Source organism: Lycium ferocissimum, chromosome 10, assembly GCF_029784015.1.
Source record: "Lycium ferocissimum isolate CSIRO_LF1 chromosome 10, AGI_CSIRO_Lferr_CH_V1, whole genome shotgun sequence".
In the NCBI taxonomy this organism is placed as follows: Eukaryota; Viridiplantae; Streptophyta; class Magnoliopsida; order Solanales; family Solanaceae; genus Lycium; species Lycium ferocissimum.
Window position 1 is genome coordinate 35,466,060 of NC_081351.1, and position 71,474 is coordinate 35,537,533.

General features: G+C 35.0%; 5 protein-coding genes across 5 annotated transcripts in view; 2 read left to right on the plus strand and 3 right to left on the minus strand.

The window, feature by feature from the left end:
• Window positions 1–4,165: 4,165 nt before the first annotated feature.
• On the plus strand, window positions 4,166–9,335 carry LOC132033618 (argininosuccinate lyase, chloroplastic). The gene is made up of 7 exons (XM_059423637.1): window positions 4,166–4,568; window positions 5,600–5,863; window positions 6,092–6,208; window positions 7,091–7,239; window positions 7,659–7,950; window positions 8,159–8,323; window positions 8,818–9,335. The coding sequence occupies exons 1-7, from the start codon at window positions 4,239–4,241 to the stop codon at window positions 9,067–9,069; spliced, it is 1,569 nt and encodes a 522-aa protein (XP_059279620.1). The 5' UTR covers window positions 4,166–4,238; the 3' UTR covers window positions 9,070–9,335.
• Window positions 9,336–12,347: 3,012 nt separating this feature from the next.
• Window positions 12,348–23,614, minus strand: LOC132033619 (kinesin-like protein KIN-4C). The gene is made up of 27 exons (XM_059423638.1): window positions 23,441–23,614; window positions 21,700–21,899; window positions 21,291–21,437; window positions 20,963–21,115; window positions 20,617–20,867; window positions 20,321–20,496; window positions 20,027–20,151; window positions 19,598–19,634; window positions 19,385–19,476; window positions 19,195–19,311; window positions 18,875–18,988; window positions 18,705–18,785; window positions 18,452–18,614; window positions 18,171–18,271; window positions 17,897–17,995; window positions 17,700–17,813; window positions 17,449–17,565; window positions 17,287–17,367; window positions 16,868–16,939; window positions 16,677–16,799; window positions 16,401–16,486; window positions 15,111–15,161; window positions 14,774–15,001; window positions 14,518–14,683; window positions 13,652–13,747; window positions 13,102–13,548; window positions 12,348–12,958 (listed from the first exon to the last, which is right to left on the minus strand). The coding sequence occupies exons 2-27, from the start codon at window positions 21,826–21,828 to the stop codon at window positions 12,617–12,619; spliced, it is 3,708 nt and encodes a 1,235-aa protein (XP_059279621.1). The 5' UTR covers window positions 21,829–21,899; window positions 23,441–23,614; the 3' UTR covers window positions 12,348–12,616.
• Window positions 23,615–31,271: 7,657 nt separating this feature from the next.
• LOC132033620 (mechanosensitive ion channel protein 3, chloroplastic-like) lies at window positions 31,272–38,637 on the plus strand. Its single transcript, XM_059423640.1, has 14 exons — window positions 31,272–31,471; window positions 32,104–32,260; window positions 32,384–32,443; window positions 33,255–33,418; window positions 33,765–33,888; window positions 33,990–34,087; window positions 34,179–34,292; window positions 34,506–34,566; window positions 35,081–35,230; window positions 35,460–35,570; window positions 35,773–35,940; window positions 36,043–36,156; window positions 36,937–36,993; window positions 37,623–38,637. The coding sequence occupies exons 2-14, from the start codon at window positions 32,183–32,185 to the stop codon at window positions 38,451–38,453; spliced, it is 2,130 nt and encodes a 709-aa protein (XP_059279623.1). The 5' UTR covers window positions 31,272–31,471; window positions 32,104–32,182; the 3' UTR covers window positions 38,454–38,637.
• Window positions 38,638–39,120: 483 nt separating this feature from the next.
• On the minus strand, window positions 39,121–43,703 carry LOC132033621 (O-fucosyltransferase 31). The gene is made up of 10 exons (XM_059423641.1): window positions 43,503–43,703; window positions 42,540–42,602; window positions 42,360–42,441; window positions 42,176–42,246; window positions 41,973–42,061; window positions 41,688–41,891; window positions 40,732–40,996; window positions 39,911–40,138; window positions 39,599–39,796; window positions 39,121–39,495 (listed from the first exon to the last, which is right to left on the minus strand). The coding sequence occupies exons 1-10, from the start codon at window positions 43,641–43,643 to the stop codon at window positions 39,286–39,288; spliced, it is 1,551 nt and encodes a 516-aa protein (XP_059279624.1). The 5' UTR covers window positions 43,644–43,703; the 3' UTR covers window positions 39,121–39,285.
• A 21,914-nt stretch (window positions 43,704–65,617) lies between these two features.
• Window positions 65,618–71,474, minus strand: part of LOC132033622 (MADS-box protein AGL24) — a 5,969-nt gene continuing 112 nt past the window's right edge. Inside the window, exons 1-10 of the mRNA XM_059423642.1 lie at window positions 71,431–71,474; window positions 71,165–71,347; window positions 68,161–68,239; window positions 67,777–67,838; window positions 67,329–67,428; window positions 67,195–67,236; window positions 66,727–66,768; window positions 66,452–66,618; window positions 65,972–66,028; window positions 65,618–65,827 (exon numbers count right to left, since the gene is read on the minus strand). The exon at window positions 71,431–71,474 is cut by the window's right edge and continues 112 nt beyond it. Of these exons, the coding sequence (XP_059279625.1) occupies window positions 65,812–65,827; window positions 65,972–66,028; window positions 66,452–66,618; window positions 66,727–66,768; window positions 67,195–67,236; window positions 67,329–67,428; window positions 67,777–67,838; window positions 68,161–68,239; window positions 71,165–71,346 (747 nt within the window). The 5' untranslated portion in view covers window position 71,347; window positions 71,431–71,474 and the 3' untranslated portion in view covers window positions 65,618–65,811. The remainder of the gene's footprint in view (window positions 65,828–65,971; window positions 66,029–66,451; window positions 66,619–66,726; window positions 66,769–67,194; window positions 67,237–67,328; window positions 67,429–67,776; window positions 67,839–68,160; window positions 68,240–71,164; window positions 71,348–71,430) is intronic.

The following is a 71,474-nucleotide window of genomic DNA, read 5'->3' on the forward strand; positions in this document are numbered from 1 at the left end:
CCAATCATAATCAGCGCATAGTAGCTTCACGCCATTGACTTTCAACCAAGCGCGATAGATGTCAACCAACAGTTCCTCTAATATTAGGTTGAAATTATTATTGCGATTGTGATTAATAGGTAAAATTAACCTGTTTCACGACATAAACTCATCTCACATTTTCTATTGGTAGGTGAACAATCCAATACTTGGTGATTTCTGCTTCACAGACATATAATTTTTTGCCCAAATAGTATCAACCTGGAGCTAAAGTTGTGGTGAAGTAGTTGAAATTAACTTTGATTATATATCTCGAACTCCAGTTTGAGAATTGTAAACTATTTTATGAAATATTTTTATTTTTTATGCGGATTCGAATTATTTAAGCCAGTGAACTTTGATTATCAAAAAGGTGAACTGCAATAAAAAGGAAGAATAATTACATAAAAATTGGCACAAACCTATACCTAGATAAAAATTAAAAGCGAGAGCACCTACATTAACTTGGTAATCACCGGGCTAAAAATTCAATAGTGCTATATTAATATAGTTCAATAGTTTTCTTGATCTCTCTCTATCCTAGTCTTTCAAGAAAATTTACCAATGATTGACATCGACATTCACAATGGAAATAAGTGTTGTAATATTTTGTGTTTGTATCGACATTATTAAACAGTGATTACTCTAATTATGATGATGACTATGTTAATTGAATGTCAATCACTTTCTTCTTTAATGTATTCAAACTTGCATTTCAAGAAATAATTAAATGAATACGCGACACGAAGCTACCGAACGTCATACAAAAGAATTTGTCGCAAGAAACTAAAAATTAGAAATCATAACTTTTTAAGTATAAATTTAAATTTCCTGCTTAGTGGGTTTCAATGTTTCATTTCGATTTCCATCCTCTAGGATTAGGACTAGCCCATGATAAGGACAAATGAAGAAGCAAAATAATTTCAAGATTAGTTGCAAATTAATCACCTTAATGGTGTAAAAAATATTTGTAGAATTAATTTATTTAAGATAATTATTGATAAATTTTTATAATAAGCGATAATCTAATAAAAATAATCTATTATTACAAATTAAATTATACTGACAAGACAAAAAAAAATGAAATATTTGTAACTCAAATCCTTTTCTCAATCATTAATGACAAATGAAATGATATTGGTCTTTCTCACTGTTGGCAACCAATGGGTGCACATGGTAATTTTTGGTTTGATGTGGACAAAAGCACCACAAACTGGCTATATATGACTTCTCTTTTTGGCCATTTTAATTTGTGGCCTAATTTTATAATGGAATAACATGCCACATAAGCTTTAAGATCATCTTATCAATTATTTAAAATAAATAATTGATAACTCAAGAGAGTTCTAGAAATGATTGAGAGTCATCTCAACATGTATGTTACCAATTGACAAAAAAGGGTTTCTATTAAAGAGAATAGAATCCCACGTGACCGTGTTATATCTGCATTGAAGAGAGAACGAACTAAGGGGTATACAAATTTGTTCTTTATCTCCCAGAGAAAATGATCTACTGTCACAATTTATAATAAAGAAAATAATCTTTTATATATACAATTATAAAGAATATTTATATTTATAATGAATAAAAAATCTACATACCTCTGTATTTCCAATCTACGGGGTCAACCAACCAACAAGGAGAAGGAAAGCATTACCATCAAGAGCTGTACGAGATGAATAAGCTTCCGTCCTTAATTAGAGATCTCAAGTGCGAGTCTTAGAAATGAAAAAAGATTCTTATAAGAAGCATTTTTCCTTTTAATTAATCTTACGCAACATGAATTTGAATTAATCGAGGTCACAAATTGTTACCTAACACCCTTTCGGATGGTAAACAAAGAAAAAAGAAAAAGAAAAAGGAAAGCACTAACTCTTATCAAAACCAATAAAATTACAAATATCTAAGGAAAAGATCAGCATCTTTTCAGTCATTCATGGTGGACATGTTTCCTACTTGAAGTTGCAAATGTGTGCACATGGCAGTTTCTGGTTCGATGATGAGGACAAAAAAAAAAACCACAAATTGGTTTAATATTCTTATGAATAAGGATTGCGACGTCTCTTTCTTTAGCCTAGCTTTTGCATGTTCTGGCCTAAATTCGTGATGCCATTTCATGCCACATTTTAAAAATATTCGTATCAATCATTTAATTTACGCAATCTGAGAGAGTTCTAGAAGGGATGAATGTATATATATATGTTACTTATTGTATCATAGACAGGTGTCGATTTTGTTTCGAAGTACTATTACGTGACCATAAGTAACGATGTAATCTGAATTTTTTGTAAATTGTATATAAAAATAAAGATATTTACATTAAGTGAAAAAAATAAGCAAATCATTGTAATCACGTCATATCAATTATATCACTTTGGTAAATATTGAGAGTTGATTTCTCGATCACTCAACTATTGATAGTTCTCTTAGAAAATCACTTATCTTTGTCTTATAACTGAAAAATCACTCAACTATTGACATTTCACTTAGAAAATCACCCTTTGTTCACATGAAATTTTTATTTTAACCTAAACTTTTTAAAAGATAAAAATCTACCCATTAACCATTTTATTGACCCACTCTACTTGACCCAACCCGCTAAAACTATATGGGTGAAATATATATAGTGCATGGCACAAAATTCAGATCAATTTATTTTTAAAGTAGATTCTCAACTCTACATTTATATGCAATCTAACGAGTCGCCTGATTACTATTTCTACTTCTTCATCGTTATTTTGTCCGAGAGAGAGGATCATATAGGAAGATGAGTGTAAAATAAGAGAGTCTTGCACTATATATATTTGACTTATATAGTTTTAGCGAGTCGGGTCAAGTGATGCGACAAAATAAAATAGTTAAAATGAGTAGCTTTTTATTTTTTTAAAAGTAATAAAAAGTTTAGGTTAAAATGATTTGAAGTAGAAATTTTTGTGCAAATTTCATAAATAAAAGAGATAAAGGTTAAAAACACACCTCAAGTATTACATTTTTTTGAGTTTCTTATCTGAACTATTAGGTGTAAGAGTTTCCTACCTAAATTATCACAACTAGTTTGCAAAACACACCTCAACCATCAATTGTTCACTTGTCCTACCTAAACAATCACTAACTAATTTGCAAAACACATCTCAACTATCAATTGTTCACTTTTAACATGTGTGTTTTGCAAACTACTTAGTGATAATTTAGGTTGGAAATTCAAAAAAATGTGATACCGATATGTCTTTTTTGACCCTTAACTCTAAAAGGAGCCGTTTGGACATGAGTTGAAATCATGTTTGCACATGCAATTTGGATTTCTTAAGTTATATTTTTTTTTATGGACATAAAAACCTACAATTTGTGAAAACCATCAAAAAAATTTCAATTCTTATACAATCTTATCAAATGAGCAAGTCATAGTTCATAACAAAATTAATACGCTACTAGAAGGCCTTTTTAAAAAATACAACATCAATTGATCAAATTTTAGTTCAATAAAATGAAAAATTGAACAAGAGTTGTAATGTAACCACTCTTTAATATAATCCTCCAACATGGTTGGCAAGAGTAATTTTGTTATAAATATACTACCAACTTGTAGATCTTTTAATTTTTCATATAAATGGTAACGGTAAACATGATTGGTAAATATATCTACCAACTTATGGATGTTTTTTATAAAATATAAACTTATGGGTCAACTTTTACATTTAGAAAATTTGAAATTATGATTTGAGATTCCAAATCATGTCTTTTTGGATGATTTGGGATTTAATTGCATGTCTAAACGCTGATTTCATCTCATGAGATGAAATCGCGTGTCCAAACGCCTACTCAATGAAAACCAAATATTTTTCTCTTTATTTGGTATTTTGGAGTTGGAGTTGTGTTTGGTTATAGTTTTTGCAAAGAATATTTGGTTGTTTGAATGTATTGAGAGTAAAAATAAGTTTTTTGATATTTTTCAAATTCCAAATATAACTTTTCAAATTTGAAATTTTTATGACCAAACATTGATTTTCAAATAAAGTGAAAAAAATTCATGGCCAAACGGGCCCTTAATAAAACTTTGAAATCAAAATATGAAATGAAAGCTCCCAAATTTAATTGGCAAACTCCTACTTAGGGTAAGTCAGGTATAGACTTTAGGGAATTTTATTTTTACCAGGAAATATTTTATTTGGTTGGTGTTTTAGTGTGTGTTTGCCATCAATTCCGCCGCCGAGATAATCTCAATGGAGTCACTGTCAACCTCCTCCTCCTCTTCTTTGACAACATCCCCCATTTTCTCTCCATCCAAACATGCCCTTATCCCTACACCCCAAAGTCTCTCCTTCTCTCTCCCTAACTCCAATGCTCGCCTAGCATTGCTCACCTGTGCCGCGCAACAGATGAACAACTCACCACCAGTACCCTCAAAGGAGGTGAAGTTATGGGGTGGGCGTTTTGAGGAGAGTGTTACTGATGCTGTTGAGAAGTTTACTGAGTCTATTTCTTTTGATAAAGGTCTTTATAAACAGGATATTATGGGCAGTAAAGCTCATGCCACAATGCTTGCAAAACAGGTTAATTCTTACCTTTCCATTTATAGTTACTGCCAAGATTGAATCTTTTTTAAGTTTCCCTTTCTGGGTATTATCAAGATTGAATTTTTTTTAGTCCAAGTTGATTAATTTTGAGGATAATCGATGGGTTTAGTTTGTAGTTATTGTGGGGTTTTTGTTTCTTGATGTTATGTTATGTTCTGTTCTATTTGCCAACGATCAACATTAGCAAAGGTCATGCCTCAATGCTCGCTAAACAGGTTAATCTTTATGTTTCCGTATTTGGGTAGTGCCAAGATTGAATCTTTTTTAAGTTTCGCTTTCTGGGTGCTGCCAAGATTGATTTTTTTTTAAGTCCAAGTTGATTAATTTTGAGGATAATCAAGAGGGTTACTTTGTAGTTCATTGGGTTTTTGGTTTCTTGATGTTATGTTCTGTTCTATTTACCAATGACCAACATTAGCAAAGCTCATGCCTCAATGCTCGCTAAACAGGTTAATTTTTACGTTTCTGTTTCTGGGCACTACCAAGATTGAATCTTTTTTGGTCCGAGTTGATTAATTTCTCAGATAATCAAGGGGTTTACTTTGTAGTTAGTCTGGGTTTTTGTTCTATTTACCATTTACCAACGATCACATGTGCAGTTTAAAGTACATTGTCAAATATGTTATCTTTTGCATCCTTCAACATCTTATAGGGGCTCAGGGGCTAATTGTATTAGGGGTCGTTTGGTTGCTAGTTAGAGTTATGGAGAGTTTAGTTATTCATGTGTCAGTTATTACATCTTCTACCCTGCATAAAATAATACATAAGTTGTCTCATAACTTATACATATTTTATTTATGTGGGATTGTAAAATGATAACCAAACACCGTACTTGGTGTGCTGAGTTTTATACAATACAACTGAAAACGACCAAACATAGTATTATCTATGCTAGTTTTAATAATAACTGCCTTGTTAACCAGAAACCAAACGACCCCTATTGTTTACTCCAATGGGTATATTAAAAGGGAATTTAATATGTATGCGAATGTACTCTTATGTTGCAGGGATTGATGACCGATAATGATAGAGATACTATCATAAAAGGTCTTGAAGAGATAGAGGGGCAAATTGAGGCAGGTCAATTTGTCTGGAGGACTGATAGAGAGGATGTGCATATGAACATTGAAGCAGCGCTTACTGATTTAGTTGGGGAGCCTGCCAAAAAGCTTCACACTGCCCGGAGTAGAAACGATCAAGTTGCAACTGACTTTCGCTTGTGGTCCCGTGATGCTATTGACACAATCATTTCACGCATTAAGAATCTTCAGGTCATTTGCTCTTTGTTTCGTGTTCATATCATTTGGAGGTGTTCAACCGGAACATTATTAAGTTCAACACAATAGACACTTTTTTCCTGTATATGATCAACACACATGAGTTTATAGTGTCTAATGAGTTTTCATACTATGGGAAGAAATTGTGAAGTGGGAGCAAAGTTGATCAATTTGTTTGATGCTTAAAGGTTATTATGCACTCATGTGTTTCATAACCTGCAGATCGCAATGGTTAAACTAGCTCTCCAGAATGAGGGTCTTATTGTTCCTGGATATACTCATCTGCAAAGGGCCCAACCTGTTCTGTTGCAACACCTTCTTTTAACATATGTTGAACAGGTTAGTAGAATTTGGCTGACTTCATTGATAGTGTCTTATACTTAACACATCATTTTATTTATACATTTTATAATGGTGGTGTCCCGGCCAACTCGCGCACACCTCTACTATTCTACTGGGTACCTGGTACCTCCCACCAACCCTTAATACATCATTTATTATCATAGTAAACCTGAGGATGTGAAGATCACTTGAAAATCTTGTTTATATATCAATACCACAAACATTTACATCCCTTTTCCTTGAAAATCGATGTCTTTTTACCTCACATACTTCTATGTCTTTTTAATTAGTTAAAACCTGTCCCTTTGAATCAGCTTACTAACGGGTTATTAGATCTTTCCAGAGAAAATAGTTTGTAATGACTTTTATGGAGCATTTTCTCACATTTGTCTGTCGAGTGACTCTTTGCTCTATTAGCAAGTGTACCTGTAACTTGCTTGTTGCAATGAGATCCTCAACGTAATTGCATGCTATAATTTCTGTTAAAGGAGTATCTGGCTTTCTCTTGATGATGTTATGCATATTGTTTCAACCATTGTTTTTTGTTGTTTTTGTTGTTTCCTTTTTCGTTCTTCCTTCTACCTTTTTCCTTCTATTTATTTATTTGAATATTCAGAAAGAACTTTGGTTTCTCATCCTAAGGAGAATATCCTTTTCACTGCCAAGTGGGAGAAATATCACTTCACTATAGTATATGTCACTCGTTTCTGCACTCTCTTTATCTTTTTATCATCTTATCATCTAGCAACCGTGTTTGATCTTCGCTTTGGATCCCAATGTGTCCCTTTCTGCTAGTTTAATAGCTTCATTGAGCTGTGCTGGAGCTTACGAATATTAAACCTACATATTGCTGACAACAGAAGAATGATTTCTTTGTAGCTTGAGCGTGATGCTGGTCGCTTATTAGATTGTAGAGCAAGGCTGAATTTCTGCCCTCTAGGTGCATGTGCATTAGCTGGCACTGGTCTTCCCATTGATAGGTTTATGACTTCTGATGCATTGGGATTCACTGCCCCCATGAGGAACAGGTACTAATATATGCTTAATACCAACAGAACTTGCAACCTTTATTGAACTTCTACTTCTTGCAGATGTACTGTGTTTTGGCCCTGATAAGCTTAACTCTCAAGCTAATTAACATCAATAAACTAATAAGTGATGGAGAAACCTAGTGCGTTCCTTAAGATTATTTGGAAGAATAATAATATATTGCTACTAGTTTCATTTAAAAAAAAAATTATTTGGAAGAAGAAACCCTTAATGTTAAAGTCTTGTCTCATGCTTCTGTTGTAACATTTGCATTTACCCTCTGATATCCTGTATTTCCTTGGAACTTTGTTTAGTAGACTTAACATTTTACTAGTACTTTCTGTGTGTAGTTAATCTGCATTTGCATTAGTTTCTTTCTGGCCTTTTCAATTATGGTGACAATGTTTATGTGCAATAGCATTGATGCAGTTTCAGATCGAGATTTTGTGCTGGAGTTGCTTTCTGCTAATTCCATCACTGCTGTTCATCTCTCTCGCCTGGGTGAAGAATGGGTATTGTGGGCATCTGAAGAATTCGGCTTCTTGACTCCTAGTGATTCTGTTTCCACTGGAAGCAGTATAATGCCCCAAAAGAAGAATCCAGATCCAATGGAGCTTGTTCGTGGAAAATCTGGTAGAGTCATAGGGGACTTGGTTTCACTTCTTGTGTTGTGCAAGGGACTTCCTCAAGCTTACAACCGGGATTTGCAGGTAAAGAACTCTCCTGGAAAAGGATTCTTTGTCAGTTCATTCACTTCCTTCTTAGGAAGTTCCTGTTATCCTTCTCATTAACTGCTTAACAGCTATTGTGGCCATCCAATTAGTTTGGTTATGTTTTCCTGCTTCACCATCTTAATCAACATTTTTTGTCTCTGCATAATTTTCACTTATATATTTTACCTCTTTTTATATGAAATAGGAAGATAAGGAGCCTGTATTTGACAGTGTCAAGGCAGTAGTTGGGATGCTCGAGGTCTCAGCAGAGTTTGCGCAGAATGTTTCCTTTAACCGAGAGAGAATACAGAAGTCTCTACCAGCTGGTCATCTTGATGCCACTACACTTGCTGATTACCTTGTGAAAAAGGCAAGTGATTTCTCCAAGGATCCTTAACTTGTACCTTCTTAGTTCGTCCCGTGTTATTTTGACCTATTAGAGTCAAATATATGATAAAACTCTTTGAAAACTGAGAACTATGTCTACAAATGAGAAATGTAAAGGAAATAGTTCTTGTGCTGAAGCGGCATTCAGCCTATGACATAAGAGGAAACTTTTGCCAAATTTTCGTAATGAATTGACTAAGTGCCTTTTAGGAATCCCATAGATCCAGAACCTTTACAAGTTGTACATCAACCTATAACCCTGACTTTTCCAACTAAGAGTACCCTTGACATTTTATTCCCCTCGTGGATTTACAAATTAGCATACACCCTTGGTTGACATATAAACTTGTAATTCAGTAGAACCTCTTGGTTTGTTCCAAGGTTGTTGCACAAGTGATCACTTATTTTAAGAACAAAATCCTTCTGATTAGCTCTTATACGTGTAAAAAATGATGAAATTGTGATATTTCCTTACAGGGAATACCTTTCAGAACTTCTCATGACATAGTTGGGAGGTCTGTCGCTTTGTGTGTTGCAAGAAAGTGCGAGCTTCAAGATCTTAGCCTTGATGAGTTGAACAGTCTACATCCGATATTTGACAAGGATGTCTACGAATTTCTGGGGGTTGAAAATTCAATAAAGAAATTCAGCTCGTATGGCTCCACAGGTTCAGAATGTGTTGCCGGTCAGCTTGATTATTGGATTGATAAGCTTAGCATCAGCACATAAGGTAATTGTATGGTAGAAAATTATATGGCTCGTCATGCAGTTCGGAAGAATTTGGAGGCCTCAGTGGAAGAGGGATCATGTTGCTAGCTTCTTTCTAACAGAATTTGTAATCTTGTTAGAGATGTATTTATGTGATTACTTTCACTCGAAATACTTGTAACTGAGAGCAATCAAGAAGTTGATATTTTGTGGTAAATTGAATAGAATATTTCAAATGCCACGTGTTTGACAACCAAAGTAGAATTTATTTGGATAAATTATTGGAATTCAAAGGGCCTTTTTATCTTGCTTGGAAGGAAACATGAGATTGCCATTAAAATGCTACTAGACGTAATTTGCAGGATTTCCATATGGGCAAAATACATATATATACATCTTTAGAGTAAATATTTACAAAACGCGACGACAGTTTTCAGTTTACAAGATATAACAGTAGAATACTTACAAACCTATACAAAACCCAATTAGACGGCCAAAACCCATGGAATCACTCTTCCCATAATATTTCCCTGCGATTTTTCTCCCCCAATTTCGCTCAATGTTTTCGCCCTATCTCTTCAGTTTTCATTGAGGATTCGAATGTGGTTGAAGAAACAATTGCAACGTTGATAAACAATCAATTCCTCAATCAAAAACCATTGAAGTATCAGAAGCAATACATATTCGAGTTCCAAAAAAAAAAAAAAAGGAGCAGGTATTTTCCTTTTTTTGTTGTTGATATTTTGTGGAAGAATACAATCTGATTTAATAGAAGGCGATTGATGCATCAATTACCTAAACAAATTATCAATTATACGCGATTGAAATTTCGAAGTCATAATCAAAATCATACGGATCAAAGCTTTATTAGTGTAACAATGGCGGATAGCACAATGCGATCAATAATGATACAACACAAAGTGGAAGATGGGACGCATCGAGTGAATATATTTGAACTCCAAATACTTTAATTGTTTTGAAGTCAATTAAAAGCATGTAATCTCGTGCATGAAAGAATTTGTATGAAAAGTTGTATGAACTTCATATAATAAGTAGATTACGTAGTAGTGGAATTGATTTTGTTCAGGAAAAATTTGTCTATTGAAGTATGTATGAATTTTGGTTGACAGTTGTATGAACTTCATATAATAGGTAGATTCTGTAGTGTGGAACTGATTTTGTAAAAGTTTGCCGGAGGGGGCAGACTTTTAGTTGTGTTTAAGTAAAAGTCTGCCGGAGGGGGCAGACTTTTAGTTATTCATACAGTAACCATACATATTGCAGACAAACTATAAGATTTTATTATAGCTGAATCTATAAACAATGCTACAGTAAATGCTAGGGAATTGCCGGTGGCAAAATTATTGGATTTCATGAGGGAACTGGTTGAAAGATGGAATGCGACGCACAATGAAGAAGCAAAGAATACATTCACAGATCTTACTAAAAAGTATCAAGAAATTATCAACAAGAATGGGGTATTATCACACCGTATGACTGTAAGATAATCCTTTTGTTAACTTGTATCCTTCTTTTTTTACTGTCATATGTATGAACTCTATAATATGTGTATATATGTTGTATGTTTAGTGTATAATTTACGAATTACTTGTACAAATGTAATTTTGATTGCGGTACGAGCTTCCACAATTTCTACATACGGTGATTGATGGTGTTAAGAGGTTCACGTGTGTCTTCGAGCTAGGACGTGTACTTGTGGAAGATTTCAAGCTGGATGAGATACCTTGTGGGCATGCTATGGTCGCTATAGTGTATAGGCACCAACATGGAGCGGAATATACCTCTGCCTACTACAAAGAATAAGAATTTCCTCGATACATATGCAATACCGTTGTGCCTCTTCCATGTGAAAGTACATGGGATATACCGAGGCATGTAAAAGAAGAGATTGTGTTGCCACCGGATGGTAAAAGACCACCGGGGAAGGCCGCTACCAAACGAATGAAACCATTCCACGAGGGGAAATTTAAGAAATCAACGGTGACATGCGAGGATGTGGTACGGGCGAGGCCACAATAAGAAGACTTGTAGCAATATTCCAAAGGGAAATTAAATAGTCGACAATGTTATGGCGGTGATATTTTTTTAATGACAGTATAAACTCTGTTTTTTTTTTTTTTTTTAGTAAGAGTAGAAACTGAGTACAATTTTAATAATAATAATGTTGAAAAGTTGATATGAATTTGGTTATCAACATTACGTGTTTGGTTTGGTTGGCTATAATAAAATCTTATAGTTTGTCTGCAATATGTATGGTTACTGTATGAATAACTAAAAGTACGCATCTCTCCCAGTACGCAAACTAAAAAAATGCACTTTTAGTTGAACACAACTAAAAGTGGGAGGGGGGGACTTTCCCCCCTGAAAAAAAACTGATATATATATATATTTTTTTAACTTTTCAAGGGAAACTTTTAGTAATGCCTTAGCTAAAAGTGTGTCCCATAAAACATAACTAAAAGTATGCCCCACATAGCGCGTAAGTTTTCCTTAAGGTATAACAAAGTTTGCCTTATAAGGCAAAATTTAATGGGCAAACTTTTATGCTTGGGACCGGCATAACTTTGTGAAGGAATTATCAAAGTTATGCGGACCCGATACTTATGCCAACTACGCCATAAGGCATAAGTATGCGGTCGATAACTTTGGTAATTTCTTCACAAGTGTATGCCGTTGGGGGCATAGCGAAATTTAACTCTGCCTTGCGAATTTTTTTCAAATTTTTGACTGCGTGTGGGTTCGAACCTGGAACCTATGGGTTTTTTCAAAATCGTGGTGCGGTACTAAAGCCCAAAACGTGGTACAGTACTAAAGCCCAAATCCGTCATATTTCGTAAATTGTCGTTACGTTCTGTAAATAAGGAAAAGTATCATTATATTTTGTGATAAAGAGTCTTAAGTTGGTAGTCTATGTTATTTTCCCTTTCCATATTATGTGCGAACCTTCACCATTAAGAAGTCAAAATTACAAAATTTATCAGATTATGAGAAGTCAAGACGGAATTCGCCTTGACTCTTTTTTTTTTTTTTTTTTTTTGGGAATTCGCCTTATCATTGAAGAAACACCCCCTCACAAAGGTGAATCTAGTATTTTGATTTGATGGGTTCAATCATTATGTTCATACATTTGAAATTATGGATTAATAGATATTTATTAGTATTTTGATTTTTCACATCCGCCACTGTCCCTATGGTTATATTTTAAGATATGTAACAAACGTTGATTTTCCAGAGATTTGTTTTTAACTTGCACAAAATTTGAGCATTATGACCTCATATTAAATAAATATTGAGCTTTTCTTTGCACTGAGAAACAATCAGTGTCACTTAAATATTGGAACAAGTTCGGAGAATTACAATAGAGATGCTCTTTAGATTAGAGCCTCCAGTGACCACATACAAAGATCAGGACCTACATCAAGGCATCTCTTTTTTCAGGTTAGGAAAAGATTAGCCATAAAAAAATCAAGTGGCAGAACAGCCGTGAGCAAACCTAAGTAATCAACCTCTATACATGAACTTTGAATCAAACAATAGTAAATGCCTCTCAATTTTCTTTCTCGTCCGACACCTTTGCTTGCCGCAGAGGACTTCTAGGAGCTGGAGGTGTTGTCAGGTCAACTGAATCATTAGTCTCAGAGTTCCTTTCTCTTAAGGTGTTGCCATTTGTTAATGCAGAACGCATGGCTCTGGGTAATTTTAATGGAGGAGTATCAATCTCACTGATGTTGTTTTCTGTTTTTACTGATGCATCAGTATTGCTAGGTTGAGATGTTTTTGTTGGGGCATCTGCATTACTTGCTTGAGTCGTAGGAGCAGCAGGAACAAGTTGAATAACAGATTTTTTCCATTTCCTCCGCTGATTGGGTTTTGGTGCATTTGATTTTGCCTGTAAAATTACAAAAGAAAGAAAAGGTTGATTTGCAAGAATCCTACTTGTGCAGAAGGAAATTGAATGGATTTAAGGAATTGTGACATAGTATAAGCAGCCTAGGTCTGGCCAGAAAAAAAGACAGCTAAGGGGTTGCTTACCATGGTATTTCCAATGTCACATAGAGGCTTTCTTTTTGTTTCAACCTCATCCTTTGACTGAACAGGCCTTTCAGAAAGCGCATTCTGCAGTAACATTGCGCCTTGAGAAGCCAGTGTTTGGCTACTCTCAGCTTTATCAGTTCCTAATGTGTTTCCCTCATCACCTACAACATCTAGAGAGGGCAAGTGGTCTTTCTTGGCAGAAGTCTCTTTGTTGCTGCACCTTATAGGGTCACAACCACATGATGCCCCACAAGAACCACCTACAGCCCGGCATTCACATCTGTTTGTCTTGCAAGAAGATTTTTTACTGCACGAACAGCATACTAAACCATAGTCAGTATCAGATTTGTCTTGGTAAGAACAATCTGAATCAGATGTATCCATATCTTCTTCTAGCTCAGTCTTGTTCCATCCACCACTGTAGATTAAGGAACTTCGGTTCCCCTGCAGAAAGGGCCAGCACATGTTAGCAACCCCAAATACAAGTACACCCAAAATTGATAAGTTAATCAAGAGTCCAAGGTAATCAAGAGTCCAAGGTATATGCCTTTTGCCTCAGGTCATAATCATGCCCATCAATGCTGCTTAGCACATTAGAGACAGAGCTGTCAGTCCTTCCCATGGGGTGTTCTAAAGCCAGTTTCTGTAAGCAGTTCAAACAAGAAAACAATTTAAAGAAGGAAAATGGAAGTTATTGTTTCCAAGTTTTGCCACAAGCCCAATTGAGAAGGTAGAGGTCATATCAATAGCAGAAAACAGTCATTAGTAATGCAGCAAACTCGCCAAAAAAGAATCTGTAACTCTATACTTTTTGTAGATTATCCAACATGCATATCGAAGTAGAATTACAAATTATATTCACTTTCCCCAACTCCCCAACATGAAAGGAAGATAAAATTATGATGTTTCATATTATGCACTAGGCAATTGTAAACAGCAATAACCGCTGTTTTCTTGGTAATCCATAGGCCCAATACAAATTATATTCATTTCCCCCAACTCCCCAACATGAAAGGAAGATAAAATTATGATGTTTCATATTATGCACTAGGCAATTGTAAACCGCTGTTTTCTTGGTAACCATAGGCCCAATCATCACACAATATGCTGCTACTTAGATCTGAAAAGATGCCTCTGCAAAAGGAGACCAGCAAATTTAAGCAAACTGATGTGATGACAATACAACTGCTCAAACACATACTCCATTTTAACTATTTCATATCCATCAGTTCCTATTAAAGAAACCTTGACAACATTAAACTTGCCTTAGTAAAAGATAAACTCAACACTTAAAGTGAGGAAAGTGTGTCAACTTGAAGGATAACTTAGTTTCTTCTTTTCATTAACGAATGGAAATTAAGAAGAAGCTACTCGATCAATATTCTGCTAATTCATTCAAAAAGATGTACTGACCATCAACTTCTCCTGCTGAATCAGTTGGCTATTCTCCGACTCTAGCTGCCTCAATTCGCTCTTTTGCAACTCTAGCTGTCTGACCAAATTTACGACTTTTTCCTTCAACTCCCTGATTTCAGCGTCCTTTTCTCTGCATTCAACTTCCCTATCCCTTAGCTGGCATCTACAGGAAACCAGAAGCAAAACAACAGTTACAATTTATTTCAGGAAAGTTAGCGTGAAGCAAAGACTTGCAAGTTTAAAAGGCATTTACCTAGAAGATGATGCGAGGTTAAATAAAAAGTTCATAATATTTTTTGCATCAGCAAGAGACCGGACTTGGTTCCATCTGCCCCTACCACTAAAGGTCCGTTCACGCTCTTCTGCTTCCGATAACTGTGATGCCATGGAGACAAGTGTGCTAGATGAAGTGGCAAGCATGTTTTCAAGTGCATATATCCTGGAATTTCTTGCACCTGGAGACATTTTCTGGGGGCAATCACTGCAAAAACAATTATATAGAAGTATTTAAGTTAATAAGAGTATAAGCAATATAAAATGCACTCGCAGAAAGAACACTTCACAAACATTATTGCCAATAAAAGTTTTACCTTAAGGTTTTCAGCTTCAACTCAGCGACCTCATTGGCCATTTTTGCTCTCCTGTAGTTCAAAATGTCAGATAAAATTATGAAAAGAATAAAAAATTGCACTGCAATCTCTTTGTTTTATTTTAATTATTTAATTTAATATGATAAACGACTATCTATGATATCCAAGCTACATAACAAATATTGAAAAATTAAATATGATATAGTGTGTGGGAGACAGCATCCATAAATCCTTGGTGTCAATGCCATAAAAACATACTACACCATGAAACTGGCCGTTATATGCTAATCCAATATATGATCTCTACTTGAAACATATACAAAACCATGAAATATTCAAAGATCATAGGCTATAGATGAGCCTTTATCACCTGCACCCATCTTGGCACATTAAGACTTGATACAGTTTTCCATATGGAGAGAGTAAGTGACTGAACAATCTTGCACTACCAAGAAGGAGCTAAGGTTGGTATCTGTAGATTGGTAAAGTGGTTGGATTTGGTAAGAAGAGAATCTTGTCCATCTAGTTGCCAGTGACAGAAGGAATATGGGCTAATACAATTCCAAATTTTCTCATTTCTCCCCACCAAAGTCAGATTTGTCTTGGTATCATTTACGTATCATGGGTCTTAAGCCATAAAGATATAATACAAATCCCAGTCCCAGCCATACCCGATGAACTTTTACAAGATATAAAAACCCGGACCCTAAAACTACTTACATTATGTTAGCTCTTAGAAACCTAAACATGTCAACTCTACTGCCAAGTTGATTGATGAATAGTGGCGTTTCAAATGCCACAACTCTTAATGCTACTACAATAACGAAAATGTGCTCCATTGCTTCTAATGCCTTATCCCACCACCTTAGCAATCTGCTATGCACATATATTAGACATAAGTCATTCTGTCACCTAATTGCCCATTCCACTACGGGATGGACTTCAAAAGATGCATCAAATTATGAGGCTAGCATGTATAGTTCGGATGTTTCCCTGTGCAGTAAGCAAGAATCGGAAATCTTGAGGCCAGGAAACCAAATGGATTAGGCTTGGCCAAACATTCAATCAAATCTTTTATGACAACCCAAACTAATTGACTCTCTGGAAAGGAAGGAATGCAGGGAAGAAGTATAGTTCATTGATATTGCCAAAAAAGAATGTATTCCTTCAAATGCAAAAGACTGAAAATAGCAGATGCATCTGGATAGAAAGACAACAACCTAAAAACTTTCAAGTGATAAATAGAAACATTGACAAGTTCATCCAATCATAATGAATTGACAAACTTACTCTTGCATCTGGCGCTCATATTCTGACCGCACTTCATGCACCCGTACAGTAACTTCAAGTTCATGTTCAATTGCTTGCATCAATGCCTGCATGGAAAAACAGACAATTAACTGGGTGCGAAAATTTATGTTCCCAAAGGTCTTGATGATAGATTATTTGAACAAGAAGAATGGTCTTACAATCTCTCTATAGAAGGATATTTTAGTAAACTTTAAATGACAAACGTTTTTTAGATGAAAAATAAATGCCAAAATAACCCCTTCTTGGCACAGATACCTGGAATCCTGCAGCACTAGTACTTCCGGAACCTGCCATATCACGCGATGTTTTTCGAGACTCTAGCAACTCCTTAAGTCGTTTAGTGGCCATAGCAGCCTCTTCGGTTTTCCGCTGCAACACCTGTATACCATTTAAGGTAAGCCACATGATACTTTCAAAGCAGAACGGTTAACAAACTCTTTCTTTACCATCTTTTGCCTCTGGTTCAGTGCCAAGAGCTTATGCATCTCATATTCATTTCTTCTTCCCTCCTTCTTAAGCTGTTGAGACAACGCATGACACAGACAGTTAGTCACAAAAAGAATGAACTTCGCAGCAATAAAAGGAAGTAACCCTATGGATACTAGATATTGTGCTATATATATATATATATATATATATATATATATATATATATATATATATATTCTTTGAAAATCAAGAAAATGAACAAACAGACAAAAAACAGGCAAAGTCAAATGAAAAATGTCATTGCATAATATGTCTCTTAGACGATTTGAATAAAATAGGGATAATAGACACCTATAAAACATAAGCGAGGCTATGCAGGTGCAAGTTTAATTACATAAGACGGTGAACTATAGACTCAAAATTAAATTAACAATACCTGAAGAACCTCCTTTTCCCTTGAAGCTTTCCACAACCTGAACTGCTCAGATTCTTGTTTTATCTTTTGTTGTAATTGAACCTAGATTCAGAAAAATGAATCAGTTGCATGAAAGAAATTCTCTTTTACATTCGAAAGTGCCTGATATATAATAATTAGTACCTTTTGTGTCTTAATTCTGTGGATTTCATCCTGAAGACGTTTTGCTGCATCATCGCTCTTCTGTTTTTGTCTTAAAAGCTGAGATTGAGCATCTTGTTTCTTCTTCAACACAGCAACCTGCAAGATGCAATGAATTATGAGGCAGTGCTTTTCATTGTATAGTTTATGCTTTTTCCCTTCAGGTGGCTGGAGGAGGATTGAGTTGAAGAGGTATATCTTGACTGATTGGTGCATCTATTTTAAAAGCCTACCTGTGATTCTAGAAGATTTAATTTCTGAAGATAGTCTTGCTTCAACTTTTGAGCACTTTCATCAGAATTAGATGAAATGTTAGAAAGGTTGCGCTGAAGAGATTCAATTTCTTTCTGCATCAGAATGTAAAATCAATAGTAAGAAAAGGACAATCATAATAAACCTTCAGTGTCAGCACATAGAGCATATCACTTACCTGCAGAGATTTCTTTTCTAGTTCCAGTTCATGTACTTTTTTTTCATAATGTTGCTTTAAAACTGAGGTATCAACTGTCGCGAACCTCTTCATTTCAGCCTTTAGTAGATGAGACAAGAAGTTAGGAGAGAAAAGTAAAAAGAATATTAAGCAGCAAGGACTAGTTGTGAATACATTTCTTTGAAATTCTTGTTCACACTGTAACCCAACTAAATCCAAGAGTTACATCAAAAAGAAAGTTTCAAGGAACAAAAAACTTGCAAATAAAAGTTACCTCCTTCTGTTCGAGTTTCTTGTCCAACTCTTTAAGCTCCATATCCAATTTTTCTTGAAGAGAAGAATGTTCAAGCTCTTTCTCCTCCACTTCAGCCTCACCTTTACAGAGCAAGTTTGGCATCAGATTAGTTCCCTGATAGGGCTTGGACAAAGAGATTACTATAGAAATCAAACAAGATAAAGGTACGAATAAAAGGGACAAATACTCAGAACACCCACTAAACAGCAGCTATATCAAATGGTTATTTGCCTATCATGCATTATTTAAAAACTGCTTACCACTTGTATCTACACTTTTGATGTCAGAATCCTGCTCACCATAGTCTAGCCCAAGATAATCAACAGGTTCACCAGGCTTTGAATTACTGGAGCTTTGTAAATGAAGCAACTCTGCTTCTAGTTCTTGAATTCTGCTTACATACTTTTTCACCAAATCCAAATCCTAGGAGAAAGGGATATCCAGAACCCAGATCAGAAATTCTGCTAATATACTAATAATGTGAAGTAAGTTTCAGTAGTAATTGAGTCAAACCTGATCAGAGTTGTCTATCTCATTCCAAGGTCTACCATTTTTAGAAGATTCAATCTTTAAGATTAGTCTATCTCTTTCAACCTGTCATATAAGATCCTCATAAGAGACTTCCAGCGTCGAGTCATTTTCCAATTAATTTTAAAAAAATTGCTAATAATAACTAAACAAACCTGGGCATCAATAGCACGTTGTGTTAAATGTTCGCAGCTAATCCGGCGTTCTTTTACCTCCTTCTGTAGCTCTACATTGCTTGCTTCAAGCAAAGAAATCTTGTTCTTAAGAATCTGCCCAACAAACATAGAAACTCAAACAATCAAAGGACAGTACTCATATGTCAAGCCCCTTATCCTGTTTCTTTGAAAGGGTTGGTGCAGATAGATAGTAATGGTAGAACCTCAAGAATAGTACTACTTGTCTCCAACATGCACTGATAGTCCTAGAAAATGCTGAAAATTCCAGTCCTTTGATCACTAAAAGAATATTATTTTACCTGGAGTTCTTCAAAAGGTGCTCCGGAGTCTCCACGAACATAAAGAAGCTCGGCTTGCAATTGTTCAATTTGACTCCTCATTCTTTGCATTTGGGCTGCCATTGGGTCACGGTTGACCTGCGAAAAAGGAATAGGTTCAGAAACAAAAATGAAAAATTATGATGATCTTGTTAAGCAGATTTGAACTTACAATAGCTTTGTTCTGAATGTTGCGAGCACGATTTGCATACTTCAAAGTGTTAAGGGTCTCCTCTGCATTGGTGTCAGCAGGACTGACACAAGCTGCATTCATTCAAGCAGAGCAAGAACAACATTACTTGCAAACATATAATAACGCAAATACAATGCCAATCTCGTAAAGTGAATTAATCAAGCAGTGACTTTAATAATAGTAAATAGGTACCAATCATAACTGTCTTGCTGTTTCCTCCAAGTGAGTCCTGAAAACAAATGTATGCACAAATTACTTTGAAGAAAATTTACTTCCAATTACTCACAATCATTTAATATCGGTTGCTCCTGTTTTAAGGAGAATTTCCTTATACAAGTGTCAGAGTTAGAGTTCTGCTATTTTTCTTTCATTTGGTTTCTCTTCAGAATAAAACTTTCATAGCTCTGTATGCAAATCTCCAATTGATTTTGGTCTTCAAATGAACAATCAGATTGAGTAGTTGGTTACTGAATTATGGCGTCCTATGTGATACAGTCTATATTACTTTATATAATTAATTACATTAAAAAGGGCATTGCAGAAAGCAACCACAGCTGATTGTATAATTTAAGATTTAAGAAATCAAAAGCAGACACCAGTGAGGGCTGCAGAAGTCCATGCCTGTAAGAGACGTGTTAGCTTGCTATCTCTGTACGGGATGTGAGCTCCTTCTTTCCTCTTCTTCTCATCACCAAGGGCACTGATTACATTGCCAAGAGCAAGCAATCCCTTGTTGATATGAATGCCTACACCAGAATGCTCAAACGATGAATACTGGTTATGCACATTTTATGTTTAGTAGCTGGGAGTATATGAGAGATTTTCCATCTAGTCATTAATGTCTCAACTCAAATGGTAGTGTTACAAAATAAATACGTAGTACAGTCATATTTCTAAAAATATAATTGTCATTACCCTCTCGTAAACGCATTTCATCAGCTCCAGTTCGCTTTGCTCGCTCTGAACCAGCAAGGTCAACCAAATGAAGCTTGGCACATAGTATGTCATCACCATCATCATTTGCTGATCCACTTGAGCAATTAGCGATTCTCTTTTGTTCCAATGATATGGTAAAAATGGCATGTGAACGGCTGTTGACATAAACAGAAGATAGGTAATCCACAACTAGATAAAGAGATCCAGAATTTGTTATAATAGAAATCTAAGTGAGGTGCATTCAAAAAAACAGTCATATATAAGGTGATGTATACCTTGACTGACTATTCATCTTTGTGCTTCCAGTGGCTCGTGCCACTGATCCTCTCAACAGGAAGGACGCCATCTCTTCCTTTGTCCTAACTTCGGCCTCCGTGACACCTGCCAGAGTTATTCCTCCATGAACAGTCTCCCTAATTTGAATGGGAATCCTAGCAGGCCCCCCTGTAGGCTTCGCTGTCCCATCAGCTTTGCAAAAGGCTAGTGCATTTTGATCCAATAGATCGAACACATCCTCTTTAAAAACCTGCAAGAATCAAAAATCGAAAGATAAACACAGCATGTCATTTTTACCTTGCAATGACATGTATTTAATGAAATACCAGATTTCTCTTTCCATACCTCAATGAAGGATACTCTGATCAGAAATTCTGTTGACTCCTTCATTGACTCTGCTCTTGAGAATATAGTATTCATAACCATTGGGATCACTCCACCAGTCTGCTCTTCACCATTATAATTAGTGCCCATTGTATACGTTTTCCCAGAGCCCGTCTTCAACACACACATCATCGCAGAATACATACTAGTTAGTCTCTTATGTCAAAAGAGTACATTCAATCCAAGGACATAAACAAGATCAAATAGAGTTGCGTAAAAACAGGAAAAAATCAAGTAAATTAGACCTAGGAAAACGACCAAGAAGTGAGCAAAAATAAAGGCGCCTTACCTGACCGTAAGCAAGCACAGTCCCATTGTAGCCTTGGAACAATGCATCCACAAGAGGCGCAACGCATTCCTCAAATATACGTGAAGACGGATAGCCCCCACTCCCAAATACATAATCAAATGTGAAGACATGTGATCCAATTTGCACCTGTTTGTGGTCAAGAACATCAATAAAAGCCAAATCAGTGTTGCGATCAAATATGATAGTTGAACTTCATGAATCCACAACATTGCACAAGAAAAGATGATAATGTAATAATTCAACACTGAACTACTAAAACTTTTGCAAATCCAACAATTTCATTTATTTAAAATTAAAATGACTCACCAGACCAAATGGACAACTAAAAACATAATATTGTACGATACAAAAGGAATTCACCAGCTAAAAATTAATAAAGTAAGAGCACCTGTGGTTGACCAGGGACTACTGTGACACAATCAGTGCACCCAATGAGAAGCTCAGAAGTAACTAGCGGTCTAATGTTCACAGCAACTCTCACACACTGTGATGTGTCCTTGCCCTCGGAAGTCTCCATTGCCACTCAATGCCAATCCTAGAAACCCAACCTTGAATCAGACCACCCAATGAATAGCAGCAAAACAAAAGCTCCTAAAAAATTACCAATTGAAACAGTCAAAGTTTCCTGTTGGAGTTATCAAACCGCATCTGCCGTCTATGCACAGACAAGTCAGCAAAGATTACAAGAAATAACCAAGATTCTAACTCCATGCATCTAAGACAATCACAAATTTGAACTCATGAATATACAATCAAGACTGAGCATAAATGTTCAATCCAATCTCTAACAGAATGAAGCAGTTGGCAACATAGAATATACAGAATGAAACAGAAAATAGAGTTTGGAGACCACCTAATAAATATCAGCAAAAACCAAGCTCCTAAACAGAACTGATTGTAACAGTCGAAATTTCCAATTAAGGTTTCAAAATCACATTTTCTTATCAAAATCATGAAATTGTAGTAAATAACCAAAATTCTACCTCCATGCATCAAAAACAGTGACAATAAAAAAAAATATGGATAACATTCAATTGGATATTCTATCGCGGACAAAACAAAGACATTGTGAAGATTGAGATAAGTAATTAAGTAAAAACTCAAGTTCGGAGGCCACACATCCTCAAACAGATTACAATTGAAAAACTCATAATCTTACAGCTAGGGCTCCAAAACCCCCATCCCCCATTTTCCTACTGGATTTCCGATGATTCTTACTTTATACAAAATATAGAGCTAATTGCTGTATTTTTCTACTTTTACAAAATTTAATTTTATGACTTAGTTACATAGACCATTAGTTTAACGATAACCGTGAAATTTACTATCCACAGTTGCCGAAACACCAAACATACAAACACAAACGAAATTCTACCTGCATCCGCACATCTATATAAACATAATTTCAACTCATAAATACAATCAGCAATTACCACAAAAAATGCTAAATCAGAGATTCAATCTTCTCCAGCAAAATGAAGCCGCTCAAAACACTCAGTATTCCAGTTAAAAGCTCTACACTTATCACATTCTCCTTATACACTCTTCAAATCACGAAAATTACTACTAAATTAACCAAATTTTACCTCCACGCAGAACAGCAACCAAAAAAAAAAAAAATTACCTAGTGAATACAACCAGTAAATTGGCACATAAACAAACCAATTTCTACCTCAATCCGTGCATCTATATTAACATAATTTCAACTCATAAATAAAATCAGCAATAAGCACAAAAAATGCTAAATCGGAGATTCAATCACTCGAAAAATTCAGTATTCCAGTTAAAGCTCTAAACTAACCACATTTTCCTTATATACACTCTTCAAATCACGCAAAGTACGACAAAATTAACCAAATTGTACCTCCACACATCTATACAAACAGCCAAAAAAAAAAAAAAAAAAAAAAAAAAAAAAAAAAATCTTACCTAGTGAATACAACCAGTAAATTGATTGGCATCTATATAAACACAATTTCAACTCATAGATACAATCAACAATTAGCACAAAAAAAAAAATTCTAAATCGGAGATTCAGTCTTCTACACTAACCACATTTACTTAGCTACGCTCTTCAAATCACAACAAATTTGACCTCCATGCATCTATAACAAACAGTAAAACAAAACTTACCTAGTGAATACAAGCAGTAAATTGGACAAAACTTTCCGATCAGAGATTCAAACTCCGGTGAAATGAATTTTGACCTGAGAAGAGAGATTTGAGATGCTCGTTAAGGGGTAGGGGGTGGGTAGAGAAGGGGGGCGGTAATGCTGTGTTTCAAAAAATGTGTAACGGGAAGTGTCGTTTTAAATTGAATTCAGAGGAGAGATACTTTTAGGTCCGAATTCAAATTTGTCACACGTGCCGTGCGTGTGACTCGCGCGATTGTTTTCCACCCGTTTGAGAATTTCCAGTTTTTTTTTTTTTTTTTAAATAAATTGAATCGAAACCCTATCTTATGAGCTTGATTATAAATTTATACTAACAATTAGTAATTGTAATCTAAACAGAAAGGTAGTCTTTTTAATTTTATAGCAGAAATGTACTCGCATTAATGTTAATGTAAGCAATAATGCTTTGGGAAATATCAATTGTGAATTTTTTATGCTATCAATATAAAATAACAGACTAATTGATTCAAATGTCAATTTGATTTTGACATATATGCATACTTTAAATCGTCAGTTTGTGTTGTATAAAAATACACGTGTATTTACTAAAATCGAATGACCAAAATTTATATACCAAAAAGGGGTATATCGTGGATCATCCATATATAAAATTTTTTTTTCATTAGCACCAAGTCAACTTCAAAAAAAAAAAACAAAAAATTTAATTGATATATATGCATATACAATTATAACCATGTATAACGTGGATCTATCCACGTTATACAATTTATATTGTGTAGATAAAGAGCACATATATATTGAGACTAGATTATTGAAACCAAATCATTGTTGAAGAAAACTTGCTAGCTATGATCTATTAAAAAATAATAATGCATAGACGATTTTTACTTGCACTATCTAGGCGTTTGACAAGGTTGATGATGGTTTGTCGCTATATGAACTTTATTCGCTAAATTGTTCGTATAGTTACATATTTTTTTGATAATACAATGTTAAATAGAATTAGCGACGAATTTTGTTATTTAGCACACTACAAGAAGTAGAGAAATGGCAACAACTCTTTGGCAACAAAAATAATATAGTAGGCAAATGAACTTTTTTTTGTTGCCAAACAATTTAATTTTATTGTCATAGTATTGACTATTATTGCAAAAAAGATTTTTAACAACAAAAAAGGTTGTTGCACATCGTTCAATAAATAGTTGGAAAAGTTTATGTAACAATAAAAAAAAAAAAAAAATTAAAAATGCTTTTTGCAAAAATAATCAATATATAGCAACACAATTTTTTTATTGCCAAATATCTTTTTTCTTGTAATGGCATCAGAATTTATCCATCACTAATTTCGATTTTGCTAGCAGTGGATATGTAATCAATAATCATCCATGCAAAAAATCGGAGACGAGCAATACTAATAAGTATTCACTAAGACTAAGAATGTGCGGGCTGCTTTTTGCCGGCAGCATATTACATGTATAAAAAAAGAAACAAGAAGCATACTATATATCCACCATTATAAAATAAGTAGGCTAGATCAAAAATCATGGAATACTTAGTTCTCATTGGTGGAGAAATCAATGGATGGCTAAATCTATTTAAACAACAACTACATGGGAAACTCAAATTTGTAACACAAATCAAGAGGAAGATTATTAAAAGACAAAAAAGAATTAGAGAGGGCACCATGGATTTTAATTTTAAGATGAGAGTATTAACCACATTTCTAGTTGTAAGATCGAAAGAGAGGAGAAGAGCTGATTTGGGAGCTTCATTTGAAAGAAAAAGCAGGAGAATGAAAGAGAAGAATAGGGGTATTTTTTATTTATAATTTGATAATATTTTTTATTTTATTATTTTTATTTTTTAGATCCTTGGACGAAAGTTTATTTTTTAAAACTTGGGGACTTATTTTTGACGCTCCTATAGCTTATATCCACTTAATTAGCACTAATCATAAAAGGGGTCCTAATACCTAATATGGAAAAAAAATTACCCCGAACTTTGAAAAATAGTTCATCGATACCCTCGTTATACTATAGGACCAATTATACCCTTACCGTTATACTATGGGATCAATTATACCCTTATATGTAACGGTTGCCACGTGACGCATCATCCCAAACTTTCAAAAAAAAAATTTCCCCTCAAAATTTTTTTTACCCAATAAAATAAATTACCCTTTGGGAGACTTGGAAGCCGTACTATAGCCTTGGTTCTTGCTTGTGCTCATAATTTTTCTCTCGAATCGTTAGAAGCATGGTCACAAACTTTTCTATTTTGCTTGTTGCATCAAATGTCATTTGTAGCTCTTGTGCAAAGTTATATGAATTGCGTGAGGCATAGATTATACACTACTTATCAATTATTGGGGTCTGCTATACATAAAGCATGAAACTTGTTAAGTATTTTCACTGCCGTATGCTCAACTAAAATCATGAGTAGAACTTTTGAACCACTTACCCAACTTGATGCTTCATGTTTTCTTCGGTCGGATACTTCCATAAGTTACAAGAAAAGAACAAAGAAAACATCTCCGCAAATAAGTAGGTTATACATAAGGAGGGGAAAATTTATTTGAAGACATCTCCTAACGCAGATAAGGAAATTTTTTTGAAGACATCTCCTCGATAAAGTGGAATTTTTTTTTGAAGGGCATGGGATGATGCCGCAACTGCTTACACATAAGGGTATAATTGATCCCATAAGATAACGGTAAGGGTATAATTTGCCCAAGATATGACGAAGGGTATGAATGAACTATTTTTCAAAGTTCAGGGGTAATTTTGACCCTTTTCAGTACCTAATAATTAAAATTGGGGGTCTAGAACCCAAATAAATAACTTGTTTGGCCCTGTGACCACACTCTTCTGACATTGTGCTAAATTGAAAATCTTTTTCGACGAATAACACACACACGTACCTCCCAAAGGTCTCTTGCCTACAAGATTGTTAGCAGAAGCCAATGTCTTCCCAGAGAGATTCATATATAGCGTTAGGGTTTTTTGTGTTTTCGAATAATGTTAGAGCTTGATGGCCAGTATTTAGTCTTTTTTTATGTACTTACACTCAAATTTAAGTTAATAATAGTTTTCAAAAAAAAAGGAAGGAGTGTCCTAAAATTAAATCATCATCAACCTTGTCAAACGCACCGAGATAGTGCAAGTAAAAATCGTCTATGCATTATTATTTTTTAATATATCATAGCTAGCAAGTTTTCTTCAACAATGATTTGGTTTTAATATGCAAGCGATCTCATTTATATATGTCTCATTTATATATGTGCTCTTTATCTATACAATATAAATTGTATAACGTGGATCAATCCACGTTATACAAGTTATAATTGTATATCGTGGACTGATCCACGTTATACAATTAAATTTTTTTGTTTTTTTTTGTTTTTCGTTGACTTGGTGTGTCAGATGAAAAAAAAATTTGGGGTATATCGTGGATCAGCCCACGATATACCCCTTTTGGTATATAAATTTTTGGTCATTCCGTTTTGGTAAATACCGTGTATTTTTATACCCTTTAGGCCTCACGACTTTTAAATCATGTATATTAGTTTATCTCACACAAAATCAAGCGTAGTGAAACATATTTTATTAGATTATTAAATTTAATCGTTTCACTGTGACAACATAGTAATACTTCTATGTCACTATAGCTCTAGAATTTAGTAGTGATATGTTCATTAACATTTAAAAGGAAGAACTTAATTTCATAAATAATGCAAAGTAAAGGCGACCCACAATTATACAAGTTTAAACCATGGAATCAAAGTAATTAAGTAGGAATTAAAAAGTTATAATCATATTTGCTTTAGCTAGAAACTTTCTTTTTGTTACTTTGAGCCTGTTTGAATAGGCTTAAAAAAAGCAGCTTATAAGCTGGAAACAGCTTATAAGCCAATAAAAAATAAGTTGGGGTAGGTCAACTTATTTTTTTTGGCTTATAAGTTGTTTTCAGCTTTAAAAAATTTTTTAGATAAAACCTAAGCCAAATGGACCCAATTTTTTTTGAGCTTATTTTAAGCACAAAATAATTTTAAATTTGGCCAAACGCTCAAAAAAGTACGAAAATAACTTATAAGCAACTTATAAGCCAATCCAAAGAATGGTTTTTTCTGTTTTGTCTTTGTGAATAATTAATTCATTTTTATAAATTCCTTTCTAATATTTTGCCTCACAAGTTAATCATAACCCCGTCCTTGAGGCTAGGGGAGATTTGTACAAATAAGATTTTTTGATGGCATCATTTAAAAACTTGACCTAATGTGAATGTAAAATAACGTTTTGCCAAAAGCCGCCAAACTTTATTTATTTGATATCAGGCAAGACTTTCTTAACATCAAGTTATGGTGATCGCTGTATATATGTGGTCAAAATCTGACGATCGTCATATTTTATGTAAAATTTCAAACATTTTTGCTCCAAAATTATTTCAAATCAACTACTAATATGGTATCTAACTTTGTAATGTCAACGTCAACATTTCAATTGTTAGATTTAATAGCCCTTTTTTTTTCCACAAAAAAGCTTAATAAAACTTAACAATAGTATGTTTTAACCAAAATCAATTCAAAATAATCACAGATAAGTAATGAATAATTTTCTACGGTATATATGAAGAAAATGAAGAACAAAAAGGATCACGAGGAGGAGAAAATATATATCTGCATAACTTTTCTTAATGAGGCTAAAAATTAAATGGCCACCTAAGTTCGTGATGGCTAGCCGACTGATTGAGTTTGAGCTGAAGACTTTCATTTTAAAATGGGCTTAAAAGTCATAGCCCAACCCCGAACTAACGGGTTGGGTTTGATTGGTTTTACAGATGAACATGTTTTAACGAGGGAAAATGATCCGCACAACTTTTCTAAAATTCTTTATTACAAATTATATAGATAGTTTTACTTCTTTACAAAACATAATGATATTTTACTGGCTAAATACGTGATTTTCATATATTTTTGTTTTTTTTTCAGAAAATATATATTTTTTTAAAATATTTTAAAAAAATTAAAATTATTTATTTAAAAATATTTTTAATTTTTGTTAAAAAAATTATTTTTAATGCTCAAAGGCTTAAAAAATTACCTCAAATTTTAATGTATGAAAGTTGTATGAAATGTGTATGTGTGTGATTTTTAATATAATTTTCATACACAAAATTGTGGATTTCTTTAAGCCTTAAATATTGTATGAAAGTCGTTACAATGTTGTTGTAATTGTATTAATTTTCCAGAAACCTAATATGAACTTTACGAAAAATGTGAATGAAATTCTAAGTCTTGAGCGAAATATACACATTTCATACTATTCTCATACATAACATTTTCAAAGCGCAATGTTTAAAAATTGAGATATACACATTTCAAAAACACAAAATTTGAGGAACTTTTAAGCCTTGAGCAAGATATACGATTTCTTACACAAAAATTTGAGCGATTATTTTAAGTCTTGAATGTTGTATCAAAGTTGTATACAATGTTGTTGTAGTTGTATTAATTTTACTGAGAAATTAACATGAACTTTATACAGTAATGTGAGTGAAATTTTAAGCCTTGAAGCGAGATACAAATTTAAATTGTTTTCACACACAATTTTGAGTGGATTTTTAAGCCTTGAGATATACACACATTTCATACATTTTTTATACCGTTTTCATACACTAAATTTTGAGCGAACTTTTTAAGCCTTGAGTGAGATCTACAACTTTCAAACATAATTTTTTGAGCAAAAAAAAAAAAACAAATAGTAATTTTTTAATTTTTTTTAAAATAAAAAATATTTTATTAAAAAATAAAATAATTTTTAAAAAAATTAAAATTAAAAATGTTTTATTTTTATTTTTTAAAAAACGTTTTTGTATAGGGTTGTAATGTTATGTTTTGTAAATAAAAAATTATCCCTTTTGGTAAATATTTACATATGTATATATATACGTTTTAACGAACGATTCTAATCATGTTTGAAAAACCAAAATTTGACACGACTACAGTTTTAGAATTGTTGATTTTGGAGTTCCCATTATTAATCTAGGAGTTTGATTTCTAGTTATTTTTTCACAAGTAATGAGTAACTTAAGACTAGATTTACGTAAGAAAAAGAAACAACCAAGGCAAGTTGGACAGCTAGTCTGGCCTTACATAGTTACATGCCAAGGGTATGGAAAGTGTGGACCACTTATTTGAAATTTGGTTGGTAGCTAGCAGCAGCCGTGTTCCTTACTTATTTTCCATTAGCCCATTTCCAGTAGTTATTTTTCAACCATGTAATTAAAAAGTAAAAAATAATTACCTTGAGTTTTACTTCTTACAAGTAAACCTTTAAGATAATATTTTATATTTATAGAAATTAAAACTCCAAGATAATAATAATTTTTTAACTATAAAAATGAAAAAGTCATTATTGTGAATTTTACTCCAAAATGAGCATGTATATGTCCAAAGGACATGCAAAAGTTATGACGAAATTAGACAAGTGTATGACATGACAAGTGAATCCGAAATTGATGTCCAAGTCACACCAAACCCCATTGGGTTCATGCCTTTACGTCTCAATATTTGCACTAAATAGTCTTATCTTTATTCACACCCAAAAAATATCTCATCTTTTTTTCTTAACCTACAAACCACTTCCACTCAAATTAATTTCCGATTTTTTATATTATTTGAGAAGATTATGGTAACTTTTGTTTTGAAATCGCGTGAATTGTGAGTATTAAATAGGCAAATTTAATATCATTGGAGTGTGTGATTTTACAATAATGTTCACTTTACTTTTTATTAGAGGCCTTAAACTTAAATTTGAAAATAAGAAAACATTTTAAGAGAAAAATGTTTTGCTCTCTTAATAGGGGATTTCAACTGAATTTAACTAGTTGTACAAGATACTTTAGGAGATAAAAAGAGAGATTGAAAAATATTGAATTGGAAAAATCAGGTAGGATATTTTTAAAAAGTACTAACAGGTGATTTTTTTTTATTGTATGTTCTTGATGGTCAGAGTATGAACAGCTGTGCAAGTGCAGTTATTTGACCAAGTTTTTAATAGGCTAAAAATGTTTATTTTAAAAAAATATTTATTTATTTTAAAGAATGAAAGTGTTTGGCCAAATTTTTGGTGAAAAAAATAAATTCTTTTAAATAATAGCAAAATCTATTTTTAAGCTTATAATTTGAAAAAGTAATTTCTTAAAAAAGTATACTTGAATTTGAACATAAGATAATTTTTTTAGGAAAAAGGGTCAAATATACCTCTCTACTTTAATTTATTGCGTTAGCCAAAATATATTTGGCTATTTTAGCTAACGGAGGATAAAATTAGCAAATAAACTAAAGTAGAAAGATATGTTTGATACACTTTTGAAAAGAAACAGAAATTGAAAATGCAATATAGCTAAAGGAAGAACAAAACTAAGAGATACTTCATTCGTTGCCTTTTCTGAATGACATTACAGAGATGGTATACTTGCAAATAAAGGACTAATATGTAAATAAGAAAACTAATAATAAAAACATAGAGGGACTCTTCTGCAATCCAGCTAAAAGTTAATATAACTAACTCAACAAATCATGTACTCCTCGGGAAGCCTCACGTACACCCCTTGATTAAGATATTTCTAAATCGTATCAGTATTGACCCTTTTCCCATTTTTTTTAAGTAATAGTTATGCTAACGACCCTTAAATAATTAGTTAGTGAAAAAAAGGGATGTGTTTACTGTTGGTGCTTCAGTTCGCCACGTTTTTCATTAAAGTAAAAGTAATCTATATCTAACTTTGTATTTCGTCTTGTTAAAACTGTGACCATAAAAATGAAAGGAGCCACGTAAGACCTCGCAACGTGGGAATTATCCAAAAAACAGTCCATCACGCAACTGTAGCCGTCGGTGTTACCGTGTTCCATTACCTTACTGCGCATGTTATCACCCCTCCTTCCACAATTTCCCCATTTCAACTGTTTTCTAAGTAAACTAGCTTGACTTACTGCGATATTATCATTGACTTTTTGGTCTTAAGGTTCGTAATTACCTTCATTATTCATTAATTCGAGGATTAATGGTTCTTTCATTGATGTTGTTGTTGTGAAATTTAAGGGATTTTTGAAGCTGTAGGAACTTGTTTAGGAAAAGAGAAGATCTTTGTCAGTTTGTGGTGTAACGGAAATATTTGTTTTTTTTTTTGGTGTTGGATTGTGCAATATTTTAACGGTTGATTGGTGTTTAGATTTTCTCAGGGGTTATGCATTATATTTGCTTCATGTGGTGTGCCTTAATCTCATTATTATTCTGCTAGAAATTGGTAGATATGTTGGAGTGAAGTCTTACTTTAGATATTTCTGTGATCAAGCAATCAGTTGATCTAGTGGCGGAGCCACGATTTTCACTAAGGGAGTTTAACAATATGAAGAGTAAATACACGAAAAATTCAAGTAGATTCAACATCTACTATACATATATTAAAATAAAAAATTAACATTGTAGATACAGTGTAATTTTCTGCAGAGTGTTAGGTGGGTGCAGACTACCACTGCACCTGCTAATCCTTTGAGCGGAGACTTAGTGTTTGTCTGTGTGTATAATGTCAAAAAAGAATTTCTTGGGCAGGTTGCTTCATGCTTAAATTGATTGATTCTGCACTTCTTTTTGTAGGTTCTGAAGATAAAGGTTCTTCCCATATGCACTTTAACATTGTGACTTTCAGGTGTCATTTCTTTGAGCATATTAGACAATGGCAGCTGCTGTCTCATTGTTGCGGCCCCGTGAATTCCCTATTCACGGGAAATGTGGATTAAGCGGTCTGTCTAAGGTACAATAGGATTTGTGCATTTGATTTCGAGTTTACTATATCAATAGAGTCAATGATGGCCTCAACTTTTTACTGATAACAGAAGGACATCCTCAGTTCTTAATTTTTTTTTTTTGTTTGTAGGCCACAATTAGCAGGAGCCAGACAGATTCTTGCAGTATATTTCTTTCATCACATTCTACGGTATGCTTTGCGTTGGATTATAGTCTTAAGTTTCACCCCTCCCCATTTCCTTTGTTCACACATCATTCGGCTAGCTTTTTTTACGACTCACTTTGCTGTCATTGTGTTATTAAATATATGTGGTTCAATAGTTCAGTCTAGGTATATCATGTGCTTGTCATTTATTTAACTTTTTTTGTTGATCTTATTCTATAAGCAGTTGTTTCATTTTCTTCATTTCCATTGCTTTAGCGTCATGAAATTGACTCGAGAAAACTAAGCTTTATGTACTTGTCTAGATATTGAGCAGGTTTTGAGCTCAAGTTCATGTTTGTTTAGTAGATGAATTTACTTATTTTGGCTTGTGATCCCAACATAAAGGTTGATAATGTGGAAAGTTTTAGGGAAGCCCTAAAAATGTAACGTGCCTTTATTGTGGCGCAAGTGTATTTGCACATTAGTAAAGTTCTTTTTGGTAAGTAAGTACATAATTAAATTGAGACTGGTTCCAGCTGGAATTGTGGTGTATTGAGCTAGCTAGAGCTTAGTTCTTTTGAATTCAGTATGCTCAAGCTGATATTGTTATAACAATTGAGCCAAGCTTATTCAGTAATCAAATCAAGTCAGCTTGTTTATAGCTCTACTTGTAATAATAATATATTTTATATTATTCTTGAGAGTTTTCAAAGTTGAATTAATTAAGAGGGGCATTTTCTGCAATTTTTCTACAAAGCTCTTGCTTAAACTATATTATTAAGTCATGTGGTTATAGACTCATGTCTAATTTGTACTGCCTCATTGACACTTGGTATGTGGTATACTGCATCTTCAGAGGCAGGATCCTTGGAGCATCTACCTTCTGAATACTGTACGTGGGCCTTTGTTTTCCCATCCTTCACTGACTAGATGTAATGGATTGCTATGCCGGTCCTTGTTAAAGCCAGGCGGAGGATATGAGAGTCAAGTTCTGAAAACAGCAACACTACTGTGGAAACGGTATATGGTTCATATTTATTATCTCTTACTCAAGTTGCATGGACATTTATGTCATCTGAAAATGCAACTCCTATTATCAATGAAGTTGCTAGTAATTGACTAGTATCTGTTTCCCAATGAGGATAAGTTCTTTTTTCTCACAAATCACAATCCATTCTTCAGCCTTTCCAATTTAACGCGATCTTGATTTTCTGCCAAATTAAATTTCTGACAATTTCTATACTTGATAAGTGGAACGATCACTCCTGATTAAAGCAACCTCGCCTACATTATTTATTCTTCTTCCATGACCCAATATTGATTTGATCAAATTGGTAGCAATTCAATTATTAGTTCTATTTTGCAGGTCATTAAGTACTACACATGGAAGCCCACTTGTGCTTCATCTGGTTCCGGCCATTGGTGTTCTTGTTTTTGCTGCATGGGGTCTCAGTCCACTGATGCGCTTTGGCAGAATGTGTTTCCTTCATGTACTTGATTCTCTGGACAATCTTTCTTGCTGGCTTGCTGCAAGTTGTCTAAATCATTATCTGTCCCCAAATTAAAGCTCTGTCTGAAAATTTTCTTGCAGGAAAGTGATAGCAATTGGAAACAAAGTAGCTGGCATTATGTTACCGATTCCTATATTAAACCTGTGCTTTTATGGACCGGAGCAATACTTATATGCAGGTTAAATTGCACTACAATTTAAAGAAAGTTGAAATAAAGTTAGATATATGCTTCATAAAATAATCATGCTGCTGGTATTGAACTTTTGCAGAGCGATAGATCCACTAGTTCTACCTACAGTTGCAAGCCAGGCAGTCAAGCAAAGATTTCTTAATTTTATACGATCATTATCGACAGTGATGGCACTTGCCTACTGTTTATCTAGGTGATATGTTTGCTTTCAAAATCTTGTTACATTTGATTTTCTGATGCAGTATCAATCGTTGGTTGACGATTTCATTTATTGTGACTCTTAATCATAACGATGGCAGCTTACCGTCACACTCTTGGTTTTTCTCAATATCTGAATAATGTAATGCTGATTAGTTGCCCTCTGTTTACGATACACGAAGTAAATCTTTATTATCTTTTTTGGCAGCTTGATTCAGCAAACACAAAAATTCCTTGTGGAGACAAAAGATCCCGCTGATGCAAGAAATGTATGTCTGGGAATTATCCGTTTACTCCAATTTGTCGAAGCTTGCAAATTTTAAAACCTTGATAAATGCACAAATGTTTATGATGAAACCCGACATAGACATTTAAACAACGTCTAAAGCTAATCCTAAACAAGGAAACTGAACAACTGGAAACACTTTACCTATTTGTCAAAAGCTTGTCGATGGGTGTTGGTTGATGCCCCTTTCCTCAAGACCATGTTCTTTTTCCAAAGGAGCTTTGTTCTTGGCTAAGTGATTTGGATCTACTCCGGATAGGAGGCTTATGTTAGTTTGGCAGCAGCATATGATAGTCTGTTATATTTTATTACACCTTTCCTGTCCATATTTCAGTAATCTAAAACTATCAAACCAATTAAACTTTAATGATTTAAGTGGCCTTTCTAGAAACATATGGAGCATAATTTTCTTTTATGTACCATCTTTTTACTATCGTTCATTGTTGCCGTCTTTGATCAAAGTCTTATTCTTCAAATATATGTATTGCTCTTTCCAGATGGGGTTCGAATTTGCAGGGAAAGCTATATCTACTGCAGTATGGGTTGCAGCCGTTTCGTTGTTCATGGAGTTGCTTGGTTTTTCTACACAAAAGTGGCTGACAGCTGGGGGTCTTGGGACAGTATTGCTCACTCTTGCTGGTCGTGAGGTAATCTGAGCATTTATTTTGTATTCCTAAGTGCTGCTAAATCAGGTCTTATACTTTTTCTCTATCTTATTTTGAATATTCTCACTATTGGTTGGTTTGATATCACTTCTGCTTTTCAAGTTTCCTCCCCACCACCACACCCCCCCCCCCTCTTCTTTCTGGTAAAATTCTTGTGTGCTACTTGCATTAGAGCAACTTATTTTTTAAAAACTCTCTATTGCTTGTTCAGATACTTACAAACTTCCTGTCGAGCATAATGATCCATGCAACAAGGCCGTTTGTTCTAACTGACTGGATACAGACAAAGATAGAGGGCTATGATGTCTCTGGTACGGTGGAGGTAACTATTTGCTCCTGCTGCCAATTAGATGATAAGGGAATATAATAAACAATGCATTAGCAAGAAGTGTTGCATGCTTGATATGCAAGGATTTGCATGAAGCTGTGGTTGGGTAACAACTTCATCTATTTGTGCTGAATCAGTTGAATAGAAAACTAAATCATGGGATTGAGCTATTGTATGACTGCTTGTTGTTGTTTAGCATGTAGGTTGGTGGTCACCAACAGTCATAAGAGGTGATGATCGTGAAGCAATTCATATACCGAATCACAAATTTTCAGTGAATATCGTCAGGAATCTTAGTCAGAAGACGCATTGGCGGATCAAGACTCACCTTGCCATCAGCCACTTGGATGTGAATAAGATCAATGTCAGTAAATCCAATTTGCTAGTTAGTTAAGATCCAATCTTCTTATTCTTAATAAATAGTTCTGTTGGCTGATGAGAATTTACACGATTCGTTCATGTATAGAACATTGTTGCGGATATGCGGAAGGTTTTGGCGAAACATCCTCTAGTAGAACAGCAACGATTACATAGACGAGTTTTTCTGGATAAGATTGATCCAGAGAATCAGGCTCTTATGGTAGGTGCCTCTTTTAGCAACCTCGTTCAATGCCTGAAATACAGTGGTAAACTGCATTGACAGCGGTTCTGTAATGCAACTAATTAAGGTCATGATATTGTTTTCACGAGTTATAAGCCTGACCAATAATATCCATCTCAAGTTCACCGAATCATCTATTTTGCATCGTGTTAGATTTATGATGATTCTAATGAACCATAAAGATGAAGGATTAGTCAGGAGTGTTTTCCATATGATTCTTTCCCTGTAATTGTTTTTGATAAAATGTGAGCCTGCTTTGTCCTCTTTCTTCACCCCCTCCCTCTAGCGAAAATTTAAGAAGGCTAGTTGCTTCTTATCCCGTGTTTGATTTCTTCCATCTCTGTTTGGGCCATTCTCATCCATTTTGAAGAAATGTGTGAACCCTGTAGAGACTGAAGAGAGGTGAAGGGTCTTTTTCTCAATTATGCTTTTTGAGACTCCATTCACCCCCTGAATAAGTAAAGCCCCATTAGCCGGGGTGAAGATGCGTATAAAGAGCAAGGATAGAAGCCCCTTTAATTCTGCCTAACTCTTGACATGGGTTAGCTCTCTAGATGTGCGGAGCCTAGTGCTAGCCATCTAAGGCACTGGATCACTTCATTTCTTGTGCAAGTGTGTCTACCTGTCTTTTGTACTAATTGTACATGTCTATATTTAAGAATCTAATCTTGACAATTTTTCGTTTTACATTTTGTCTAAGGAACTGATTACTTTTAGTAGTATAACTCATTTTTTTTTTACTCGTGGCATGTCTAACAGATAATGATTTCTTGTTTTGTGAAGACTTCTCATTTTGAAGAGCACCTCCGAGTAAAGGTACGAGTTTTATCCCTTCGTTCAGTCAAGCAGTTCTAAGTCTGACCTAGTAAATAAGCATTAGATCTTTGCTTACTGTACTGCTAGTTAACCTGTCACCATACATTAATCAACTTATGTTGGGTCATGTATAAGCTCTTTTTCTTAGTGCCTTGGTTTTAGATGGTGGGCGTTCTATATGCTTTATGCATTCACAGCTCCTTCTACCGTCTGTTCTGCTGTACTTCATGCTAGTCTTACCAGTGCCAGAACTGTTTTCATGTAAACTTCGGTAGGATTAGTTTGTTAAACCGTGATCCTAAAGCCAATTCTCAGAAGGATTAAATATTTAAAGCTTCATGGAATATGAAAAATGTGAATATGATATTTTGATTACTAACATCAGAAGTAATACAAAATGTCGTTAATCATCTTGAGCATCTGTAGTTATGTGGTTCAAGCTATAGTGCAGTACCTTCCAACTGTAACACCAAACTGCAGGTACACATAGATCCAATCTGCTTCTAGCTCGAGGCCTTTTCTTTAATCTCCATCTGTGGTGTGTGTATGTGGCACTTGAGGTCCCAAGGTCCATCAGGAATAGAGTATCTTCCTGCTAACGATTCTCACTGACCAACTTTCGGTTGCAGGAAGTTATATTGCTGGATCTCCTTCGAGTAATCAGCCATCATCGCGCTCGACTTGCTACACCTCTTCGTACTGTGCAGAAAACATATCACGAGCCTGATGCGGATGATGTACCATTTGCTGATCCCATTTACTCTCGTAACCGTCCTAACCGACCAGTCCTCCTTATTGAGCCTCCTTATAGGATCACTAGTGATGATAAAGCCAAAGCTTCTGCTCGTTCAGTACAACCTGATGAAGAAAAAGACCAAAAGGTTGAAGCACCAATTGCATCACGGGCTGCTGATGACACAAATGGTTTGCCATCAACTCCGTCTGAGAAGGAAATTGTTAAGGTCTCGTCAGCATCAAATGCTAATGGTGATTTAAAAGCAGCAACTTCGTCATCAGATGGAAAAACAGTAAAACAAGGATCTACCAATCCAGTTAAAAGCAACTCTGAGAAAAACCAAGTTGCTTTAGCTGCTGGAAACCCACCGGGGTCAACGTCAGATACCAACATTGAGAAGGCAGATGTGGCATCTCCTGCTTCACAGGCACAACAAGATGCTGAAAGACCAATTTCACCACCTTCAGTGGGAAGGCCCATGTTAGAAGATAACATTGTTCTGGGTGTTGCCCTGGAAGGGTCAAAACTAACACTTCCGATTGAGGAAGAAACGACTCCACCCTCTCCCTCTCCAACATTTTTTGACTCAGAATCAAAAGAATTGGCTGCCTGCAGGAACAGGAATAGCTCGACCAGCTCAAACAAAGATAAGACGGACGATAAGATGGCAGGAGCTCCAAGCGCACAAAGTGCAATAAATGACCAAAAAGAGCGTGAAAAGTGATTTTTCTTTGTTGGTTCAACAATGTGCAATAATGCACTAAGGCTATTTTTTAGAGCTTGCATTGTGCACACTGTAAATGTAGCTCATGAAATTCCATTATGTATAATTGTGGGGCAGTAGTTGGCTTTTATTTAGCAATTGATAATAATCAACAAAGGCATAATGCTACTAACTTTTAGCTTAAGGCTCGGCCCGACCATCTAATGTCTTTAGCTTGCAATTGAATTGGTTTGCACTTGGTTGTACCATGAACTCCAGCAAAGTTTGGACTGAAGTTTGACTACGATAGGATGAGCTTATTCATTGGTGATCATTAAAAACCAAATCAAGAAAGTTAAAGAAGCTGCTTCTCTTGTCTGGATTCAGAAAAGAACACTGAAAGTAAAAAAGAAAAAAGGAACGATTAATTATTAAAGAGAAATTTTATTCGTCATATTCACAGTGCCATCAAATATGATTAACAAGTATGAATGATGATCATTCAAGATCTCGAGCTTTACCAGTACACCAATCTTTCTTCGTAAATATCAAAGTTGTATACGAAATGAGTTTTACTTAGCCTTAGACAGTTTATGCAGCTCTTTCTGTGGGTCATGTACAGAGAGTTTAAACTGTTCCTTTTTGCGACTCTCTGGTCACTGTGTAGTACATCAAAGACAACTTATCATAATGGCAAAGATATGAGGCTAGTAGTTAAGAGGAAGATTAGGATACTGTGTTCTGAACACGGTCAACTAAAGATCCTACTTTGCTGCAGTTGATGCAAAATATAACAAATTTACGTGTGAATATCACGATGTGATCGACTTCCAACCTCCAATATGGTGTCAAATTAAGTTTTACACATGCAATCAGGAGCAGGGTAAGTATATATTGACTGCTTCTCCTTTCGTATCCGTATTTGTCCTAGTCTATTCTTGTGACCCTGCTGTACTGCCTGCTGAAATTCGGACCACTCCATACTCTTGTTCAGGAAGAGCTTGCCTAACAATGTCATGTTTGGTCGAATAGTCTTAAGATTCTTGTATGCTCGATGCCCCAACTGAGTTTTATTAACAACCGCGTCATGTCAGTTTCAACGCATAATCAAGACTAAGACTAGAATCCAGCAATTGATCAGAAATTCTAATATACAATTTAATTACCAGTGCATTGTGCATATTGCCGGGAGAAGCAGAAATGAATATATCGCTCTGCATGCTCACGTAATAATCCACAGCTGCTAATAAAGAAGCTTTTCCTTCTACTTCAGACAGTTCATGGGAAGAAGCAAGGCTTTTCTTGTCCTCCATAAATGGAAACAACTGGCGAAGAGCTGACATCCTTGCTTCTCCACCGTACACCTGATGAACAAGAAAAAAAAAAAAAAAAAAAAAAACCCCAAACAGTGGTTAGCTGTTGTTGACAATGAAACACATCGTTCTTCGTAAGAAATAAGTTATGTCATAGTTAGACACCTTGTGGGAAGCAAGATATAGGCGTGTGCTGTTGTTAAATCCCAAGGCTGCCAAAAGGAGTCCTATCTCTTCAGGAGTTAATGGACAACGCCCTTGGCCTCTTAACTCCTCATCTGTGAACTGGGAGTTAAGCACTCTCCCTTGCCAAAGTACTTGGCGATATTTTGCAAGAGCAAGTTTCTCAGCTTTGCCGCCACCAAAATCACAAGCTGAGTGAGCAGCCATATCCTGTTTAAAAGACGTTTTCCAGGCAGTTAATACCTAAGTGCATTAAATGCCAAATTCTCATCTTGCTCAAAAGCTATTCTATTTGGTTCCGATACTCTATGTTGCTCGGACTCTTCAAAAATGTTGATGGGTGAATGCGGGATCCCCCAAAAGTAGTGCACTTTCTGAGGATATGACAATGGTGTGGCAACATTTTGGAGAGACAGAGCAACGGAAGGTTCAGTTAATGGATGGGGGTGGATCAGAATTGAAGGTATCCAAGTGAATTTTAGTGAAAAAAAAGTCGGGTTTTAACTTTATTGGAGATTTTTTGGGCATAGTTACCCCTGACAGATAATTTTTATAGTTTGCCTTTAATTTACTGAACCTTCATATAAAAGTGTCTTTTTTTTATAAGGTAACGTTTATATAAATAGTGTCTTTAACTAGCATAGACATGGAGCATTGATGTAAAAATCACTGATACACAGTGCTACGCCCTCATAGTTGTCACAGAAGAAACTAAAAAGCCCAAGAACACTGACTCCACTTCAAGCATAGTCTATGATAGTAATAAGAATGGAATGACTGAGCAAAGTAGAAGATAATCATACTTTATCAAAGCGAAGATGCAATACAACATACTTTCCGGCTCCTGCTCTGTCATTTTCCCTATCATGGAAATGTGTAGCACTTGATGCGCTATCCAAACTAGGAGGGCTACGCAGATGACTGACGAGTGCATCACCTAACGCTCTGACATGGGGAACAAAAACTAGGGCGTGAAAGTTGACCTTACAGCGCAGATGCTGGATGTCTGAAGGTAGGTTATCAAAAGCCAAACGGTGAGAGAATGGAGCTATAGCTACGATCCCATAGCTGGAAGAAAGAAGCAAATATTATTATTTTTATTCAAGCTTATCATACGAAGAGAACTTAGTAGTATGTTTAAATTGTTGAAAGCAGAATGTCCCAGTTAAATCAAGCAATCTACAAAAATGGATCTGGTAATAACCAGTAGCTGGCAAAAATGAAAATCTATGAAACAGTGCAATAACTGTCTTATGTGATGATGAAATATTTCCATGATGTTCTTGCTTTTTCTTTTTTTGGTTTTTCCTTCTCATTGCCCAAGGGAATGAGGGATAGGGTTGTCAGTGTCGATCATTGTTTGTCAGAGACCCTATTAAACGTCGGATCCATTTTGATTAATTGATTTCACATCTTTAAGAGGATTTGATAGTTTCTGATAGCTCCAATCTTGTATGCATCTATTTTAGTGCTATGACGAGAAACAAATGAGCTGTGAATGACACATTAATAGAGGGAATATGACGTCCATTGAAAGTGATCATAGGAATATTTAAATGTTAAATTGATAGTTGCAACTCATTTGACATGGAAATAACACACGTAAAAGAATGAATGAATGTCAAATCACTTTCATCAAATGTAACCATCATGTAAAACAACACTTTTCAGAAGTCCGACATATTTCAGGAGCAATGACATGAATACTTAGTTGGTAATTCAGTAAATCTCAAAAAAGAGGTAGGTATTTCAGTAGTACCTCTGCATTAGAGGCAGAACATTCTCCAGGTACCATGAAGCAGAAGCATGTACAGGTGCTGTCTTAATTCTAGTAGCACGTATGCCCGTTGCATAATATTCTCTGGTACTCCAGGAGTAATCACTGGGAAGCTCTTTAACTATAGAAACATCACCACTCAAGACACTGATAAAGTGATCAACGTCAAATATATCTGCAAAGGAACTGTGAAAAAGGCACTTCAATTCAACATAGAGCTTTAGAAGTACATAGAGAATGGATAGTGCAACAGCTGAATCTAATTACCTCGAATCCTGCCAAACTGGATTTACTTCAAGATACGGAATTACAAGTGTTGCATTTAAAATTTTAGCAACAGCTACTGCATCACAGATCTATCATGGGAGCACGTAAACAATTAATAAATCATTCATGAGAATGAAATGCCCCGAAAGTAATAGACATCAAGAATATGGAAACTAAACAATATCATAACTGAAATTACATACCCCCATTCTCTGTTGGTTCAATCCTCCATCCAAAAACACCTGTATGTACAACTGGGACTTCCTATGCGATGCTACAGAATGTATGCAATTGAAAAACGGTTACAACAGAAAGAATTTAAATTGAAAATCAGAAACCCCTTCATAATGCAGAGGCAAGATACAATAGCATGGGTGCAACTCTCACATTGAGTGTCTAGATTATCAGCGCATGCTTCCCATCCCTGGTTAGGCAAGGGCGACCAGAGGTCTGCTTCTTGAGCATTAGACTGAAAGGTACTAAATTAAAACACAATTTGAATATATGTTCCCAAAACGTCCATAACAATCTCACAGCTAAAAACAAATGAAGTGGCTCTCTACTCACTGTCTGTTGTTGCAAAGCCCTGTTTAATAAATGCAAATGCATAGGTCTTGGAGCATTCCATTCCTGCAAATAGCATGAATAAACTAATAAAAGAAGTGATTTTTTCCAAAAGTTTGAGCAGGTACAATGTTCAAAAAGAAGTCAGGATGCATGTGAATCATTAACACCTGGAAATCCATATAAGCTAAAGATAGGAGCATATTACAGTCTCTCTGATCTTAGCACACATAAATTATACCATCAGACCCAACAAACATGATCTTTAGAAGCAATAATTCTGTAAAGTTTAACTCACACAAAGAAAGAAAGCAAACTAGTTCGGGCGATCTTGTTCGTTTTTTAAAAGATGGTGCAACAAAAGGGTTGAAAGTAGTGGTTAAAAATATCACTCAATAATTTTATTAAGCATAAGAGGGCTTTAAATAGCCAACTTTAAAACAGAAAATCTGCAGGATAATTTCAAATCCTAAAATATCTCAACTAGACTAATCTATCTAATAAAAATTTAAAATTCAAAAGTAGATTTACCGTAATTCTAACCAACTTATTATTCTAAAAAGAAAATTATTGCAGTAATTGAAAACAATTTTTAACAGATCTGCTAGTAGATTACAATACATCCAATCAAAAAAAAAAAAAAAAAAAATTCTACCATGTCATAAGCTAGTGTATTCCACATTGCATTTGTATACAGACATATCAATCAATCAACTACATCTCAATCTCAAATTAATCAAAGTCAGCTAACATAAATTTTCTGTTTTCATTTCATTATTATTATATCCTACACATTTCACTCAAATTAGAGGTTCTCTTTATCAAATAATTATCTTCAGTCCTGAAAAAACAGCCAATTCTTATGTTGACACAAAGCTCCAACTACTAAAGAAAGTTGAAAAATAGGAAAATGTTAGGTGAGAAAGTGTAAAAAGCTGAAAATGGAGAAGGGGAAAGTGAACTTACAGAGAAAAGGGAAGGGTATGAACGAGAAAGAGGAGAGAAAAGACTTGGAAATAGATTTGGTAAAAGAAGCAGTAACAGACCACCAATTTGTAGCGGCCATGCTATTTTCCGACTCGTCGGAGTTCGCCGGAAGTAGTTCATCCTGCCGGTAATCTCGCCGTTGCCGGTCCTACTTACGGATCTGTAAATACTTAACTCATTTTGTGATCATGGGCTGAACTGTACTTGATTGGGCTAAATTGTTTGGGCTTTTATGTAATAGCTATAGGGCAATTTGCAGGATTGTTCTCCGCTGGCGGTGGTCTTTAATTTTTGTTCCTCAAAATAGTGAACTTTTGCCTTTCAGCCAGAATTTCCCCATGCAAATTTTATCTTAAGGCCTAAATTCTAATGCACAATTTTGCAACTTCTGCCTTGCAAATTTTTTTCTTTTACAAAGCTTGGGTTTGAACCCATAATTTTGGGTATTAGGTGAAGGACAAAACTTAAAGACCACCAATTTGAAGGACAAAAATTAAAGACCACCCCAAACGAAGGACAATCCGTGCAAAAAAAAAGATAGCCAGAGACCTCTTCTCTTTTTTTATGGCCCTATTTAGGGGTGTCAAAACTATTCCAAAAACCAACCGAACCGGATCTAACCGAACCGATTTTCAGATTCTTTAAAATAAAACTGAGGTTGCTAATATTAACTTATAATCGTATCGAATAATTAGGTTGGTTTTTTTATTTTATAAAAAAAAAATACCAATTACAAAGTTATATATATATATATATATATATATATATATATATATATGTGTGTGTGTGTGTGTGTGTGTGTGTGTGTGTGTGTGTTTAAAATTACAATTTACAAAACATTAAATTTTGGGAAAAGGGTCAAAAATACCCCTCTACTTTGGAAAAAGTATGTCGATAAAAGTCGGGCCTAAAATATCCTTTATGCCGAACTTATTTTGGGTCAAAAATACCCCTCTCATCCTTAAAGTTTCAAATATACCTGTCTTGATGGAAATTATCCCCCAAAATAACCCGAAATCATTTTTAAACTCCATCATTTTTTTAAAATCAACCCAACTAAATAATAACCCACAAGATCCCCTTATTCCCCCAATTCCCTCAAACTTCAAAACCTACGTATTGGGGAAAATTTAAAGAGATCTATGGGTAATTATTTAGTTGGCAAAAAAATGTGTCAAAACTATTCCAAAAACCAACCGATTTCTAATCAACCGATTTTGGGATTCTTTAAAATAAAACCGAGTAATATTAACTTATAATCGTATCGAATAATTAGGTTGGTTTTTTTATTTTATAAAAAAAATATCGAACCGAACCGAATATATATATATATATGTATTTAAAATTCCAATTTACAAAACATTAAATTTTTTACTTTGGGCCTTGGGTTTTTAGGTGAATTACAAGTAATATGAAAACCTACACTATCACCGTAAAACAAAGGAATTACACGTTATTTGTGATTACTGCTTAGAATTTGAGATTATGCATTTCGTCTTAAATCTCAACTATAGTTTTTTAGTTTTTATTCTCAACATTCTTGTTTTGTACGTGTTCAACAAGAAGGTAACTGTACGAAGTAAATTTTTACTCTTCTTCCTTTTCTTTCCTCTATATTTTGTGATATTTAGTCAAATCTCATCATATACGGTCTCTCCTATATAATCATATTTCGACCATATTTTGTTTACAATCACACTGTTTGATTTTTCACTAATTAATTTTCTTTATACAAAATAGTGACAACCACATTTTTTTTTGTTCTTTACAAATATAGAATTATAACTGCAGTTTTCATAATGGCGTAAAGTATGACTATTGTTGATTTGCTGTTTGATGCTGTTGTTGGGACTATTAACCATGTGTTTAGATATAGTATTTATTATAGAATAATTATTTATTCAATTTTTAATAAAGAATTAAATAGATCATGTACTAGTATGTGTGTCATTTACTTATATAGTAGATGATTTAGTATATAGAGTTTAGCTTATACACGGAAGATTAAAGCATTGGTTCTTATAAGTATAAAGTTTATGTTCACAATCTAAGATGGAATTTGGATAAAGCCATCGGTATGATTGTAGCACAAGATTAATATAATGTATCTTCATTATGGGAACGGTGTAGTTAAGCTGTCTTCACTAAGACATTTTTTGTATGTATTGAACAGACCAAGTAGAGATAAGTGTTTTTGTACTGAATATTTAAAACAACTTCTCTAGTTCATTAAATGTAGTTATACTCTTAATCTTGCTATGATTATTATGATCAAAGTGATTTGTTCATTATTTTTATTTATTAAAAGGTACGACTCAATTGCGGGTCTATCTATTCCTGGTAAATTGGATAATGGCAAAATACATTTGTGAAGTAATAATTAGTTGATAGAATCCATGTCTCGACTTTGAGATTGATGATACCCCTTTGTGAATGCTTATAAGTCTCATGAAAACCCCATGGGTGGATTTTGTATCCGTCACATGATATAAGCTAAGCGGAAATATAAAGGATTCAATTAGTCAATGAATTAAATTGTCAGTAATTTAATTTAATTGATTAGTATCTGTAATCTTAACATGGGGAGTTAAATAAGATTTAATGAAAGATTTCGAAATTGAATTGAGGAGTGCGATTCGATTTTTAGTGAAATAATTCGTAATTTATTATGGTAGGATTAATTCAGATATTTCGAATTAACTCCATAATAGGAAGCCTCGTTAATTAAATTATGTGGTCCATGCTGTGCCCGAATAATAAAGAATTAAATGAAATATTATTTCTTGGTGGAAAATAAAGACTAAATGTTTTGGAAAAGGGTGAAAACCCTAAAACACGTAGCTATAAAATAAGGGTCTTATTCTATAAGGAGGCCAAGGGTTTTACAAGCTTTACACTTTTCCATAGAAATTCGCCCACACGAATTTCGCAGATTCTAGTATCATTCGGGTTACATAGTAGAAGACCGTGGAACGGAGGATGAACGTGTGGATGGTTTTGCTCGTGCTTGAAGGCTAGATTCGAGGCATTCACGCTTCAAGAGATAAGTATCAATTTTATGTTTGATTAATATCTTGATTGTGTGTTTGCATATTACGTACGCAGTTCGATCCTTTATTTGCTTCTTCCGCTGCGTATGCCTCTATTCCATCAATTGGCATCAAGAGCCACACTTGCATCTAAATAGATAACCTAGATAATATGTATATTTCTATGTTTAATTATACATATGTTCATGATTATAGTCCAGCTGAAAATCATGTGTAAAGTTTATAATAAGCTTGCTACTAAACGGAGACGGAGGCGATAACCTAGGGTTGACGGACAGAACAGATTTTAACCCATCGTTGTAATTCTTGTGGACTGTGATTCAAATCTCAGAGTAATCCGAACAGAATATTAATTGGGCTGCTGTTTTAATCGCCGCTTTGGACAAGATTTACATGTCTTGGAAAGTGGGTTCAACCTGTGAGTTTAATCTAGGTCTCTGTGGTTGTTAGATCTCTTTTTTGCAAAGGATATTTTTGATAAGTTAAATTTTTTTAAGTCTTCGTTTACCTATCAAATTTTTTAAATAAAAGGAGATTAAATTTGTGCACTAGGGAATTAGATTGGCAGTGGCATTGTCATGAGAAAGTGGAAATATTTTATTGAAGGTTCCTTTTCATAACGGCAACAGTATGTTCGTAGGTCAAATTTTCTCATATGACTGTCTTGGAATTTGATGAATGCCTTTATTCTCTGGTCAAAGGGTTGAAATTATGTGGGCACTGCTTTTGTTTCTTCTTGTATAAATGATAAAAGTTAAGAATTCGTGATTAATAAATAGTGTTGTTGAAGTGTTCTATTTATTTGGAATCATTGAAACTAAATTTGTTTTATAAATGTCATATTATATAAGTACATGGATTGAGAGTTATGGTTACTAAATAGGACCTACTAATGTGGTCTATTTATTTGAGTCATTGAAATATGCTTAATGTACCATGTATAAAATTGTCCTCGATAAGTGTACACAGGCGGTGAAGGTTTATCTACTAATAGAAGATGTTCCTTTAGATACTAGTAACGCTTAATTAATTCATGAGAAGAGATATCGAAATTTTCACTCAAAAGGAGAAAACATAATATCTTGGATTCTCGGGTGTATTAATCGGAAGGACAATTAGTTAAAAGGATATTTTGTGTTTCTTATTCAAAGAAAGGACACAATGTATGCCTTGTGCTCATGGATAGTTATCGAAAGAGAATAAAAATATAAATAAGATGATTTAATCCTTAACTATGCCTAAAACAATTACTTTTCAAATTCGGTCATAGTTTGATGGTCATGAACTTCACTATCTTTGATTGACCTGAAATTTGATGGATTCATCAGAAACGACTTAGTAAGCAATATATAGTCATTGCTGCCTTGCAGTGAGCGATGTCGTTTGTTTTCGGCATTTCAAGGTCGTTTAGATGAGTTTTAGATAGTTTGTCGGATTGAAACTTGATTTAAGTACGAAAATGTTATTCTTTATGTCAGCCTTATTTATGTTAAATACGAACATGATTACACATGATGATTCAATGTGAAATTGATATATGATAAGGATATAGATCAGATTATGTTTTCCTTAAATCGCCTAAATCGGTTATTTTTTGGATTTGGTCATAGTTTTGGAGATCAAGAATTTTACGAACTCCGATTGACCTGAAATTCGATAGGTTCATTAGAAACGGCCCATTAAGAAATACTCACTGCTATGCAGTGATTCATGTCGTTTTTCGGCAATTTGCGATTGTTTAGATGGTGTTTTGGGCATTTTTTCGTTTTCTGAAAAATTAATTTTTTAGAAAAAATTACTTGGCTATGATCTAATGGTGATAGAGATTCTTCCTTATGGTTTTCATGACTAAATACTAGTGAAATAATAAATTTATGTGTTGACATAAGGTCTTCCTCCCCATCGGATAGATTTATTATGGGTTGTCACTAGGTAAAATCACTAGTTATTGATAACTTGTATTAACTCTCCATCTAAGTTACATGTTGGGTCAATGGAACTAGAAATAATGATATTGATATTCAGTTGGCTTAAATTAGCAAAGATACTCTTCGTCTGAGTTACTGGTTTTAAATTTATAAAGTGAATATTTGGCATCACATATATATGTTGCATGAATTGTTCTTTTATATTGAAATTTGTTGTGCAAGAAGCATGGATATCTATGTGGTGTGTTTTGAATTTTATATTCAATGATTACATAAACATGCTAATTTTCATAAAGCAACACTGAGATTATGTAAACATATTTTAAAATTTTGTTCGTTGTTCTTGATTCATGTATATTAGTATGCTAATGATGATATGTGATAAGAGCTACTGAACAAATGTATCTGTTTTTTAAATTCTATTTTGGCGGAAAAAGAAAAAAAATCTTTTTTTTTTATCCGAATTGGTCATGGTTTCGGAATTCTGATTTTTGACGAACTCCGATTGACTCGAAATTTAGTAGGTTCTTCGGAAACGACCCACTGAGCAATACTCACGAGCTTTGCTCATGAACTAGGCCCTTTTTTGGCCATCCGGGTTCGTTTAGATGGGTTTCTTTTTTTGTCGTTTTTCTGTTTTCTGAAAATTTTTTGTTAAATAAAATTTTTATTTCTTCAAACAAAGGGTGGTAGGGTTCATTCTCTATGGTCTCCATTGTATATAGCAGTGATATAATGAGTTTATGTGTTGACATAGGTCTTCCTCCCCATCGGATAGATTCATTATGGTTAATTACTGTGTTCTAGTCCCTAGTTAATTGATAGCTTGTCTTGACTCTCCAACTGAGTTACACGTTGGTTCAATGGAACTAGGGATAATTAAATGTGATATTTACCTAATATAAATTAGCAGTTTACTCTCCATCTGAGTTGATTCTGTTTCTTTATGGGGTGATATATCTGGCATGACTCATATATTTTGCATGAATAGTTAAGTTTCCCTATCGAATCTAACTGTTCGGTAAGCATGGTTTTATGTGTGATGTGTGGTTTGAATTTTATTATTCATTCAGCATAACACTAATGATCTATTTAATGATTATATCTCAAATTCTCAATAGAATTTATCCAGCCCACTTATTACTAGTCAGGAATTTCTTCTGATATAGAAATAAGACATTAATTTAAAGGATGCATTATATGTAACTTCTGTTAGAAAGAATTTATTTTTAGTTTCTAAACAAACAAGAGATGGATAGTTATTTTATTTTTCTTGTAACTCTTGTGTTATTGAGTTTGATAAACATTTTATCTCTTGTGGAACATTGATGCGTGACACTTTAAATCAATAACTCTTATGAACTGAATAATGTTAATCTGTCCCATCAGAGATTTTATTTTCCTTGAATTGAATGAACTTATTTGTGACACTTGTGTCTAGGTCATTTTAATCTGAATAGAATTTCGAAGTTGGTCAAATGATGAACTTTTGAGGTTCATTGAAAGTAGAGGCACTACCAACTTGTGAGTCCTATTTAGAAGGAAAATGACTAAGAGACCTTTTCTCTTAAAAAGCAATAAAGTTAATGATAAGTTAAGCCAATCCATTCTGATTTGTGTGGTATAATGAACTTCAAGGCAAGAGGTGATTTTGAGTATTCTGTGACATTCATAGAAGATTACTCATGATATGAATATATCTATTTGATGCCCTGTAGGTCCGAATGCTTTGAAAATTTCAAGGTATTTAAGGCGAAAATGAAAAGTGCCAGGGAAATATATTAAGTCACTGCGATTTGATCGTAGTGGCGAGTACCTCTTTGTAGAGTTCATTAGTTACTTATTAGATAAAGGGATGGCATTTTCAATTGTCTACATCAAGTATTCTACAATAGATTGGTGTGGAAGAGAAAAGAAATATGACTCTTTTGAAGGTGGTAAGATTAATGATTGACTTATTTATATTTGATTTTTCGTTTTGGGATATGTCTTAGAAACTGCGAGTTACATTCTTAATTTAATTCCCTCTAAGTTAGTACCTTTGATACCCATAGAACAGTGGATTGGATGTAAGCCAAATCTGCAACATGTTTGGATATGAGATTGTCTAGCACATGTGTTCAAAGGGAAAACAGATAAGTGGAAATCAATAACGGATGTACGCATGTTTAGATATCCAAAGGGAACGAAAAGAGATTTATTTACTGTCCTAAAAGAAAATAATGTAATTGTTATTACAATTGCTAGATTTTTAGAAAAGGACTATTTAATAAACCAAGTTTCTAGAAGTAAACTAGTTTTATAGGAACTGAGCAAAGAAATAGCAAATGAGTCATCTAAAAAATTCAGAAGTTCAAGAACATCTAATTGACAAGTCAGGGTTGACGTTCCATTGCATTTAAGTAGTGGGAGGAACGTTAATAGGCGTAGGAAATTCATTACTTTTAAGTAGTGGGAGTGATGTTGAGCAAATAACACTATATGAAGTTGTTAATATTTCAATACCGAAAGGCAATGAAGATAATATTAAGACTCAGGAATATGTTAGTATGACTATAAAAGTAGTAGTAGTAGTACTTAGTCGTAGTGGGAGAACAATAATCAAGATCGATTCGGTGTAGGATCCCTGAAAATCTTAGTACAGAACCGATCAGTAACGACGAAGCACTACTAGACGAAGTTGCATCATGATACACTTTTATAAATGCATGGTCAAAAGTCTAAGTGGGAGATTGTTGGGGTATATACCATTAACCATGCATTTAGATATGGTATATTCTAATAATTGTCATGGTTAAAAGTCTAAGTGGGAGATTGTTGGGATATATACTATTAACCATGTGTTTAGATATAGTATTTATTATAGAATAATTATTTATTCAATTTTTAATAAAGAGTTAAATAGATCATGTACTAGTATGTGTGTCCTTTACTTATATAGTAGATGATTTAGTATATAGAGTTTAGCTTATACACGGAAGATTAAATCATCGGTTCTTATAAGTATAAAGTTTATGTTCACAATCTAAGATGGAATTTGGACAAAGCCATCGGTATGATTGTAGCACAAGATTAATATAATGTATCTTCATTATGGGAACGGTATAGTTCCGTCTTCTTGTGCTAGTACATTTTGTATGTATTGAACGGATCAAGTAGAGATAAATGTTTTTGTACTGAATATATAAAACAAATTCTCTAGTTCATTAAATGTACTTATACTCTCTCTAGTTCATTAAATGTACTTATACTCTTAATCTTGATATAATTATTATGATCAATGTGATTTGTTCATTATTTTGATTTATTAAAAGGTACGACTCAATTGCGGGTCTATGTATTCCTGGTAAATTGGATAATGGAAAAATACATTTGTGAAATAATGATTAGTTGATAGAATCCATGTCTCGACTTTGAGATTGATGATACCCCTTTGTGAATGCTTATAAGTCTCATGAAAACCCTACAGTGGATTTTGTATCCGTCACATGATATAAGCTAAGCGGAAATATAAAGATTCAATTAGTCAATGAATTAAATTGTCGGTAATTTAATTTAATTGATTAGTATACGTAATCTTAACATGGGAGTTAAATAAGATTTAATGAAAGATTTCGAAATTGAATTGAGGAGTGCGATTTACTTTTTAGTGAAATAATTCGTAATTTATTATGGTAGGATTAATTCAGATATTTCGAATTAACTCCATAATTGGAAGCCTCGTTAATTAAATTATGTGGTCGATCTTTGTGCCCGAATAATAAAGAATTAAATGGAATATTATTTCGGGTGGAAAATAAAGACCAAACGGAGGTTTTGGAAAAGGGTGAAAACCCTAAACCTGTAGTTATAAAATAGGGGTCTTATTCCATAAGAGAGACAAGGTTTTACAAGCTTTACACTTTTCCATAGAAATTGGCCATATCCCGGCTGTTTTTGCACATTCGGAAAAATTTGGACATAATTGTGATTTGTAAGAATAAGGCCATGCTTTGATTTTATGTGGTGTGTATGTCGTTACTTATGGAAAATATTGACACGAGAACATTGGAGAAGGCCAAGGGCAAAATTGGAATCTTGGAAATTTGTTTCGGGAATTTGCAAAATAAGATTCATAGCCAATTGGGCTAAAAAAAAAAGGGAAAATTGAGGCCCAAAATTGGAAGGGTGGCCGGCCAACCCATGGCCCAAACCCACCAAATTGATTAAATTTCTCCATGTGCAAATTAATATAAGGATCATTATCCTTAGAAACTTCAAGAAATCAAAGGAGAAATCAAGAGCAAGCCTAGAGAAGGCCACGGCCAAGAGAGAAAGAGAGAAAAAAAAAAAAGAGAGAAAAATTTCCAAGCCCTTTAGCTTCATCCAAAAATCTTGTTCTTCTTGAATTAGTAGCAAGCTCAAGACGCTCTTCAACGTGATATAATTAGTTAAGCGAAAGAACTACGTTTGCGGCGGGTTGAAATTTGGAGAAAAAGGTAAGATTTCTATGCTTTTGTGTTATGAAATGAATTTATACGTTATAATGATCGGAATGGAATGAGAATTATGGAATTGTGGTGTGTGGTTGCATGGCGTGCATGTGTGTGAAAAGTGTATGTGGCCGTGTGTTTAATATTATATGAATAAGGCGAGTTGAATTTTATGTCGTGTTCTAGTTGTGGTTATGGTGGAATTCATGTTAGAAATGAAAGTTGAATGAATTTGATGGAAGTTGGGAAACTAGATGTTAGCCGTGTGGTATGGAAGTTGAAATGAAAATGAATTAATTTTGTTTGTTATGTTAATTGTGTCGTTAAGGCCTTGTGAAGTAGATGGAAGAATTGGTTGTTAAGTTATTGTCGGAAAGTATGCGATTTTATATAGTTTAGGTAAATATGAAATGGAAGTGGTAAGATGCAAATTATGATTGTTGTTAATGAAATTGGAAGACAAAAACGTGTTATGGAAGTTTATGTTGAAAGTTGGAAGCTTTGGATGAATTATGGTTTCGGTGAAACTTTTGTATGATTGTGAAATAATGTGAAATGCTTCCGGATTGCGTTTGCATGGTCTTGAATTAGTAAATGAATATGGAAATGTTGATATTAGCTTGAAAGTGTGAAGTTGGAGTCGAAGTTGTTACGTTATGAAGAAAGAGGGACTATTTGTGTTATAATGTGTTTTATTGAAGATTGATGTTGCTAGTGTTGTTATTGGTTGGTTGGTTCTTTGATATTAAAGCCGAGTCATACTCGGGGCGGCGAATTTATAGGGAGGTCTTTTGCCCAATTTGTAAACAAGAAAGGGCAAGAATGAATCTCTAAAGACTTATAACTTACAATTGGTAATTGTGACCATTTGCGGATTACCGGACGAAACGGGATTTGAGTTTATGCGAGCGTAAAACATCCGTAAGGTATGTAAAGCTATTCCTTTCCTTCTCTCGGCATGTCCTGTGTGTGCTAGGTTCGGATTTGAGCCTGGAGGTTATTACGTTCATAGAAATCCAAGTCGAATTTGAGCACTATTCATTCAGTGTGATTGAATTAGGATCTTTATACCTTGATTGGAAAAATGCTCAAACATCTATAACTTTCATAAATGACTCCATTAGGTTCTATTATATATTTTGTGGAGTAATAATGTTCCTAATATGATTATCGCTTGATTCTTTAAAAATGGCTTTAAATACTCGTAACTTCCTCGCACTAAGTCGGGTTGACTCGAAACTTGTTTTACGGGCTTTAGGTGTTAGTAAGTAAACGTGAGTTTGATTTATTTTTCAAAACCACTCCGAAGAGTGCGATATTTTATTATATAAGACTGCTTCAAACCACTCGAAGGGTGCGAGATTTTACTATTTCATTCCACTTACGACTTATGTCTACATTCCAACGTTATTATTATTATTATTATTATTATTATTATTATTATTATTATTATTATTATTATTATTATTATTATTATTATTATCATTATACCCGAAGGAGCTAGGATTAGTATTATGTCACGAGTCGGCGTGCCGGCGGCCGGGGTAGCCGTATGTCACGGTGGCATGCCGAAGGGGCTAGGAATATTATGTCGGGGCCGGCATGTCGAAGGGGACGGGATAGACGTATGTTGGACGGCGGCATGCCCGAAGGGGCCATCATTTATTTCGGGACCGGCGTGCCGGCGGCGTATGTCGGGGCGCACGGGGGTTATTATCATTATTATTATTATTATCCTTGCTGTTATCATTATTATTATTATTAATATTATTGTTAGGCCGGAAGCGGCCGTCCGAAGGGACTATTTTACTTGGGCATTAAATTCATACGGGGTATCCTAAATTTGCTTACTGTTGTACTTTTCTGTTTCATGCTTCAGTGATGCTTTACATATTCAGTACATATTAAGTCATCGACCCCCTTTCTTCGGGGGTTTGCGTTTCATGCCGCCCAGTCCGGAGGCGCGACTCGGCGATCCGAATTAGGGGGCCGGCACTGGGAGTCGACGAACTTCTCTTGTTTCGGAGAAATTTTGTCCCTGTTTTGGTATAGTTTTATATATTGTACGAGGTCATACTACTGTAGAGTCTGCGAACAGCGTGGGAGTTATGGTTACTGTTTGGCTTTGCCGGCCATCATTTTGTTGTACAGAAATGGCAGAGGCCTTTTTGGCTCGTCTTGTTCCATGTCGTGTATATATGTATAACATGTTTTGAGATGCCTTGAGCCACGTGTCAATTTTGGTATTTCGTTTACAATTTTCAATTCTTGTTTCGAAAAAAAAAATATTTTGGGTTGACGCTTAAGGGTTCGCTCGACTCTGATGAGAGTCGGGTGCCCGTCACGCCCTGACGAAGGTTGGGGTGTGACAAAGTGGTATCGAGCAGGTCGGTCCTCGGCATGTTCGCAGACGGTGTCTAGTAGAGTCTTGTTTATCGGTGTGTTGTGCACCATCTATAACGGGAGGCTACGAGACATTGATAAGTGTCCTTCATTCTTTCATGGTGCGGTCGTGCGTATAGAGTTGTGTTGTATATAAAGTCCCTAATTTAATAACCTTGTGTGCTTTCGGTAATGCCTAAGAAGGGTAAAAGCGACGGCGACCCCGGAAGGGCAAAACGGTTGGGGATGAGGTAGTTGGCCAAGCCCCCGAGGTCTGAGAGCCGGACATCTGTTGGAATACGCGTCCGGCCCCCGAGTCCTCCCCGCTCCCCGTCTCGGACGAGCTAAGAGGGGGCACACAGATCCGGCCCCGGCTCCGGCCCGCATCCGTATCTCCGTCTCTCGGTCGGATGCCCGGCGTCGGAGATTAGAGAAATGAAAGATGCTATACATTTGTTAACTCGAATACTTGCCGGACCCGGTGGACAACGACGGGATAGGAGTCACGAGTATCCGGATAGGGGCCCAGCGCCGAGACACGAGATTTTCTTACATTAAGTCCCCCGGAATTTAGGGCACGGACCCTAATGCTGATCCTCGGGAGTTCGTAGATGGTATGCGGCGTACTTTAAATGTGATGCGGCGTCGGCCACGAATCTGTTGAGTTAGCCTCTTATAGGGGTGCCGGGGCATAGCGATTAATTGGTATCGGTCTTGGAGATTATCGAGGGGTAGTGATGCCCTTCCGCCGACTTGGCGGGAATTCTCGGATGCCTTTTTACGCCACTATGCCACCGGAGTGAAGCGGGCAAGGGTTGATAAGTTTCTTAACTTTGCGACGGGGTAACATGTACGGTAGAGAATATAGTGTGAGTTCGATTCCTTAGCTTGGATATGCCCTCTATTGTGCGAGAAATGAAAGATAGAGTTCACGCGATATGTAATAGGATTGGAGTCGGAGTTGCGGGGAAGATGTGTATGCCGGTGGCAATGCGGCCGGGTATAGATATAGCTCGTATCCAAGCTTATGCTCGGGGGCGGAAGGATCGTAAGCGCCCGACGAGAGGCTATTTCGGAGAGCGGGGTGGTAGTCGGCCCAAGGGGCCGGGACGAAAGGTCGGAGTAAGGGTTCCACTAGCGAGAGCGAGCCCCGGTGCTAGTGCACCTTCACGGTTTCGTAGACCTCGGCGGGGTAGAGAGACAATCCCTCGGCCGGGGACGAGTTCTTCCCGTGCGTCGGGTCTCGGCGAGCGTGGTCGGGGCAAGAGGTGATGGCCCTCTCGATGTGCGACTTGTGGAGGCGTCATGTAGGACAATGCGAAGCGGGGTGTGTGTTATACTTGTGGTGATCCGACGCCTTATGCTGAGATTGCCCGCAAAGGATTAGCAATGCTATTCGCAGGGATCGGTGGCGGCGTCGTCCCCGCCGTGGAGAGCCACGAGACGGAACCCAGACTTCATCCGGTCGAGGTAGGGGCGGAGGTAGGCACCTAGTTCAGATACGGGACCACATCGTATCTATGCACTTAGATGGGAGACCGGGTCCCGAGGCACGCGAGGATGCGCCCACCTTGGGTAATCTAAATTCCGTAGTTGATTGTCTTAATCAATGAATGATTTATACGTGCTGTCCATCTAAAGAACCTTCCCCAACATACTTGCAAGACCTATAAGGCTAATTTAACATTCGAGGACGAATGTTTTAAAGGGGGGGAGGATGTTATATCCCGTGTTTTTGCACATTCGGAAAATTTGGACATAATTGTGATTTGTAAGAATAAGGCCATGCTTTGATTTTATGTGGTGTGTATGTTGTTACTTATGGAAAATATTGACACGAGAACATTGGAGAAGGCCAAGGGCAAAATTGGAATCTTGGAAATTTGTTTGGGGAATTTTTAAAATAAGATTCATAGCCAATTGGGCTAAAAAAAAAAAAGGAAAATTGAGGCCCAAAATTGGAAGGGTGGCGGGCCAACCCGTAGCCTTGACCCGCCATGATTGATTAAATTTCTCCATGTGCAAATTAATATAAGGATCATTATCCTTAGAAACTTCAAGAAATCAAAATAGAAATCAAGAGCAAGCAAGAGAAGGCCACGGCCAAGAGAGAAAGAGAGAAAAAAAAAAAAAGAGAAAAATTTCCAAGTCCTTTAGAAATTCGTCAAAAATCTTGTTCTTCTTGAATTAGTAGCAAGCTCAAGACGCTCTTCAACGTGATATAATTAGTTAAGCGAAAGAACTACGTTTGCGGCGGGTTGAAATTTGGAGAAAAAGGTAAGATTTCTATGCTTTTGTGTTATGAAATGAATTTATACGTTATAATGATCGGAATGGAATGAGAATTATGGAATTGTGGTGTGTGGTTGCATGGCGTGCATGTGTGTGAAAAGTGTATGTGGCCGTGTGTTTAATATTATATGAATAAGGCGAGTTGAATTTTATGTCGTGTTCTAGTTGTGGTTATGGTGGAATTCATGTTAGAAATGAAAGTTGAATGAATTTGATAGAAGTTGGGAAACTAGATGTTAGCCGTGTGGTATGGAAGTTGAAATGAAAATGAATTAATTTTGTTTGTTATGTTAATTGTGTCGTTAAGGCCTTGTGAAGTAGATGGAAGAATTGGTTGTTAAGTTATTGTCGGAAAGTATGCGATTTTATATAGTTTATGTAAATATGAAATGGAAGTGGTAAGATGCAAATTATGATTGTTGTTAATGAAATTGGAAGACAAAACGTGTTATGGAAGTTTATGTTGAAAGTTGGAAGCTTTGGATGAATTATGGTTTCGAGGGTGAAACTTTTGTATGATTTGTGAAATAATGTGAAATGCTTTCGGATTGCGTTTGCATGGTCTTGAATTAGTAAATGAATATGGAAATGTTGATATTAGCTTGAAAGTGTGAAGTTGGGGTCGAAGTTGTTACGTTATGAAGAAAGAGGGACTATTTGTGTTATAATGTGTTTTATTGAAGATTGATGTTGCTAGTGTTGTTATTGGTTTGGTTGCTGATATTACCGTAGCCGAGTCATACTCTCGGGGCAGCGAATTTATAGAGAGTGCTTGCCCAATTTACGTAAGAAGGGCCAAGAATGAATCTCACAAGACTTATAACTTACAATTGGTAATTGTGACCATTTGCAGATTCTGGACGAAACGGGATTTGAGTTTATGCGAGCGTAAAACATCCGTAAGGTATGTAAAGCTATTCCTTTCCTTCTCTCGGCATGTCCTAGGTGTGCTAGGTTCGGATTTGAGCCCTGGAGGTTATTCTGTTCATAGAAATCCAAGTCTGAATTTGAGCACTATTCATTCAGTGTGATTGAATTAGGATCTTTATACCTTGATTGGAAAAATGCTCAAACATCTATAACTTTCATAAATGACTCCATTAGGTTCTATTATATATTTTGTGGAGTAATAATGTTCCTATAATATGATTATCGCTTGATTCTTTAAAAATGGCTTGAAATACTGTAACTTCCTCGCACTAAGTCGGAGGTTGACTCGAAACTTGTTTAAGGCTTTAGGTGTTAGTAAGTAAACGTGAGTTTGATTTATTTTTCAAAACCACTCCGAAGGGTGCGATATTTTATTATATAAGACTGCTTGAACCACTCGAAGGAGAGTGCGAGATTTTACTATTTCATTCAAACACGACTTATGTCTACATTCCAACGTTATTATTATTATTATTATTATTATTATTATTATTATCATTATGCCGAAGGGGCTAGGATTAGTATTATGTCACGAGTGGCATGCCGAAGGAGCCGGGGTAGCCGTATGTCACGAGTGGCATGCCGGCGAGGGCTAGGAATATTATGTCGGGGCCGGCGTGTCGAAGGGGCGGGATAGACGTATGTTGGGCCGGCGTGCCCGAAGGGGCCATCATTTTATTTCGGGACCGGCATGCCGAAGGGGCGGGATAGACGTATGTCGGGACCGGCAGCACACCGAAGGGGTTATTATCATTATTATTATTAGAGAAAAGACATGTTTTAACCCGAACTTGGCACGAAAACTCACTTTAGCAACTAAACTTAACTTTATTTACCCCCCTTAACAACTTACGTTTCAATTGTTTTCCACCACAAATGCGCGTGGCAAAAAAAATAAAAAAATAATAATTAAGAGAGTGAAAAATAAAAAAGTGGACCCGCTCATATATATATATTATAAATTAAAAAATAAAATAAAAGTTATACAATTAAAAAATAAAATAAACATTATACAATTAAAAATAAAAATTATCACCATCTTCTTCCCCAATCCCCCTCCCAAACAACCCGCCCTTATCTTCTTCCCCGCCACCAACCCGCCCCCCCCCACCACAGCCGCCCCAGCTATTTTTCTTCCCAACTCATTAGTACCCAATGCTTGTCCTGTGACCCCCCCCCCCAGCTAGCTGCTTAACCTTTCATTTCGCACCGTTTTGATTTTGATTTTGATTTTAATTTTCTTTCAAAAATAAAGTTATGGAAGAAATGAGTTTGCTAATGGTGGTGGAAGAAATGGGTTTTGCTAGAAATGGTGGTGGTTGCGGATGTGGGTATTTTAATTTTCTTTCAAAAATAAAGTTAGCATGGAAAGAAATGAGTTTGCTAATAATGGTGGTGGAAGAAATGGGTTTGCTAGAAATGGTGGTGGTTGCGGATGTGGGTATTTTGATTTTCTTTCAAAAATAAAGTTATGAAAGAAATGGGTTTGCTAATAATGGTGGTAGAAGAAATGAGTTTGCTAGAAATGGTGGTGGTTGTAGATGTGGGTATTTTGATTTTCTTTCAAAAATAAAGTTATGGAAGAAATGAGTTTGCTAATAATGGTGGTAGAAGAAAATGGGTTTGCTAGAAATGGTAGTGGTTGTGGATGTGGGTTAAAGATGGTGATGGTGATTTTTTTTTTTTTTTTTAAGGAATTTGATGAAATTTGGTGGGGAGATGATGGTGGTGGTGGTGGGTGTGGGTTAAAGATGATGGTGATGAATTTTTTTTTAAGGGCAGTTCGTTCAATTTTTTGCAGCGGCGGCGGCGGCAGCTGCGGTGGCGGCGGCGGCGGCAGCTGCGGTGGCGGTAGCAGCGGCATGGTGGTTGATAAAAGTAGGGTGAGGATGAGGAGAAAGAAGAAGAAAGAGAAAGAAAAATAATAATAAAAGGAAAAATAAAAAATGATGTGTTGGTAATTTTGACATGGCAATGTGTATGTATTGGCAATGATGTGGCATTGACGTGGCGATGACGTAGCGCGAGTGTAATACACCTCCCGTTGTGAGAGTGGTATTATTTTTTTAGGGTGGCAAACAATTGAAACGTAAGTTGTTAAGGGGGGTAAATAAATAGAAGTTAAGTTTAGTTGCTAAAGTGAGTTTTCGTGCCAAGTTCAGGGGTTAAAACATGTCTTTTCCCTTATTATTATTATCCTTGCTGTTATCATTATTATTATTATTAATATTATTGTTAGGCCGGAAGCGTCCGTGCGGACTATTTTACTTGGGCATTAAATTCATACGGGGTATCTAAATTTGCTTATGTTGTACTTTTCGTTTCGTACTTCGGATGCTTTACATATTCGGTACATATTCCGTACCGACCACTTATCGGCTGCGTTTCATGCCCGCAGGTCCAGGGGCGCGACTCGGCGATCCGAGCTTTTGACAGGGGGACCGGCAAGATCGGGACGAACTTCTCTGTTTTCGGAGGCTGTCCGTTTTGGTATAGTTTTATATATTATGGTCATACTACGAAGTACGCGAACGGTTGCGGGGAGTTATGGTTCTTGTTTAAACTGCGTTCGCCATCATTTTGTTGTACGAGAAATGGCGAGGCCTTTTTGGCTCGTCTTGTTCCGTGTGTCGTGTATATATGTATAACATGTTTTGAGATGTCTTGAGCCACGTGTCAATTTTGGTATTTCATTTACAATTTTCAATTCTTGTTTTAAAAAAAAAAAATTTGAGTTGACGTTTAAGGGTTCGCTCGACTCTGATGAGAGTCGGGTGCCCGTCACGCCCTGATGAAGATTGGGGTGTGACATTCTCCCCCAAATTTCGCCGATTCTAGTATCATTCGGGTTACACGGTAAGACCGTGAGAACGTTGGATGAACGTGTGGATGGTTTTTGCTCGTGCTTGAAGGATAGATTCGAGGTTGCATTCACGCTTCAAGAGATAAGTATCAATTTTATGTTTGATTAATATCTTGATTGTGTGTTGTCTATATTACATGCAAGTTAGATCCTGGCTGTTTGCTTCCGCTGCGTATGCCTCTATTCCATCAATTGTACTGCTTTGCTACCTTTTAGTTGCTAGTTACATTTTTATTCCTTTAATTTATATAGCTTTTAATTACTTTATGTTAATTGCTAAGTATATTTTTTTGGAAGAAACAAAAAGGATTACATAAAGCTTAACGATCGAGATATGAGGACAAAAAGTTAAATTACCCGTTTTATTATATATGAATGAGGATTTTTTTATAATATTATATAAGTGGATGTTTTTAAAAAAAATTATCGAAAATTAACCGAACCGTACCGATTGGTACGGTTTTGAAAAGTTCAATTTTGGTTATATTCGTAAATTAACCGAAAATTTGGTAAGGTATAATTTTTACAATAAAACCGACCGAATCGTACCATTGACACCCCTAGCCCTATTGGTTTATTATCACTTAGGGGTCGTTTGGTTTGAAGACAAGTTATGATGGGTATTTGTAACACCTCAGACCTTTACTTAAGCTTTGACCATGATTCTAGACTTAGAAAATCGACGTGTATGTCAAAGTGGAAATTTGAAATTTTGCGGAGTCAAAGTCAAAGTACTTCAAAGTACGGGCGTATTCAAGACAAGATCCAAGTGCGGGACGCGTTTGGAAGGACAGACGCCACGGTGCCCGCACTTCACCAGGGAAATTAGCTACTTACTGGAATTTGACATTCCAGGTACGGGCCACAAGGTGCGGCCCGTACTTCGTCCGCTTCAAAGGAACGGTATAAATATGCAGACTCGACTTTATTTTATTATTTTCAAATTCCTGAACCTTAGGATGACCTGCTCTCCTCCTTCATCACCAAGAACTATAAGGTAAGCAATCCTAACACATTCCAAATGGATTAATTCTAACATATATTTATGAACATTAAGAAATAATTCATTGTTCTTAACCTAGGGTTTTCAAGAAAACCCATATAAGGGTTCAAGACTTAGGCTTTTGGGATTCTTCTCAAAGTTCAAACATTTCTTGCAAATTTTGGAGCATATACAGGTATGTGGGGCTAACTATCTACGTTAGGGAATGTTCATGATTCTCCCTACGCCTCATTCTACATGCTTATCAGAAATTTGACTCAAAATACAATTTAGCCCTAGTTTCTTGAATAGTTGTAGAACTACTTTCTTCTAGGGTTATAGTTTCATAATTCATTCATGGTGATCATTTTGAACATCTTGAACTAAGTATGTAATCATTATAGACTTGTATATTGACATCGCATGAGTCTCAGTCAGTGTATATTCAGATATTGGCTTAAGTTCCATACTCAAAAACAGTTATCATGCTATCAGCTATAACCAGTCTCGGTCTTGTAAATTACTTAATGTTGAACACCTGTATCTGTATTTTTGGACCCTAGGCCACAGTTTATGCATACATATTGCTTGGGCATTTTTGTGCACATTATTTGGGCCCTAGGCCACAGTTTATATTTACAGTTATACAGGTGATTCTTCATTCAGAATAGGGAGTTCTTCAGATCCTTGCCTTCCTATTTAGTTCAGTTTCAGTACTTATATTTCTTCTTTCGGTTGCTTTACATACTAGTACAATTCAAATGTACTTATGTCCCTTTTTATTGCTTGGGGGCCTGCATCGCGACGATATATAAGTTGACGATCCAGCTAGCTAGGACTGCTCGTATCAGCTGCTTGGTGAGCCCCAATTCCTCCGGGGCATTTCCTGCTTTCAGTCTTTCTAGTTTTAGACAGTTATCTTTTCAGTATTCTTTAGAGGCTTCATAGACATAGTCCAGTCAGTCAGATATTAGCAGACTTTGATGTGTTAGCCTTGATGACATTTATTTCAGATGTTTTAGACTTAAACAGTATTTCCCCATTTAATATATTTCAGCCTGACTTTTTAGTAGATCAGCATGTGTTAGTCTTATTTTCTTATTTTAGCATTGTTTTGATAGCACATGTTGATTCAGCCAGCTTATGGGTTCGCTCGGTCACATGCAGTTAGGCACCGAGTGCCGTGTTAAGTCTAGACCATGGTTCGGGGCGTGACAGTATTATTTTATGCTGGGATAAGTTATCCTGATATTATTTCTTACTGATTGTTTGGTTTGTTGTATTAAATGTAATATGCATTGCATAATTTTTAAGAAAGAAGTTGTTTGCTTACAAAAATACCCTCCACCTTATTTAGTAGAAAAATAGTTTGAGGGACCTCAGAGCTATTTTTGTCATTTTCATTATTTTATCCTGGGATAACTAGTCCTGGGATTGTTATTCCATGCTCTGCCATGGATAATTTTTCCCAGTACTATTCAAGGATTAGTAATCAAACAAGGGATATGATGGTACTAGATTTTTATTCCAGGACTATTTTTCCTTATCCATCATACCAAACGATCCCTACATTTGGTAGGGGGATAAGTTAAGTTATTCCATATAAATGAGATTGGATGGGATAACTTATCTCACATTTTATCCCATATAGATGTGATTGGGTGGGATGTCAAAGGAGTTATCCCACCAACCAAACATGAGATTCCAATCTCATGGGACTAATAACCTCATCCCATCCCATCCCTCCTAGAGATTGTTTGGTGAGGCAACAAGTTATCTCAAGATTAATTATCCCATGATTAGTATTCTGAGATTGTTATCTCCCTCCCATAAGGATAAACATAACTCTACAATTCTGGAATAACTAATTCCGAAATTTGTTATATCGCGATTTTATTCCAACGAAACGTGGGATGAACTCATCTCAAATTTAATCCCGAAATTAATTATTCCTTATCCCTCTTACCAAACGAGCAGGAAATGACTCATATGTCCCTAAAAGTGTCCGGTCTTGAAAAAATGACCTTAAGTTGAAAAAATTTGCTAGGAAGAACTTATGTTGCCCATCAGGCGTAAGTTCTGGTTGTTGCCTATAAGGCAGAACTTGTGGTCAATTGATCAGGTTTACTATCTTGAAATATCATGAACTTCTGCCGTATAGACAAAATTAGTTTATGTCCACAACTTATGCTCGATGGACAACAAAAATTTTGCCTAACGAATTTCTTGAAGCTGAGGAGATTTTTTAAAATTTTGTTAAGCGGGACCAAAAATCAAGACCGCCCTTTATGGAGGCCATTTTTGAACTTAACCCCTTAAATATGGAGTAGTAATTTTCAATTTGAGTTGTACAATTTATAAGGTTAAATTACTTAATCCAGTGTAGACAATATGTGAATAAATATTTTCTTGTTAGTGATAGACCGTCTTATTTAGTGACCATACATACATAACTGAGGGAAACTATACGTCTTTCTTGATTATGAATCAAAACGAAAGGTTAGATGTACTTTAATTTTTTGAAATTTAGAATTTTGAAAATAATATTATGAGAAGGTTATGTATTTGGGTTAGATATTTTAGTTTTATTTTTTATATTTTTTATTACGTTGAGGAAGGAGGAAAGTAACAACGAGAATTGCATGCCATACCTACGTTTTTTGGGATTAGATTCGAAGAAACGTTTTTAGAAATATTGTCTTTGTCCAAAATCTGTTTTTCAATCTAAATGCTTTGCTTGTTTCTCGTATCTGAACGTACTAATTCCATATCAATTTAAGTGTTAAAACAGGTTCTTATGATACTTTTGATGGTTTGGTATTAAGAATATTTTTTTAACTTAGGATTGACACGCACAACAAAGCTAATACTAAAAGCTTTTTAAGATAATCGAATGTAAATATTTTTGTTAATTGAGATGGGTGCACCAGTACTGAAAGCTCATTCTAGAGTGGTTTGCATAGTAGCAAATCTAATAAATAACTAGATTTGAAATTTGAAATTTATGGATTCGCAAAGTTAATGTATATACTAATTAACTCGGGTTAAGGTCAAATCCTCATACATGGATCCGGCTCCCCTCCCTCATACATAATTAGTGTACCTTTAACATACACATAATTTGGACGAAAATTATTTCGTTTATGTGACGGTAAGCCTGCCCCAATATTTATAATAAGAAAATGAGACTGTTAATTCATCTACAATCTGCCCTTTCTTAAGTTGTCCACATACATAATACATATATATTACAAGCAACGACAATTCCATTATGTTTTTTGAAAAGAAAAAAAAGGGGGCAAATTTATGTGCCACTACATCATTGTATAAAGTGTCTTCATCGAAAAACTATTAGTACAATCTTCAACAAAAGCTTCCCTTTGAGTTTGTTAGCTGAATGGTAGCCTGATATAATAATGCATATTCAATTGTAGACCCAAAAATAATAAGAAGGATTAACAAAAACAAACGAAAGAAACATATGTAATCAAAATGCATGCATGCATATTTTCTGGTGATATATATAAGCAGAGAGTAAGCAAAGCTTACCCTAACTTCAAAGATGTAATTGAGCAATCATCCTCGACAGCAGGACCATTGTTACAACTGCATATACAGACATTGGTGGTGGATCAAATAATTAATTATCAAAATGCACCTTTTATAATGGTGGTGTACATGTCTATACGAGTTTAAGATATTTACACTGAGAATATAAATAACTTTTACATTATATCAATGCAACTTATCCAATTATAATATATATTACTACTTTAGTACTTTACTTTTTAGGTCACATGAACCTAGATAATACATAGAGTTTAATTTCTACTCAATGACAGATTAAATGAACTTTTATGTTCAAACTGCATAAAAAATAATTATAGGTAAATGTCCATAACAAGTAACCTAGAAAATAAGGTAAATAAACATGTCACAACAAGTTAAAGTGCATAACAGAATCTTTATGTTATCCGTGTATATAATTAGTTAAATTATTTCTATAAAAAGTATTATAAGCAAACTTACCCCAACTTCAAAGAAGCATTTGAGCAATCATCCTCAGGAGGAGGACCACTATTACTACTGCAGACATTATTTGTGGTAATTATAGACTCAGAAGATTGGCCTTCTTCCATCACCATGCAATCCATTTCTGTGAGTAAGGGCAACTTTCCTTCATTCATAATTGCCATCTAAATAACAGAGAAAAATTTGTAGCACCATTAGAACATAGTCACTCAATTTAACTAACAATAATAACAAATTAAATTGTATAAAAGGTTATTTAGAGGTGATTTTACTTTCTCTTTCAATTGTTTGTTTTCTTCCATCAGCTCAGCACCCTGCAAGATTCGTGAGTTGAAAAAAGGCAAAGAGGAAAAAGAAGATTAGTCAAGAATGGATTTATGAAGAGGATCCTTGGAGCAACGTTACAACTATTTCCATCACTATAAGAAGATTGCTAATATTTTGGGAAAATTGGCTCGTCGATAACATTTTGGACGGCAAACCCTTACCAACAATTCAAATTTTGACGGGACGTTCGCCGAAAATTAGAGATTTTCAGATAATGTATTCATGTGACCAATAAGTCAGAGTTCGAGCCATGGAAACAATCAATGATGTTTGACTCAGGGTATACTGCTTATACCCCCTTGGGGTGCAGTATTTCCGCAGAACCTATATAAAGAAGGGTGCTTCGTGCAAGCGTGACTTTGTTTTAGTGAAAATTGGGTTTATATGCTTAATTAATAAGGCATCCTGCTAACCTTTCTTTGAAGGTTGGTAATTTCATCCATAATTCTTGTACCCTGGAACAAAAAAAAAAAAAAATTGGAATTTTAGAAGTTGTATAAATTGCATAACAGCATTTTCTTTACAATGTTATCGAAAATTATCAAACCTTAATCTCAAGCACACGGTTGAGTCCAGCTTCAAGTCTTTTCTCAATTTGTTGTAATTCTTCTAAGCTCAATCCTTCAAGTTCCTCACCTCTTATCTGCCTGATATACATACAGATATATCAATATATATCCAGATACAGTAAGGTCTCCTAAAGGTTTGGCTTAAGGGTTAATGAAGTATTATAAAATTCATGAGAAATCGGAGATAGCGTTTAAATCTAATTAAAGCGATGACAATAAGGCCAGGCAAGGCAATTTCTTAGTAATTTTCATATATCGAAGGTTTTATGGGCAAAATTATCTAATATCGGTGAGAAAAGGCAAGGCAAGGCAATTGAGGTTTTATGGGCAAAATTATCTAATATCGGTGAGAAAGTTGAGGTGCGCGCAAACTAATGCCGACACTGTAATTAAAAGAAAGAATTATGGGAGGCTGTATATAGGTACCTCATCTCCCGAGTTTTGTCAGCTACCTCCTTGCTTAATCTCGTGTTGATGCTATTCTCTAGCTACAAAATGATTAAGCAACAAAAAGGTCAGTAAAATATGCAGCTAAATTAATTATGTTGTGGAGTAAGTATAGACTATACAATTCGGATATTATATACGCAGGTTCAAAATGTTTAATTTTTTGTTCTTAAGGAAACGTAGACCTTAATTAGTCTGAGCAGTATTGTCATTACCCTAAATTAATCACAGGAGACATTATAAGGATTTGATTTAATTAGGAGCAAAAATGATTCATAAAATTTGTCCCCATGATAAAGGACGTTAAATAAAGATGCACTTATTTTGAATATTAAATAAATGTAAAAGGACAAATACAGGTACCTGTAAGTCGAGGGAAGGTTGCTCAACTTTCTCAAGGCCAGCTGAGTGCAACTTATATTTTCCAAGGATATCATTCATGCTGCATTATATTCATGAACAAGATGATTATTCAGTTAATGCAAGTGCTAATCCATTTTGTACGATTAATATTCAAATATCAATCAGCTATGCCTCAAAAACTGCACTGGTTGGAGTCCATATATATAATTTGATAAGAAAATGGCCATTAGCAGCCACAAAAGCTAATTCATGAGACTAGAATTGTCCAAAATCAAATAACTCACGGTCATTGGCACTTAATTATGCCCCTATATTGTGGTGGTCCTTAATTTTTGCACCTCATAATAGACAATTTTGTCACGGGCCATTTTCACCTCATAATATCATACGTACAAGTTATGTCCTGCATGACTAAAAACTTATGTCACGCTAGACATAAGTTTAATTGCTAAAAGAACAAAAATTAAAGACCAGGCCATTTGAAGGGCAAAAATTAAAGACCAACCCATTTCAAGGGCAAAATGTGCAATTTCTCCAATAACTTATTACCTTCTGATGTGGGAATTAACTAAACACCTCCACACACACTCGACATCTGAAGTGTGACAATATAAAATGGGGGCCCAGTATCAGATGTATCATGAATTTGGATGGATCTAATTATGATATCAGGATAAGAATATGAATTTTGGTTCTAACTCAACTCCAAGCGCTAATTAACTCATGAAATATGAATTGTTCCTAATCCCAATACGACAACCAAGTTAAATACCTTTATCATACTGTTTTACCAATATATCTTTCGTGGGATTGATAAGGGTCTGCCTTTTTAATTTGAAGAAACTACATGTATTCCTGAATTTATAAAGCAAAGGATTTTTCTTGAGATAAGAAAAACTATTAAATAAATTTTCATGCTTAATTTGAATTACAATGGTCCTAAAGTTTGCTCGTTTTGGTAATGCTTGCGCTAGCCGCGGAACCCATTACCATTGTTTTATTGTCTGATATTTCAAAGGATTTTTACATTATATGTTCATATCACCGACGATATTTCATGTTATTATCTTTTTTCCATGTTATTTATCAGATTTACCATAAAAAGTTAAAATATTCACAGGTCAACTTAACCTAATGTCTTGTAATAAAATTTATACATGGTCAGCCCGTAAAATTTAAACTCTGAAATATTTTTAATAATCATGTCACTTAAAAAAGATAGCTATAGTAGGTAACCCTTTATAAATATATCATTGGTAACGTCGAAACAATGATAAGTAATTGCCTAATATAACAAGTTATAATATATATATTAATGATGAAATTTGTTTCATATATACTACCAACGGTTATAACTTAAATCCGTTGGATGAAAGCTAAGTTAAAGAAGAGTATTTTGGTGCAAGATAACTTGTGCATTGTGAATATGCACACACATTCATTTGTGGTCAAAACTGACAAAAGTTGATGGAAAAAGGATAACATTAACAATCATATCATAATGATAATTATGGCTTGAGCATTCTAAGGCATTAACTAATTCCTAATTGGGAAATAATTTATGATTATAGCTGCAGATACGTACCCTTTATTCTGCCCCTCCCGTCTTCGAAAAGACATAGTGGTACTAATACAGCTAGCTATCTTATTTGGCCATTAAAATGACTGATGTAAGGGAAAGATGGGACTAAAGAAGGACTAATGACACTAGTTTTAAAGGTTATAAATTGGATGTCCGACTAAATCAAAGGAATACACTAGATTATTTACACACCTGACAAACTAGGTAATTCCAATAAATTTAAATAACTTATTAATTTGGAATAATTTGATAAAAATAGAATTTAACTTACTGTTATAAAAAAGTAAGTTAGAATTTTGTGATTGAAAAAAAAGTTTTCATTGTCAATATATTTAACTTACTGTTATAAAAAAAAGGCATTATTTCAAAAGTTTATTAAGGAGAAAAACGAAGACATAATTAGTAGCTAAACACTGATATATACTTTATGAATTTAAGGTTTCTAATTGAATGCTATATGGATTCTGTTCAATTAGCTAAAAGTTGAGCGAAAACAATTACGTTTTAATAAGTAGTGTTTTCAGCTTGGACACACCCATAAAAATTATTCACCCGTAGAAAGTAAAAAATGTTTTTACTAACTTACTCTTAATCAAATTTGTCTTAAATAAGAAGTAATTCTTTAATGATTTTTTGTTATGTAAAACTCTATTTATTTAAATAAGGGAAATATTGAAATCAATGCCTTCTTAATTTTGTGAGACACCACTTATTTTGAAACAAAATGAAAAACGCAAGACACCACTTATTATGAAATGTGGAGGAAGTAACAATCTAGCTAAATGATCCTAGGGTTCTAATTAATTCGATTTTTTAGAAACAAGAACCATAGTTAATTAGAAAAGGTGATTAAGCGTGGGACACGAGGTTTTCTTGTTTGAAGAACCCCCCATAAAACTGCAGTTTGTTGTCTTTGCCATGGTAGAAATAGCCCCTCTTTGCTCCTCTTGTCACAAGAAACCAGACATGTCTTTGATTCTAATTTCATCTTCACATTCTTCTTGTTTTAAAAAAAACCGTCAATATGTTCTTAAGCTGAGGAGATTTTTTATTTTTTTAACAAACATAATATCTGGATGAAAAAGCTAAGGTATTCAACATACACTATAAATAAAAATAAAAAATAAAAACTATTGATCGTCTCTATCTAGTTTATTTTTGTGATGAAGGGAATTTAAATGAACCCCGTGCGCCCCCTAGCTCCATTGAAACATCCTACCAACATGGACATCTGATTTTGTTAAACACACTTCAATGAAAAATTATAATGTATATTTAAGGTTAAATATTAGTACTACTTCTACATTAACATATATATATATATTAAATTTTGAACAACCTTAATGAACTTGCTAGATTCGCCACTGGCCAGAAGATATTATTTAATCAGTTAAACTTAGACTAAAAACTATAAATTGGTACCTGGAGCTAGCAAACTCAAAGAGCTTGCCAGTAGCAGAGAAAATGATGAGAGCAACATCAGCATCACAAAGAACAGAAAGCTCCTCAGCTTTCTTAAAAAGACCCCTCCTCCTCTTTGAGAATGTAACTTGCCTTGCTGTTATATTATCTATCTTCTTTATCTTTATCTTCTCTCTTGCCATTCTGGAAAAAATAAAATCATATAGTATAAGTAGTCACCTAAATTTAACTAGAAAAAAAAAGTCGATCTATAGTCAGTATCGTACCTGAATTACAGAAGATTGCCCCGATATAAACTGTGCTGCCGTAT

Bases quoted from the DNA above. Each gene is read 5' to 3' on its own strand.
- LOC132033618 (XM_059423637.1), top strand. From the start codon at position 4,239: ATGGAGTCACTGTCAACCTCCTCCTCCTCTTCTTTGACAACATCCCCC. The intron at 5,864-6,091 runs GTCATTTGCTCT...CATAACCTGCAG, and splicing joins CACGCATTAAGAATCTTCAG to ATCGCAATGGTTAAACTAGC. The intron at 8,324-8,817 runs GCAAGTGATTTC...ATTTCCTTACAG, and splicing joins CTGATTACCTTGTGAAAAAG to GGAATACCTTTCAGAACTTC.
- LOC132033619 (XM_059423638.1), bottom strand. From the start codon at position 21,828: ATGGAGACTTCCGAGGGCAAGGACACATCACAGTGTGTGAGAGTTGCT. The intron at 20,868-20,962 runs GTATGGAAAGAG...TGATTCTTGCAG, and splicing joins TCAGAGTATCCTTCATTGAG to GTTTTTAAAGAGGATGTGTT. The intron at 18,615-18,704 runs GTTTGACTCAAT...CCTTTCTCCTAG, and splicing joins AGATAGACAACTCTGATCAG to GATTTGGATTTGGTGAAAAA.
- LOC132033620 (XM_059423640.1), top strand. From the start codon at position 32,183: ATGGCAGCTGCTGTCTCATTGTTGCGGCCCCGTGAATTCCCTATTCAC. The intron at 34,088-34,178 runs GTTAAATTGCAC...GAACTTTTGCAG, and splicing joins GGAGCAATACTTATATGCAG to AGCGATAGATCCACTAGTTC. The intron at 35,231-35,459 runs GTAATCTGAGCA...TTGCTTGTTCAG, and splicing joins TCACTCTTGCTGGTCGTGAG to ATACTTACAAACTTCCTGTC.
- LOC132033621 (XM_059423641.1), bottom strand. From the start codon at position 43,643: ATGAACTACTTCCGGCGAACTCCGACGAGTCGGAAAATAGCATGGCCG. The intron at 42,442-42,539 runs GTGAGTAGAGAG...AGTACCTTTCAG, and splicing joins GGGCTTTGCAACAACAGACA to TCTAATGCTCAAGAAGCAGA. The intron at 40,139-40,731 runs GTATGATTATCT...TCTTTTAAACAG, and splicing joins TGCATCTTCGCTTTGATAAA to GATATGGCTGCTCACTCAGC.